This window comes from Salmo salar, chromosome 15 (genome assembly GCF_965601325.2).
Source record: "Salmo salar chromosome 15, fSalSal1, whole genome shotgun sequence".
In the NCBI taxonomy this organism is placed as follows: domain Eukaryota; kingdom Metazoa; phylum Chordata; class Actinopteri; order Salmoniformes; family Salmonidae; genus Salmo; species Salmo salar.
This window is the reverse complement of record NC_138305.1, coordinates 63698456-63770544: the sequence shown is the minus strand read 5'-3', so window position 1 is coordinate 63770544 and position 72089 is coordinate 63698456. Positions and strand designations below refer to the sequence as shown.

Below are 72089 nucleotides of genomic sequence, written 5' to 3'. Positions count from 1 at the left end.
CTCAACTCTCTGATTATTGTTTTTGTCAAATGAGACAGCTAGTGGAATGTGGTTGAAGCGCAGTCCAACGCAACTGAGGCAGGGCGCCAGACATACCATTTAGTCGCATTTTGTGACCCTTTGACTTGGCTGTGCAAGTAAAAAATTGTATTGCCACGTTCTACCTGTTCACCTCAATCAAAACGTCCTATTGTTGGGGCGGATAAAAGCACAAATAGAAAAGTGCATTATCCTCATGGTTCCTGTAATAAATAAAAAAACTGTCTGCCCCTGCCACTGTGCCTGCCTTGTTTCGCTGGGGCCATCTGTTGTAATGAGCGAGCCTCTCAAACGCTTTCTCCCCCTCGTGTGCGCCTCGTGATTGTATAACATTTCAAAATGCAATTGCAGCAAAAAAACAAATAGTTGTCCATATTAAAGAGAGAGGGCAACTTTCTGTAGAGATAATTTTAATTGTCAACGATCATTATTGAGCTCAAAGTACAGCGTTTTACAATCAAGATATCTGATATGGCTTTGAAATACGGAGCGTGAAGATGAAGGCAAATCCATCTCTGTTGAACAAAAAATAAATCTGAAAATTCTGGAGCACTATTTTGACAGTAACATAACAAAAATTATCTAATTGTCAAACCAAAATTCATGACAATCACTGGATTAGGTTGCATTTCAAAATATATACACATTCTATTACACTTCTTAATAAAGCATTGTGAATAACTTTACAATGAGATGATAAGATGATGACTCAAATGTATTATATTGTGTGATGCTGTGAGCTGGTGCCACCAACTGGAAAAGTTAGTGTCACCAGTGCCATCAGGGGAAAATTGTATTCTGGAGCCTTGCCATAAGTGTCAACACGTTAGACATCCCAGTCATTGAGAACCAATGGTTTGACTCAAATATGTGTATCCCTTAAATAACTCCTCCTACCACCTGTCAAAAGAAACCATTGACAGTGTTCAACTTAACACCAATGCATGGTGGGAAATATCCATTGAACTTGAGTGAGCTAGCTTGTCAGCAGACCCCCTTTTTTTCCACATCAGAAAAACTGATTCCCTGAAAAGCAAATTGATCTACATTACAATAAGTAGCCTTCTTCTTAAAGTGGAGAATAACAACAGTTGCCAGCTTCTCTGGTTGTACAACAAAATATAAGAACAATTCTTTTTTTATTTGACAGACCAGAAAGACTTACAGTGCCTTCAGAAATTATTCACACAACTTTACTTTTTCCACATTTTGTTGTGTTACAGCTTAAAAAATTGATTAAATGTAAATGGTTTTGTCACTGGCCTACACACAATACCCCATAACGTCAAAGTGGAATATATATATATTTTTTAACAAATTAATAAAAAATTAAAAGCTGAAATGTCTTGAGTCAGTAAGTATTGAACCCCTTTGTTATGGCAAGCCTAAATACATTCAGGAGTAAAAACAAGTGCTTAACAAGTCACCTAAGTTGCATGGACTCACTGTGTATTCAATAATAGTGTTTAACATTATTTTTGAATGACTACCACATCTCTGTATCTCACACACACAATTATTTTGAAGGTCCCTCAGTCGAGCAGAATTTCAAACACAGATTCAACCACAAAGACGAGGGGGGTTTTCCAATGCCTCGCAAAGAAGGGCACCTATTGGTAGATGGTAAAAAAAAGCAGACATCGAATATCCCTTTTGAGAATGGTGACGTTATTAATTACAATTTGGATCGTGTATCAATATGCCCAGTCACTACAAAGATACAGGCGTCCTTCCTAACTCAGTTGCCTGAGAGGAAGGAAACCGCTGTGATAGGAGAAAACTGAGGATGGATCAACAACATTCTAGCTACTCCACAATACTAACCTAATTGACAGTGAAAAGATGGAAGCCTGTACAGAATAAAAAATATTCCCAAACATGCGTTCTGTTTGCAACAAGGCACTAAAGTAATACTGAAAAAAATTGTGGCAAAGCAATTACGTTTTTGTCCTGAACACAAAAAAGTGTTTTGTTTTGAGCAAACCCAATACCAGACATTGCGGAGTACCACTCTCCATATTGTCAAGCATAGTGGTGGCTGCATCATGTTATGGGTATGCTTGTATTCATTAAGGACTGGGGAGTTTTTCGTGATAAAAAAGAAACGGAATGGAGCTAAGCACAGGCACAATCCTAGAGGAAAACCTGGTTCAGTCTGATTTCCACCAGACACTGGGAGATTAATTCAACTTTCAGAAGGATAATAACCTTAAACACAAGGCCACATCTACACTGGAGTGGCTTATCAAGAAGACAGTGAATGTTCCTGACTGTCCAAGTTACAGGTTTGACTTAAATCTACTTGAAAATCTATGGCATAACCTGAAATTGACCTCTAGCAATGATCAACAACTATTTTGACAGAGCTTGAGGAATTTTAACAATTTTGGCAAATGTTGCACAATCCAGATATGGAAAGCTCATAGAGACTTACCAAGAAAGACTCACAGCTGTAATCACTAACAACGGTGCTTCTACAAAGTATTGACTCAGGGGTGTGAATACCTATGTAAATTATATATTTCTGTATTTAATTTTCAATACATTTGTTAACATTTCGAAAAACATGTTTTCAATTTGCCATTATGGGGTATTGTGTGTAGACTGGTGAGAAAAAAAAATAATATTTAATCAATTTTGAGATTAGACTGTAACAACAAATGTGGAATAAGTCAAAAAGTTTATGAATACTTTCTGAAGGCACTGTAACAGGGCTGTACATTTTACCATCCCTCCTCTTCTCGCTCTTTCACTCCCTCTTCCCACTCCCTCGCTTTCTCCTTTAGGGCGCTGTACGACTCTCTTCACACAGGGCTTTAAATAACATGTCCTCAGACTCACAGAGCGAGGGAGTGAGAGAGAGCTAGAGGGGGAAGAAAGAGAGCAAAGGGGGGTTATGTTTTTTTCCTCCCTGCTGACTTTGCTTCAGTTTGATAAATAGCAGGCCTCCTCAAAGCACCAGATGCCCAGGCTCAAACCCCTGCCAATTCCCCAGAAAAATAATATATAAAAAAACAGCCCTCCACAGCTGTCCCACAAAGTGCCTGCAGCAGGGAATACAACACTGTCTGGATAAAAAAACAGGCCCACTTCAACCCTGCTATCCAAACCCCACCCCAAACCAGCACCAGTCAGAGTAGACCTCAATCCCCAGACTCACATGAAAGTTTGGCCCCCATACAGAGGACATGGATTTTAGTTCAAGTTCAAGGTTATTCTGGGTCTTTCTTTTGTGCTATCTTTAACTTAACAAAACTGTCTGACATCAAGCTCTACCCACACACTAACACTCCTATAACTAAGTAATTGTACAGTTGGCTCAATATAGAAACAAGTGTAGAAAACAAGAAAATATGTTTTCCACACATTTCAGCAAACATGAACACTGTTTTCCAGCGACTAGGAATTGTATTTTCAGCGAGGAGCCTGTTTTAAGGGTGTTTAGTGTTTTGTGGTCTGTGCAGGAGAATGTTTGCTCTGAGGTAGTGTTGTGCAAGTTGTGTTTGAGTTTAGGACCTGGTTTGTGGGCTGAGTAGGAGGGTGTTTGGGGACAAACAGAAAATTGTGAGAGTTTGTCAGAGAAAATGTTTGTTTAGGAGAGTGTTGGTAAAACCAGCACAAAGACCACATCTCCCCCCTTTCCCGTTCTCTCTTTCTCACTTATTTCTCTCTATCAGTCTCTCACATGGTGCTTGTCTCCCATACTCTTGTTTTTCTCTCTCTCCATCCCTCTCTTTGCACATTTATTTTTGTTCCCTCCTCCTCTGTTTCTCTCTCTTAACAGAGATAGCGCAGGCCTCCGTCTGCTCTGAGCAGGCCAGGGTGGTGACTGACATGGAATGAGCTATTTAAACACACAAACGATCTACAGTAGAGACTAGGATGACTGTCCAGTCACTGTGTCTACGTCTGTGTGTGTCATGTCGTGTGCCATTCTGTGTATGTATGTGTGTATGCATGTCTGTTTACAGTATCAGTGTCTTGTTGATGTTTAAGTTTGGCAGCCAAGCACATGTTTATGTGGTCCACATGTAGGTGGAAAATAAAGGCCAGCAGATGGTAGCTGTATTAGAAAGGTGTGTGGAGCCATAGAATTAGATATGTTCTAAGGATGGTCCTTTATGTACAGTACCAGTCAAAAATTTGGACACACCTACCCATTCAAGGGTTTTTCTTTATTTGTACTATTTTCTACATTGTAGAATAATAGTGAAGACATCAACACTATGAAATAACACATATCACTAAGCACAAACCAGGTGGGATGGCATATTGCTGCAGAATTCTGTGGTAGCCATGTTGGTTAAGTGTCCCTTGAATTCAAAATAAATAAATCACAGACAGTGTCACCAGCAACGCACCACAACACTATCACACATTTACCTCCATGCATGACGGTGGGACCCAAACATGCAGAGATCATCCATTCACATAATCTGCGTCTCACAAAGACACGGCAGCTGGAACCAAAAATGTCACATTTGGACCAAAAGACCGATTTCCACCAGTCTAATGTCCATTAATTCTGTTTTTTGGCCCAAGCAAGTCTCTTCTTCTTATTGGTGTCCTTTGGTAGTGGTTTCTTTGCAGCAATTCGACCATGAAGGCCTGATTCACAAAGTCTCCTCTAAACAGTTGATGTTGAGATATGTCTGTTACTTGAACTCTGTGAAGCATTTATTTGGGCTGCAATTTCTGGTAACTCCATTGAACTTATCCTCTGCATCAGAGGTAACTCTGGGTCTTCCATTCCTGTGGCGGTCCCCATGAGAGCCAGTTTCATAGCACTTGATGGTTTTTGGGACTGCACTTTTCAAAAGTTCTTGAAATTTTCCATATTGACTGACCTTCATGTCTTAAAATTATGATGGAGTGTAATTTCGCTTTGCTTATTTGAGCTGTTCTTGCCATAATATGGACTTGGTCTTTTACTAAATAGGGCTAACTTCTGTATACCATTCCTACCTTGTCACAGCTCAACTGATTGGCTCAAAGGCATTAAAGGAAAAAGATTCCACAAATTAACTTTTAACAAGGCACACCTGTTAATTGAAATGCATTCTAGGAGACTACCTCATGAAGCTGTTTGAGAGAATGCCAAGAGTGTGGAAAGCTGTCATCAAGGCAAAGGGTGGCTATTTGAAGAATCTCAAATGTAAAATATATTTTAATTTCTTTAACTCTTTTTTGGTTACTACATGATTCCATGTGTGTTATTTCATAGTTTTGATGTCATCACTATTATTTTACAAAGTAGAAAATAGTAAAAATAAAGAAAAACCCTGGAATGAGTTGGTGTTAGAAAACCTTTGACCGGTAGTGTACAGTACATGTTTCAAGCAGACCACCATAGTTCCTGTGTCCAAGAAAGCGAAGGTAACCTGCCTAAATGACTACGGCCCCGTATCAACCATGTTGGTAGCCATGAAGTGCTTTGAAAGGCTGGTCATGGCTCACATCAACACCATCATCCTGGAAACCCTAGACCCACTCCAATTCGCATACCGCCCCAACAGATCACGCAGTCTCAATCGCACTTCACACTGCCCTTTCCCAACTGGACAGGGTGGGAATGCTGTTCATTGACTACAGCTCAGTGTTCAGAAACATAGTGCCCACAACAAACACCTGCCTCTGCAACAGGATCCTGGAATTCATGACAGGCCACTCCCAGGTGGTAAGGGTAGGCAACACTGCCACACTGATCCTCAACACGGGGTCCCCTCAGGGGTGCATGCTTTGTCCCCTCCTGTACTCCCTGTTCACCCACGACTGCGTGGCCAAGCACGACTCCAACACCATCATTAAGTTTGGCAGTGTGGTGCCGGGACAACAACAACCTCTCCCTCAGCGTGAGCAAGACAAAGGAGATGATCTTGGACTACAGGAAACACGTCCCCATTTACATCAACGGGGCTGTAGTGGAGCTGGTCGAGAGTTTGTCAAGTACCTTGGTGTCCACATCAACAACAAACTATCATGGTCCAAACACACCAAGACAGTTGTGAAGAGGGCATGATAACACATTTTCCCCCTCAGGAGACTGAAAAGATTTGGCATGGGTCCCCAGATCCTCAAAAAGATCTACAGCTGTACCTTCCGCAGCATCCTGACCAGTTCCACCACTCCCTGGTATGGCAACTGCTCGGCATCCTACCATAAGGCACTACAGAGGGTAGTGCATACGGCCCTTACTGCTATCCAGGACCTATATACTAGGCGGTGTCAGAGGAAGGCCCAACATTTTTTCAAAGATTCAAGTCACCCAAGTTATAGACTGTTCTCTCTGCTACCGCATGGCAAGCAGTACCGGAACGCCAAGTTCAGGTCCAAAAGGCTCCTTAACAGCTTCTACCTCCAAGCCATAAGACTGTCGAACAATTAATCAAATGGCCATCCGGACTATTTACATTTATGACCCCCCCCCCCCCTCCTCCCTTTGTTTTTACACTGCTACTACTAGCTGTGTATTATCTATGCATAGTCATTTTACCTCTACCTACATGTACAAATTACCTTGACTAAGCTGTACCCCGCACATTGACTCGGTACCGGTACACCCTGTATATAGCTTCCATATTGTTATTTTATTGTGTTACTTTATTTTATACCTCAGATTATTTATTAAATATTTTCTTAACTATTTCTTCAACTGCATTGTTCTTTAAGGGCTTGTAAGTAAGGGCTTGTATTCGGCGCATGTGACAACATTTGATTTGAATGTCAAACTGGGATTATTTTTTTTTATATATACATTAAAAATGAAAAGCTGAAATGTCTTGAGTCAATAAGTATTCAACCTCTTTGTTATGGCAAGCCTAAATAAGTTCAGAAGTAAAAATGTGCTTAAGTTGTGCTTAAGTTGCATGAACTCACTCTGTGTGTAATAATAGTGTTTAACATGATTTTTGAATAACTACCACATCTCTGTACCCCACACATAAAATTATCTGTAAGGTCCCTCGGTCGAGCAATGAATTCCAAAACACAGATTCAAACTGAGACCAGGGAGGTTTTCCAATGACTCGCAAAGTAGGGCACCTATTGATAGATGGGTAAAAATAAAAAAGCAGACATTGAATATCCCTTTGATCATGGTGAAGTTATTAATTACACTTTGGTTGGTGTATCAATACACCCAGTCACGACAAAGATACAGGCGTCCTTCCGAACTCAGAAGCCGGAGAGGAAGGAAACCGCTCAGGGATTTGACAATGAGGCCAATGGTGACTTTAAAACAGTTACAGAATTAATGGCTGTGATAGGAGAAAACTGAGGAAGGATCAACAGCATTGTAGTTACTCCACAATACTAACCTAATTGGCAGAGTGAAAAGAAGAAAGCCTGTACAGAATAAAAAAATCCAAAACATGCATTCTGTTTGCAACAAGGAACTAAAGTAATAATGCAAAAAAAATGTGGTAAAGCAATTCACTTTTTGTCCTGAATACAAAGTGTTATATTTCAGGCAAATCCAAAACAACCTATTACGGAATACCAGTATCCATATTTTCAAGCATAGTGGTGGCTGCATCATGTTATGGGTATGCTTGTAAATCGGTAAGGACTGGGGAGTATTTCAGAATAAAAAAGAAACGGAATGGAACTAATCATAGGCAAAAGAGGAGGAAAACTGGGAAATTACTTCACCTTTCAGCAGGACAATAACTTGAAACACAAGGTAAAATCTACACTGGAGTTGCTTACAAAGAAGACCGTGAATGTTCCTTGAGCGGTCGTGTAACAGTTTAGAATTAAATCTGCTTGAAAATATGTGTCAAGAACTGAAAATGGTTGTCTAGCAATGACCAACAATTGATTTGACAGAACTTTAAGAATTTTGAAAAGAATAACGAGCAAATGTTGCACAATCCTGGTGTGGAAAGCATTTAGAGATTTACCCAGAAAGACTCACAGCTGAAATCTCTGCCAAAGTTCATTCTAATATGTATTGACTGAGGGAGTTGAACATTTATCTAATCAAGATATTAGTGTTTTATGTTATGTGTTTTTTTGTTGACAAATACTACTTTAATCCCAATATTTAACACAACAAAATATGGAAAAGGTCAAGGGGTGTGAATAATTTCTGAAGGCACTGTATATGTTGATAAAGGACTCTTTTGCAAGTATGAGTTGGGGAAACGGTGGACGGGCCAAGGAAGGCAAGGCATCGTTTTCTCATGGGCCTGATAAATGGACCTGTCACCATGACGATGAGCGCTCCCAACGTTCTTCTTTACGGTCCTGATAATGCTGGGTCAGCAGAACACAGTGTTCCCTGAGGAGAGTGTGTGTGTGTGATTGAGAGAATCTGCATGGAGGGTCTGTGTGTGTGTGTGTGTGTGTGTGTGTGTGTGTGTGTGTGTGTGTGTGTGTGTGTGTGAACACCACTATTAGAGGAAGAGGCTGGGACATATAGTCCTGCTAGGTAGGAGGGTATAGTCCGGCCTAGGAGGGTGTAGGTCCACCCACTGGCAAGCCAGGCCTAGCTAATCAGAATGAGTTTTCCCCACAAAATGGCTTTATTACAGACAAAAATACTCCTCAGCATCCCCCCCTCAGACGATCCCACAGGTGAAGAAGCCGGCATGGTTACACATGGTCTGTGGTTGTGAGGCTGGTTGAACGTACGGCACAATTTACTAAAACAACGTTGGAGGCAGCTTATGGTAGAGAAATAAACATTAAATTCTCTGGCAACAGCTTTGAAAAAGCTCTGGTGGACGTTCCTGCAGTCAGCATGCCAATTGCGCACTCCCTCAACATGAGACATACAATGCATTCGGAAAGTATTCAGACCCCTTGACTTCAGATGTTGTAAAATTTATTAAAAGTCCCCCCCCCATCAATCTACACACAATACCCCATATTGACAGAGCAAAAACAGGTTCATACATTTTTGAAAATGTAGAAAAAATACAAAACTGAAATATCACATTTACATAATTATTCAGACCCTTTACTCAGTACTTTGTTGAAGCGCCTTTGGCAGCGATTAAAGCTTTGAGTATTCTTGTGTGCCAAGCTTGTGGCGTCATACAACTGTATTAGGGGACTTTCTCGCATTCTTCTCTGCAGATCCGGGGGCGGCAAGGTAGCCTAGTGGTTAGAGCATTGGGCTAGTAACCAAAAGGTTGCAAGTTTGAATCCCCGAGTTGATAAGGTAAAAATCTGTCGTTCTGCCCCTGAACAAGGCAGTTAACCCACTGTTCCTAGGCTGTCATTGAAAATAAGAATTTGTTCTTAACTGACTTGCCTAGTTAAATAAAGGTAAAAAAAATTAAAATCATCTCAAGCTCTGTCAGGTTGGATGAGGAGCGTTGCTGTACAGCTATTTTCAGGTCTCTCCAGAGATGTTCGATCGGCCTTTTTTTTGTTGCTCTGACATGCACTGTCAACTGTGGGATCAGTCCCGTTAACAGGACTGATTTGACAGCACCCAGTGAAATTGCAGGGCGCCAAATTCAAACAACAGAAATCTCATAATTAAAATTCCTCAAACATACAAGTATTATACACCATTTTAAAGATAAACTTCTTGTTAATCCAACCACAGTGTCCGATTTCAAAAAGGCTTTACGGCGAAAGCATACCATGCGATTATGTTAGGTCAGTGCCTAGTCAAAAAAACATACAGCCATTTTCCAGCCAAAGAGAGGAGTCACAAAAAGCAGAAATAGAGATAAAATGAATCACTAACCTTTGATGATCTTCATCAGATGGCACTCATAGGACTTCATGTTACACAATACATGTATGTTTTGTTCGATATAGTTCATATTTATATCCAAAAATCTCAGTTTACATCGGCGCGTTATGTTCAGTAATGTTTTGCCTCCAAAACATACGGTGAATTTGCAGAGAGTCACATCAATTTACAGAAATACTCATCATAAACTTTGATGAAAGATACAAGTGTTATACATAGGATTAATGATAAACTTCTCCTTAATGCAACCGCTGTGTCAGATTTCAAAAAAGCTTTACGGCGAAAGCACACCATGCTTTCATGTCAACAAAAGTCAGAAAATGCGTTATAAATATTCCCTTAGACGATCTTCATTGGAATGCACTCCCAGGAATCCGAGTTCCACAATAAATGTTCGTTTTGTTCGATAAAGTTAATCTTTATGTCCAAATACCTCCTTTTTGTTTGCGCGTTTAGTTCACTTATCCAAATGCACAAGGCGCGGACACGAAGTCCAGACGAAAAGTCAAAAAAGCTCCATTAAAGTCCGTAGAAACATGTCAAACGATGTATATAATCAATCTTTAGGATGTTTTTATCATAAATCTTCAATAATTTTCCAACCGGACAATTCCGTTGTCATTAGAAAGGAAAGGGAAGGGAACGGAGCTCGCGCTCACAGCCGCGCGCGATAAACAACTCATGGCTTTCAGCTGAGCCACTTACTGTGAGTGGTCTTATTCTCTCCCCTTTCACAATAGAAGCCTGAAACAACTTTCTAAAGACTGTTGACATCTAGTGGAAGCCTTAGGAAGTGCAATCTGACCCCATTTACACTGGATATTGGATAGGCAATCACTTGAAAAACTACAAACCTCAGATGTCCCACTTCCTGGTTGGATTTCTCAGGTTTCCGCCTGCCATATGAGTTCTGTTATACTCATAGACATCATTCAAACAGTTTTAGAAACTTCAGAGTGTTTTCTATCCAAATCTACTAATAAGATGCATATCCTAGCTTCTAGGCCTGAGTAGCAGGCAGTTTACTCTGGGCATGCTTTTCATCCGGATGTGAAAATACTGCCCCCTAGCCCAAAGAGGTTTTAATTGTCCCCAGAACAAGGCGCACCTCTGTAATGATCATGCTGTTTAATCAGCTTCAGGTGGATAGATTATCTTGGCAAAGGAAAAATAAGAGAAAAACTAAAGCTTCTTGTGCGTATGGAAAACTTCTGGGATTTTTTATTTCAGTTCATGAAACCAACACTTTACATGTTGCGTTTATATATCTTTGTTCAGTGTAGTTGCACAGCATTCTGACAGTACAGTCCATAAGGACACACACACAGACACACAGACACACACACAGAAACACAGACACACAGACACACACACACGGCTGGAGGTGAAGGACTAGACAGCCCAAACACAATGGAGGCTCAATTCAGCAGCGTAGAGAGTGATAAGTGTTTGTGTGTGTACTGTCCCTTTCCTGCTGCGTGTTATGTAAGGGCCTTGTATGAAGCAGCTGCATAGGCTACCTGCCAATACAACCACGTCTGCCAACTCTCTGTCCCCCTTCTTTGTTTTCCTCTATCCTCCCACCTTTCTTTTTTAATGCTTTAATGATTTATGCAGAATGTCCCCAATTCACTTATTCTGTCTTTCTCCCATGCAATCGCCTTATTTCGCTCTTTCCTTTAAGGCCTAGAGTAGTCAAAAATGCGATTTCCTGTGTTTTGTATATCTATTTCCACACTGAGCTTGGAATAATAATGTGAAATTGTCTAAATGATAATGCCTTTTTAGCGAAATAGCTGTTTGAAAAGGCCGTCTGAAATTTCAGCCTGTTGTGTTGGGATGGAGTTTTGACCTGCCTGGTGACATAACCAGGCGGTAAAAATGTGTTATTAGACCTATAAGAAAGAGAGTTCCAAACCTCTATGCCAAAAACAGCTAGTTTTCAGTTTTCCCACACACACACACACACAATGATGATGATGATATACAGTTGAAGTTGGAAGATTACATACACCTTAGCCAAATACATTTAAACTACATTTTTCACAATTCCTGACATTTAATCCAAGTAAAAATTCCCTGTCTTAGGTCAGTTAGGATCACCACTTTATTTTAAGAATGTGAAATGTCAGAATAATAGTAGAGAGAATTATTTATTTCAGCTTTTATTTCTTTCATCACATTCCCAGTGGGTCAGAAGTTTACATGCACTCAATTAGTATTTGGAGGCATTGCCTTAAATTGTTTAAAACGTGGGTCAATCGTTTCAGGCAGCCTTCCACAAGCTTCCCACAATAAGTTGGGTGAATTTTGGCCCATTCCTCCTGACAGAGCTGGTGTAACTGAGTCAGGGTTGTAGGCCTCCTTGCTCGCACACGCTTTTTCAGTTCTGCCCATAAATGTTCTATAGGATTGAGGTCAGGGCTTTGTGATGGCCACTCCAATACCTGAAGCCATTTTGCCACAACTTTGGAAGTATGCTTGGGGTCATTGTCCATTTGGAAGACCCATTTGCGACCAAGCTTTAACTTCCTGACTGATGTCTTGAGATGTTGCTTCAATATATCCACGTAATTTCCCTTCCTCGTGATGCCATCTATTTTGTATAGTGCACCAGTCCCTCCTGCAGCAAAGCACCCCCACAACATGATGCTGCCACCCCCATGCTTTGCGGTTGAGATGGTGTTCTTTGGCTTGCAAGACTCCCCCTTTTTCCTCCAAGCATAATGATGGTCATTATGGCCAAACAGTTCTATTTTTGTTTCATCAGACCAGAGGACATTTCTTCAACAATCTTTGTCCCCATGTGCAGTTGCAAACCGTAGTCTTGTCTTTTTTTTATGGCGGTTTTGGAGCAGTGGCTTCTTCCTTGCTGAGCGGCCTTTCAGGTTATGTGGATATAGAACTCGTTTTACGTTGGATATAGATACTTTTGTACCTGTTTCCTCCAGCATCTTCACAAGGTATTTTGCTGTTGTTCTGGGATTGATTTGCATTTTTCGCACCAAAGTACATTCATCTCTAGCAGACAGTCTCCTTCCTGAGCGGTATGACGGCTGCGTGGTCCCATGATGTTTATACTTGCGTACTATTGTTTGTACAGATGAAGGTGGTACCTTCAGGCATTTGGAAATTGCTCCCAAGGATGAACCCGACTTCTACAATTTGTTTTCTGAGGTCTTGGCTGATTTATTTTTATTTTCCCATGATGTCAAGCAAAGAGGTACTGAGTTTGAAGGTAGGCCTTGAAATACATCCACAGGTACACCTCCAATTGATTCAAATTATTTGAATTAGCCTATCAGAAGCTTCTAATGCCATGACATCATTTTCTGGAATTTTTCAAGCTGTTTAAAGGCACAGTCAACTTAGTGTATGTAAACTTCTGACCCACTGGAATTGTGATACAGTGAATTATAAGTGAAATAATCTGTCTGTAAACAATTGTTGGATAAAATGACTTGTATCATGAACAAAGTACATGTGCTAACAGACTTGCCAAAACTATAGTTTGTTAACAAGAAACAAGTTAATGACTCCAACCTAAGTGTATGTAAACTTCCGACTTCAACTGTATCATCCTAAAAAATCTCCAGTGAAAAACACAGACCAAGCTGCTAACACTAGAGAGCAGTAACTACAGTGAAAACACACACACACAATGTCTTCTTTGGCGAAGTCACCAGTTCTTCTCAGACTGCCAACTAAAAAGAGGGATAACAGATGTTTTGTTTCTGGAGCTTCCCCTTCCTTTCTACATGTTGTTGGAAAGATCCCTCACACTATGTGTCCTTTGTGTGTGTGTGTGTGTGTGTGTGTGTGTGTGTTTGTGTCCTTTGTGTGTGTGTGTGTGTGTGTGTGTGTGTGTGTGCCCCCTCTGTCAAAGTGTGTTATGAAGAAACTGAAAACATAAACCACAAGACATATCAGTTGAGGGGTCAGAATGTCACACAGGAGCGTCAGAGATCAGAAATAACCCCTGTGGTCGTCACTGCTGGTGACCATGGGTTACATACTGTCCCCAGGGTGCCTTACTGACTGAGAAACACTCATGTCACATAAGTTCCGGCAGCCATCAATGCTTCGTTAAGTTATGTGAGTGTGACCTATAGGGACCCAAGCCTGACTCAATCAGCCAGGCCATAGTTTATGCAAGGTTCATGCAGCATCTTGTTTACATAGCCTACTACTGCCTAGTGTCCATAAGAGTGTGATTCAAATTCCTGGAAGGAATCTAGAAGAGGTGGTATTTGCACAGTAGCACAAACCCATTCTGTGATTTTATTTAGAGGGAAAAGGTATGTTTATAGGGCCTAGGCTTCACTGTAAATAATGTAATGTGTGTCAGAATAAATTAGTTGGGAGAGGGTAGACCACAGAGAAGCGTGGGGAGCACAGAGAAGAGCGACGGAAGGGGGCGAGAGGACAGGGCCGAGGGGCAAGGGGCGCCTCAGCCCGCCTCTGATAACTTCAGTGGGTGGCTGGAGGATTAGGGGTTACATGGTTTCACATGAGCTGAGGTGCGTCCGTGTGCCGTGTCTGTGTCTCCCTCTGTGTCTGTATCCTCTGTCAGGGCAAGAAATCGTTGGCCCTTGCCCATCTCCCATGCCCCCAGTTTCTTGCCCTAACCTCGGCCCAGAAGGGATCTGATCTTCGCCCTCTCCACCTCCCAGGCATAGTGGTCACCGCACCCAGCCTCCCTTTCTCTCGCTCTCTCTCTCCCCCTCGCTCCACAGCTCTCCACAGCTCTGTCGCCTCAGTGTTCATGGCTGTTTAGACAGGAAAGCCCACTGCCAGCTGAAGACAATAACAGCTAGACCTTCGTCACAGCTACAGAGAAAGAGGCAGTGTGCGTGCGCGCGCATGCTTGTGTACGTGAGAGGGAGAGAAAGAGGGAAAGAGAGTGTGATAATGACAGAGCGAGAGAAACAATATTGTAAGTTATAGGCCTTAATACAGTAAGTAGTATGTCACTGCAGATAGAGTAGTAGTGGAACACTGGATGTCCTTGAACTTATAGCATACAGTACATATTCTGTGTGCAAACACTGTGTGTACAGTGTACGCACACAGCTGGCTGCTAAGAGAAGGGACTTCCCCTCCAGGCTCCTGGCTGAGACGACCTCTTACCCTCTCTACCTCCATATCCATCCTGTCAGTGTAACAGACCACTTCCTCTAGCACCAACCAACACACACTTTCTCTGCTTCTCTCACATTACAGATGTCTCCTCTCGTATCTGTCGTTCTATACCTTTATATCTTTAATCTCTTTCCCACACCCTACCGTTTCGCTCTGTCTCTTTTTACATCTAGTTTTCACTCGCTCTGTCTTTCCATCACTATTTCTCCATCTAGTTATGAATTACCCTGGAAAACACATTTTTGTTTAACACATGAGAACATTGTGCCTAAAACTCTATCAAACACTGCACAATAACTGTGGCTGCTTGGTAGGTACCCCTCTGATGGGAATAATTCTGTTTTACTGTCCCTGTCCATGTTCAGAAGACAAGCCTCTTATTACGAACTGCTCTGTGTAGCCGAGCCACCGCGCTACATCCCACGGAGGAACTAGTTTAAACCAGCTCATGCCTAATGAACGAACACACACACACACACACACACACACACACACACACACACACCACACACACACACACACACACAGAAACCACAGCAGGCCCCACACACATAACCATCACTCCATCACTCACACCACGAGCACACACCCTCACACACAGTATGTGGTCATACATGCGCTTACGTAAGTCTGAGTGTTCTGGTATGTGTCAGTTTGTTTTAGGTACACTACCGTTCAAAAGTTTGGGGTCACTTAGAAGTGTCCTTGTTTATGAAAGAAAAGCAATTTTTTTGTCCATTAAAATAACATCAAATTGATCAGAAATACAGTGTAGACGTTGTTAATGTTGTAAATGAGTATTGCAGCAGGAAATGGCATATTTTTTATGGAATATCGACATAGGCGTACAGAGGCCCATTATCAGCAACCATCACTCATGTGTTCCAATGGCACATTGTGTTAGCTAATCCAAGTTTATCATTTTAAAAGCATAATTGATCATTAGAAAACCTTTTGCAATTATGTTAGCACAGCTGAAAACTGTTGTGCTGATTAAAAACCTGTTACGGCTAGACGTTCCGCTTGGTGAAATTAGAATCAAATTAAATTATTAGAAGTATTTAACTTTCATAAAATCACAAGTGCAATACACCAAAATAAAGCTTAGCTTCTTGTTAATCCAGCCACCATGTCAGATTTCAAAAAGGCTTTACGGCGAAAACAAACCATGCGATTATCTGAAGACAGCACCCCACCATACAAACGCATGAAAATCATATTTCAACCAAGCAGGTGCGACACGAAAGTCAGAAATAACAATATAATTCCTGCCTTACCTTTGAAGATCTTCTTCTGGTGGCACTCCAATATGTCCCAGAAATATCATAAATGGTCCTTTTGTTCGATAAACTCCTTTTTTTTTAAAAAAAAACACCGCTCAACATGACTACAAATTATCTAATAAGTTACCTGTAAACTTTGTCCAAACATTTCAAAAAACTTCCCTAATCTATCCTTAGGTATCCTAAAACGTAAATAATTGATACAATTTAAGACGGAATATACTGTGTTTAATAGCGGATAAAATCAAAGTGGCGTGAGCTACAGGTCGAGCGCCCCAAACAAAAGAGTCCACTTGGCTTGACACTCATTCTGAATAGCCGTACTTCTTCATTTCTCAAAGGAAAAACATCAACCAATTTCTAAAGACTGTTGACATCTAGTGGAAGCCATAGAAACTGCAACCAGGTGCCTCATAAATCTAGTTTACCATAGAAAACACTCAAAAACAACATTGGCTGAGCACTTGTTGGCTGCTTTTCCTTCACTCTGCGGTCCACCTGATCCCAAACCATCTCAGTTGGGTTGAGGTCAGGTGATTATGGAGACCAGGTCATCTGATGCAGCACTCCATCACACTCCTTGGTCAAATAGCCATTACACAGCCTGGAGGTGTGTTTGGGGTCATTGTCCTGTTGAAAAACAAATTATTGTCCCACTAAGTGCAAACCAGATGGGATTGCGTATCTCTGCAGAATGCTGTGGTGGCTATGCTGGTTAAGTGAATTCTAAATAAATCACAGACAGTGTGACCAGCAAAGCACCCCCACACCATCACATCTCCTCCTCCATGCTTCACGGTGGGAACCATACATTTACATTTACATTTAAGTCATTTAGCAGACGCTCTTATCCAGAGCGACTTACAAATTGGTGCATTCACCTTATAATATCCAGTGGAACAACCACTTTACAATAGTGCATCTAAATGCAGAGACCATGCAGAGACCATCCGTTCACCTACTCTGCGTCTCACAAAGACAGGGTGGTTGGAACCAAAAATCTCACATTTTAACTCATCAGACCAAATCAAATTTCATTGGTCACATATACTTAGTTAGCAGACGTTAATGCGAGTGTAGCAAAATGCTTGTGCTTCTAGTTCCGACTATGCAGTAATATCTAACAAATTCACAACAACTACCTTATACACACAAATACACACAAATGTAAAGGGATGAATAAGAATATGTACATATAAATATATTGATGAGCGATGGCGTGCGGCATAGACAAGACGCAGTAGATGGTGTAGAATACAGTATATACATATGAGATGAGTAATGTAGGATATGTAAACATTATTAAAGTGACATTATTTAAAGTGACTAGTGATACTTCTATGTAAATATTATTAAAGTGGTGTTATTTAAAGTGACTAGTGATACCTTTATTAAGTCTGATTATTTAAGTGGCCAGAGATTTGAGTCTATATGTTGGCAGCAGCCTCTCTATGTTAGTGATGGCTCTTTAACAGTCTGATGGCCTTGAGCTAGAAGCTGTTTTTCAGTCTTTTGCCACTGGGTTTCACTGTGTAATCATAACGGATTAAACATGGTGTTCTTTAAAAATGCTGAATACTGGCAATTTAAGAACTGTATTCACATTAGTGAGTGTAAAACCCTGGACTCCACAAATATTGTCAGCATGTGATTGATGTAGGTGTATGTCTACATAACGAGGTCTTAAAGGATGCCTGCCTTTTTATTTTATCGCCTTCTGGATTTTTTATCACCTTCTGGATGATAACGGGGTGAACAGGCAGTGGCTCGGGTGGTTGTTGTCCTTGATGATGTTTTTGGCCTTCCTGTGACATTGGTGCTGTAGGTGTCCTGGAGGGCAGGTAGTTTGCCCCAGGAGATGCGTTGTGCAGACCACACTACCCTCTGGAGAGCCTTGCGGTTGAGGGCGGTGCAATTGCCGTACCAGGCGGTGATACAGTCTGACAGGATGCTCTCAATTGCGCATCTGTAAACATTAGTGAGTGTTTTAAGCCAAATTTCTTCAGCCTCCTTCAGCCTTCTTCACCATGCTGTCTGTGTGGGTGGACCATTTCAGTTTGTCCGTACACCGAGGAACTTAAAACGTTCCACTTTCTCTACTACTGTCCCATCGATGTGGATGGGGGGTGCTCCCTCTGCTGTTTCCTGAAGTCCACGATCATCTCCTTTGTTTTGTTAATGTTGTATGAGAGGTTGTTTTCCTGACACCACACTCAGAGGGCCCTCACCTACTCCCTGTAGGCTGTCTTGTTATTGTTGGTAATCAGGCCTACCACTGTAGTGTCGTCTGCAAACTTGATGATTGAGTTGGAGGCGTGCATGGCCACACAGTCATGGGTGAACAGGGAGTACAGGAGAGGGCTGAGAACGCACCCTTGTGGGGCCCCAGTGTTGAGGATCAGCAGGGTGGAGTTGTTGTTTCCTACCTTCACCACCTGGGTCCCAGGGTCTCGAGCTTAATGATGAGTTTGGAGGGTACTATGGTGTTAAATGCTGAGCTGTAGTCAATAAACACCATTCTTACATAGGTATTCCTCTTGTCCAGAAGGGATAGGGCAGTGTGCAGTGTGATGGCGATTGCATCGTCAGTGGACCTATTGGGCGGTAAGCAAATTAGATTGGGTCTAGGTTATCAGGTAGGGTGGAGGTGATATGGTCCATGACTAGTCTCTCAAAGAACTTCATGATGACAGAATCATCAAATCAAATTTATTTATATAGCCCTTCTTACATCAGCTGATATCTCAAAGCGCTGTACAGAAACCCAGCCTAAAACCCCAAACAGCAAGCAATGCAGGTGTAGAAGCACGGTGGCTAGGAAAAACTCCCTAGAAAGGCCAAAACCCAGGAAGAAACCTAGAGAGGAACCAGGCTATGAGGGGTGGCCAGTCCTCTTCTGGCTGTGCCGGGTGGAGATTATAACAGCACATAGCCTAGATGTTCAAATGTTCATAAATGACCAGCATGGTCAAATAATAATAATCATAGTAGTTGTCGAGGGTGCAACAAGTCAGTGACACAAGAGTAAGTGTCAGTTGGCTTTTTCATAGCCGATCTTTGAGAGTATCTCTACCGCTCCTGCTGTCTCTAGAGAGTTGAAAACAGCAGGTCTGGGACAGGTAGCACATCCAGTGAATAGTTCAGGGTTCCATAGCTGCAGGCAGAACAGTTGGAAATGGAGCAGCAGCACGGCCAGGTGAACTGGGGACAGCAAGGAGTCATCAAGCCAGGTAGTCCTGAGGCATGGTCCTAGGGCTCAGGTCCTCCGAGAGAGAGAGAGAAAGAAAGAAAGAGAAAGAGAGAATTAGAGAGAGCATATTTAAATTCACACAGGACACCGGAAAAGACAAGAGAAAATACTCCAGATGTGACAGACTGACCCTAGCCCCCCGACACATAAACTACTGCAGCATAAATACTGGAGGCTGAGACAGGAGGGGTCAGGAGACACAGTGGCCCCATCCGATGAAACCCACGGACAGGGCCAAACAGGTAGGATATAACCCCACCCACTTTGCCAAAGCACAGCCTCCACACCACTGGAGGCATATCTCCAACCACCAACATACCATCCCGGGACAAGGCCGAGTATAGCCCACAAAGATCTCCGCCACGGCACAGCCCAAGGGGGAGCGCCAACCCAGACAGGAAGACCACGTCAGTGACTCAACCCACTCATGTGACGCACCCCTCCCAGGGACGGCATGGAAGAACACCAGTAAGCCAGTGACTCAGCCCCCGTAATAGGGGTAGAGGCAGAGAATCCCAGTGGAAAGAGGGGAAACCGGCCAGGCAGAGACAGCAAGGGCGGTTCGTTGCTCCAGCCTTTCCGTTAACCTTCACACCCCTGGGCCAAACTACACTTAATCATAGGACCTACTGAAGAGATGTGTCTTCAGTAAAGACTTAAAGTTTGAGACTGAGTCTGCATCTCTCACATGGGTAGGCAGACTATTCCATAAAAATGGAGCTCTATAGGAGAAAGCCCTGCCTCCAGCTGTTTGCTTAGAAATTCTAGGAACAATTAGGAGGCCCGCGTCTTGTGACCGTAGCGTACGTGTAGGTATGTACGGCAGGACCAAATCGGAAAGATAGGTAGGAGCAAGCCCATGTAATGCTTTGTAGGTTAGCAGTAAAACCTTGAAATCAGCCCTTGCCTTAACAGGAAGCCAGTGTAGGGAGGCTAGCACTGGAGTAATATGATCAAATTTTTTGGTTCTAGTCAGGATTCTAGCAGCCGTATTTAGCCCTAACTGAAGTTTATTTAGTGCTTTATCCGGGTAGCCGGAAAGTAGAGCATTGCAGTAGTCCAACCTAGATGTAACAAAGGCATGGATACATTTTTCTGCGTCATGTTTGGACAGAAAGTTTCAGATTTTTGCAATGTTACGTAGATGGAAAAAAGCTGTCCTTGAAACAGTCTTGATATGTTCTTCAAAAGAGAGATCAGGGTCCAGAGTAACGCTGAGGTCATTCACAGTTTTATTTGAGACGACTGTACAACCATCCAGATTAATTGTCAGATTCAACAGAAGATCTCTTTGTTTCTTGGGACATAGAACAAGCATCTCTGTTTTGTCCGAGTTTAAGAGTAGAAAGTTTGCAGCCATCCACTTCCTTATGTCTGAGACACAGGCTTCTAGTGAGGGCAATTTTGGGGCTTCACCATGTTTCATTGAAATGTACAGCTGTGTGTCATCCGCATAGCAGTGAAATTTAACATAATTTTTTCAAATGACATCCCCAAGAGGTAAAATATATAGTGAAAACAATAGTGGTCCTAAAACGGAACCTTGAGGAACACCGAAATGTACAATTGATTTGTCAGAGGACAAACCATTCACAGAGACAAACTGATATCTTTCCGACAGATAAGACCTAAACCAGGCCAGAACTTGTCCATGTAGACCAATTTGGGTTTCCAATCTCTCCAAAAGATTGTGGTGATCGATGGTATCAAAAGCAGCACTAAGATCTAGGAGCACGAGGACAGACGCAGAACCTCGGTCTGACGTCATTAAAAGGTCATTTACCACCTTCACAAGTGCAGTCTCAGTGCTATGATGGGGTCTAAAACCAGACTGAAGTGTTTCGTATACATTGTTTGTCTTCGGGAAGGCAGCTTTTTAATTTTTTTTTGAGAGGAATGGAAGATTCAATATAAGCCGATAGTTTTTTTTATAATTTCTGGGTCAAGATTTGGCTTTTTCAAAAGAGGCTTTATTACTGCCACTTTTAGTGAGTTTGGTACACATCCGGTGGATAGAGAGCCGTTTATTATGTTCAACATAGGAGGGCCAAGCACAGAAAGCAGCTCTTTCAGTAGTTTAGTTGGAATAGGATCCAGTATGCAGCTTGAAGGTTTAGAGGCCATGATTATTTTCATCATTGTGTCAAGAGATATAGTACTAAAACACTTTAGTGTCTCCCTTGATCCTAGGTCCTGGCAGGGTTGTGCAGACTCAGGACAACGGAGCTTTGGAGGAATACGCAGATTTAAAGAGGAGTCCGTAATTTGCTTTCTAATGATCATGATCTTTTCCTCAAAGAAGTTCATGAATTCATCACTGCTGAAGTGAGAGCCATCCTCTCTTGGGGAATGCTGCTTTTTAGTTAACTTTGAGACAGTATCAAAAAGAAATTTCAGATTGTTCTTATTTTCCTCAATTAAGTTGGAAAAATAGGATGATCGAGCAGCAGTGAGGGCTCTTCGATACTGCACAGTACTGTCTTTCCAAGCTAGTCGGAAGACTTCCAGTTTGGTGTGGCGCCATTTCTGTTCCAATTTTCTGGAAGCTTGCTTCAGAGCTCGTGTATTTTCTGTATACCAGGGAGCTAGTTTCTTATGACAAATGTTTTTAGTTTTTAGGGGTGCAACTCGGTGAGTGAGTGCAATGGGGCGATAGTCATTTAGTTCAGTTACCTTAGCTTTCTTGGGTACAGGAACAATGGTGGCCATCTTGAAGCATGTGGGGACAACAGACTGGGATAGGGATTGGTTGAATATGTCCGTAAACACACCAGCCAGCTGGTCTGCGCATGCTCTGAGGACAAAGCTAGGGATGCCGTCTGGGCCGGCAGCCTTGCGAGGATTAACACGTTTAAATGTTTTACTCACATCGGCCACGGAGAAGGAGAGCCCACAGGCTTTGGTAGCAGGCCGTGTCAGTGGCACTGCATTGTCCTCAAAGTGAGCAATAAACTTGTTTAATTTGTCTGGGAGCAAGACGTTGATGTCCGCGACGGGGCTAGTTTTCTTTTTGTAATCCGTGATTGACTGTAGACCCTGCCACATACGTTTTGTGTTTGAGCTATTGAGTTGCGACTCTACTTTGTCTCTATACTGATGCTTTGCTTGTTTGATTGCCTTGGAGGGAATAGTTGCACTGTTTGTATTTGGTCGTGTTTCCGGTCGCCTTGCCATGATTAAAAGCAGTGTTTCTCTTTTAGTTTTGCGCGAATGCTGCCATCAATCCACGGTCTCTGGTTAGGGATGGTTTTAATGGTCACAGAGGGTACGACATCTCAGATGCACTTGCTAATGTACTCGCACACCGAGTCAGCATGTACATCAATGTTGTTTCTAAGGCTATCCGGAACATATCCCAGTCCACGTGATCGAAGCAATCTTGAATTGTGGAATCCGATTGGGCAGACCAGCGTTGTATTGACCTGAGCACGGGCGTTTCCTGTTTTAGTTTCTGTCTATAGGCTGGGCGCAACAAAATGGAGTCATGGTCAGATTTGCCAAAGGCAGGGTGGGGCAGGGCTTTGTATGCATCGTGGAAGTTCGAGTAGCAATGATCCAGAAAACTACCAGTTCTTGTCACACATTCGATATGCTGATAGAATTTAGGAAGTATGGTTCTTAGGTTAGCTTTGTTAACCTCTATGGGACCGGCGGGACGAATTCGTCCCACCTACGTAACATCCACTGCCAGCCTGTGGCGCGATTTTCAAAATCTTCAAAATCCTATTACTTCAATTTCTCAAACATATGACTATTTTACAGCCATTTAAAGATAAGACTCTCGTTAATCTAACCACACTGTCCGATTTCAAAAAGGCTTTACAACGAAAGCAAAACATTAGATTATGTCAGCAGAGTACCAAGCCAGAAATAATCAGACACCCATTTTTCAAGCCAGCATATAATGTCACCAAAACCCAGAAGACAGCTAAATGCAGCACTCACCTTTGATGATCTTCATCAGATGACAACCCTAGGACATTATGTTATACAATACATGCATGTTTTGTTCAATCAAGTTCATATTTATATCAAAAACCAGCTTTTTACATTAGCATGTGACGTTCAGAACTAGCATACCCCCCGCAAACTTACGGGGAATTCGCTAACATTTTACTAAATTACTCACGATAAACGTTCACAAAAAGCATAACAATTATTTTAAGAATTATAGATACAGACCTCCTCTATGCACTCGATATGTCCGATTTTAAAATAGCTTTTTGGTGAAAGCACATTTTGCAATATTCTAAGTATATAGCCCAGGCATCACGGGCTCGCTATTTAGACATCCGGCAAGTTTAGCACTCACCATAATCATATTTACTATTATAAAAATGTCATTACCTTTTGTTGTCTTCGTCAGAATGCACACCCAGGACGTCTACTTCAATAACAAATGTTGGTTTGGTCCAAAATAATCCATCGTTATATCCGAATAGCGGCGTTTTGTTCGTGCGTTCCAGACACTATCCGAAATAGTAAAGAAGTGTCGCGCGCTTGGCGCAATTCCTGACAATAAAATTCAAAGTATTCAATTGCCGTACGTCGAAGCATGTCAACCGCTGTTTAAAATCAATTTTTACGTCATTTTTCTCGTAGAAAAGCGGTAAAATTCCGACAGGGAATCTCCTTTTCGGCAAACAGAGGAAAAAATCCCAAAGGCGGGGGCGGTCGGGGTCACGCGCATAAGCTAGTGTCTCTTGATGGGCCACTTGAGAAAGGCGATAATGTGTTTCAGCCTGGGGCTGGAATGACGACATTCTCTTTTTTCCCGGGCTATGAGAGCCTATGGACGACGTGGGAAGTGTCACGTTAGAGCAGAGATCCTTAGTAAATGATAGAGATGGCAAAGAAGTTCCAGAAATGGTCAGACAGGCCACTTCCTGTAAAGGAATCTCTCAGGTTTTGACCTGCCATTTGAGTTCTGTTATACTCACAGACACCATTCAAACAGTTTTAGAAAATTTAGGGTGTTTTCTATCCATATGTAATACGTATATGCATATTCTAGTTACTGAGTAGGAGTGGTAACCAGATTAAATCGGGTATGTTTTTTATCCAGCCGTGTCAATGCTGCCCCCTAGCCCTAACAGGTTAAAATCCCCAGCTACAATAAATGCAGCCTTAGGATGTATGGACAGATTTCCAATGGTCTAATGTCCATTTCTCGTATCTTCTTCTTATTGGTGTCCTTTAGTAGTGGTTTCTTTGCAGCAATTAGACCATTAAGGCATGAATCACGCAGTCTCCTCTGAACAGTTGATGTTGAGATGTGTCTGTTACTTGAACTCTGTGAAGCATTTATTTCAGCTGCAATCTGAGGTGCAGTTAACTCTGATGAACTTATCCTCTGCAGCAGAGGTAACTCTGGGTCTTCCTTTCCTGTGATGGTCCTCATGAGAGCCAGTTTCATAATAGCACTTGATGGTTATGGTTATTGAGACTGCACTTCAAGAAACTATCAAAAGTTCTTGAAATATCCCTGATTGACTCACCTTCATGACTTAAAGTAATGATGGACTGTTGTTTCTTTTTGCTTATATGCGCTGTTCTTGCCATAACAGGGACTTGGTCTTTTACCAAATAGGGCTATCTTCTGTATAACACCCATACCTTGTCACAACACAACTGATTGGCTCAAACGCATTAAGAAGTAAAGAAATTCCGCAAATGAATTTTTAAGAAGGCACGCCTGTTAATTGAACTGCATTCCAGGTGACTACCTCATGAAGCTGGTTGAGAGAATGCCAAAAGTGAGCAAAGCTGCCATCAAGGGAAAGGCTGGCTACTTTGAAGAATCTCAAATATAAAATGTATTTTGATTTACTTGAAACTTGTTTGGTTACAACATGATTACATGTGTGTTATTTCATATTTTTTATGTCTTCACTACTATTCTAGAATGTCGAAAATAGTAAAAATAATTGACCGGTACTGTATATTAGTAGGCTATATGTAAAGATCAGATTAAATTGAGAATACTGCTTGAGAATATTATCAAGTGCTTGTCAAATTGTAAATGAGAGACTAAGTGTGTTCAGCCTGCGCAAGAAACAGAGCAGAGCGCTTCCCTTTCATGAGACTTTTTTCAAATCATCATGCAGCCTTAGAATGTATTAGAAATCAAAACATATAGCCTATCGTTTGTATCACAACTACATTTGTATACATAACTCTAAATTAAGCGTATAGAAAGACCTGTATCTTTGATAAATGCTCAACACAGAATATGTGTGCACTCCCTCGAAAATTGTTTGGGAAAAATATTCTTTCCATTTTATTCAGCTATGTCCAATTGTATCATTCTTACTATAAAATAATGCCACACGAATTATAAGCAGATCTTGCCGGCTTAATGAATTAGTGTAGGTCACAGCCATATACGTGACCCGTTTCAGGAAACTAGGCGTACGTCGCGGGTCACTGCTTCACACAAGAGCCATTTGAACGATATCCTTTTTTTTAATGCCTTCTGGAACATGTGAACTTTCATTTGCCATAACAACAACAACCTTGTATGCCATTTGTAAATACGAATAAAATTGTTATTCAGATTCATGCAGGTTACCAACGACATGAGTTGGGATTATGGTTCATTGTTCACCTAGCTAGCTACATGTTTTGACAAACGACTCTGCAAGTAACAATTTTGGTTGCGTTCGTAAATTTAGTTTGGCCATCTACTCCGATTTCAGAGCACTCTCGTCTGAGTGTGCCAAAGCACAGAAGGATAACGGATTAATTTACGAATGATCAACACCCGGTGAATATGGTCGGTGTCAGTAAACATCAGCTGCTCAGGAAGGAGAAGCGTTCTGTCACCTAGAGATGAATGGACACTGCTCAAAAAAATAAAGGGAACACTTAAACAACACAATGTAACTCCAAGTCAATCACACTTCTGTGAAATCAAACTGTCCACTTAGGAAGCAACACTGATTGACAATAAATTTCACATGCTGTTGTGCAAATGGAATAGACAACAGGTGGAAATTATAGGCAATTAGCAAGACACCCCCAATAAAGGAGTGGTTCTGCAGGTGGGGACCACAGACCACTTGTCAGTTCCTATGCTTCCTGGCTGATGTTTTGGTCACTTTTGAATGCTGGCGGTGCTTTCACTCTAGTGGTAGCATGAGACGGAGTCTACAACCCACACAAGTGGCTCAGGTAGTACAGCTCATCCAGGATGGCACATCAATGCGAGCTGTGGCAAGAAGGTTTGCTGTGTCTGTCAGCATAGTGTCCAGAGCATGGAGGCGCTACCAGGAGACAGGCCAGTACATCAGGGGACGTGGAGGAGGCCGTAGGAGAGCAACAACCCAGCAGCAGGACCTCTACCTCCGCCTTTGTGCAAGGAGGAGCAGGAGAAGCACTGCCAGAGCCCTGCAAAATGACCTCCAGCAGACCACAAATGTGCATGTGTCTGCTCAAACGGTCAGAAACAGACTCCATGAGGGTGGTATGAGGGCCCGACGTCCACAGGTGGGGGTTGTGCTTACAGCCCAACACCGTGCAGGACGTTTGGCATTTGCCAGAGAACACCAACATTGGCAAATTCGCCACTGGCGCCCTGTGCTCTTCACAGATGAAAGCAGGTTCACACTGAGCACGTGACAGACGTGACAGAGTCTGGAGACGCCGTGGAGAACGTTCTGCTGCCTGCAACATCCTCCAGCATGACCGGTTTGGCGGTGGGTCAGTCATGGTGTGGGGTGGCATTTCTTTGGGGGGCCGCACAGCCCTCCATGTGCTCGCTAGAGGTAGCCTGACTGCCATTAGGTACCGAGATGAGATCCTCAGACCCCTTGTGAGACCATATGCTGGTGCGGTTGGCCCTGGGTTCCTCCTAATGCAAGACAATGCTAGACCTCATGTGGCTGGAGTGTGTCAGCAGTTCCTGCAAGAGGAAGGCATTGATGCTATGGACTGGCCCGCCCGTTCCCCAGACCTGAATCCAATTGAGCACATCTGGGACATCATGTCTCGCTCCATCCACCAACGCCACGTTGCACCACAGACTGTCCAGGAGTTGGCGGATGCTTTAGTCCAGGTCTGGGAGGAGATCCCTCAGGAGACCATCCGCCACCTCATCAGGAGCATGCCCAGGCGTTGTAGGGAGGTCATACAGGCACGTGGAGGCCACACACAGTACTGAGCCTCATTTTGACTTGTTTTAAGAACATTACATCAACGTTGGATCAGCCTGTAGTGTGGTTTTCCACTTTAATTTTGAGTGTGACTTCAAATCCAGACCTCCATGGGTTGATAAATTGGATTTTCATTGATTATTTTTGTTTGATTTTGTTGCCAGCACATTCAACTATGTAAAGAAAAAAGTATTTAATAAGATTATTTCTTTCATTCAGATCTAGGATGTGTTGTTTAAGTGTTCCCTTTATTTTTTGAGCAGTATACTTTGGTGCGAAAAGCGCAAATCAATCCCAGAACAACAGCAAAGGACCTTGTGAAGATGCTGGAGGAAACAGGTACAAAAAAGTATCTATATCCACAGTCAACCGATTCCTATATCAACATAACCTCAAAGGCCGCTCAGCAAGGAAGAAGCCACTGCTCCAAAACCGCCATAAAAAAGCCAGATTACGGTTTGCAATTGCACATGGGGACAAAGATCATAGTTTTTGGAGAAATGTCCTCTGGTCTGATGAAACAAAAATTGAACTGTTTGGCCATAAAGACCATCGTTATGTTTGGAGGAAAAAGGGGGACGCTTGCAAGCCAAAGAACACCATCCCAACCGTGAAGTATGGGGGTGGCAGCATCATGTTGTGGGGGTGCTTTGCTGCAGGAGGGACTGGTGCACTTCACAAAATAGATGGCATCACGAGGAAGGGAAAATTTGGTGGATATAAGCAACATCTCAAGACATCAGTCAGGAAGTTAAAGCTTGGTCGCAAATGGGTCTTCCAAATGGACAACGACCCCAAACGTACTTCCAAAGTTTTGGCAAAATGGCTTATGGACAACAAAGTCTAGGTATTGGAGTGGCCATCACAAAGCCCTGACCTCAATCCTATAGAACATTTGTGGGCAGAACTGAAAAAGCGTGTGCGAGCAAGGAGGCCTACAAACCTGACTCAGTTACACCAGCTCTGTCAGGAGGAATGGGCCAAAATTCACCCAATTTATTGTGGGAAGCTTGTGGAAGGCTGCCCGAAACAAATTGAGTGTATGTAAACTTCTGACCCACTGGGAATGTGATGAAAGAAATAAAAGCTGAAATAAATCATTCTCTCTACTATTATTCTGACATTTCACATTCTTTTTTAAAATAAAGTGGTGATCCTAATTGACCTAAAACAGGGAATTTTTACTAGGATTAAATGTCAGGAATTGTGAAAAACTGAGTTTAAATGTATTTGTCTAAGGTGCTTGTAAACTTCCAACGTCAACTGTATGTCTGCATCTCTTCATTAATTTATTTTACGTTTTTTCTTTCTTTAAGCAAAGAAGAGGACTTGTTTAGGTTGGCTAACTTTAGCACTCATTAAGATGCTCGCCCACTAAATAGTCTCTGGGCCCATATCGGAGGAAGGGAATCAACAGCTCTACACACAAAACACACATACTGAGAGAACCGCAGCTCTTCTCACAAACATGACACAGGAGGGGGCTGACAAACACAGGGGAGTAATGATAAGGACAGGGGTGTGTTTGGGTGGGGGGGTGAAATAACAAAGGGAGTTATGGCCCCCTTGCTCCACCTTTAGCCTATGTCACACATGCAAGAATTGCTTGTACGCGCACACAGTCCTGACACACCCCTGCATGCCACCCCCAGAGCCTTTAATAGCTATCAATAACACATAGCACTCTCCTTCTCACACACACACACACACAATTGGGAAATGGTAAACAAGGACAGGATGACGTTGTGCTCTCCACTTTCATAACTCAAGAGTAGAACACATCCCTGCCCTATCCCACATACAAACAGAGAGCATACAAAAGGTATGCAATAATACGAATACACAAGCAAGCACATACAGACACACTGATAAATAGTGTGCTGACTAAACTATTCTGCCGTGTATGGAGACCAGGACCACTCAGCTGCCTTGGACTATGACCCAGGCCAAGACTAACCAATCCAATCCCTCACAGATCTGTCCTTACTTCAAAGATGAAAAGGAAGGATGAATTTCCTATATATTGGAACAAGTCAAAAATCTCTCGGTCTCACTCTGATTTCAAAACAAGGGAGGGTGCTCTCCTCACACCTGCATTGAAAAGACCCTGACCCCATCATGACCCCTGAGAGCCCATGAACACAATAGACAATAGCCTACTGTATAGTCTACTGTAGGGTACTGTATGGTTCTAAATATCAGAGTAAGAAATTGACAGACACTATGAAAGCTCCAACCAAGTTTATTCACCCATTGGGTCAATACAGCTGCATAAGACAAAGACATGGTTCCACCAGTGGTAGTATGTATACCCCAATTTGGGTGGAATCTACTCCTCCTCTCTAAACATTACATCTTTGTTGCTAGGCAGAAAATTAAGTGACGTGGGTAGTAAACTGTACCTTCTCCCTTCATGTGACCGGACCTGACCTCAGCCCCCTTCCTCACTAAACCACATCTCTCCACCCTTATCAGTGCCTACCAAGATGTGATCGTCATTCCTTCAATCAGTACATTCCAAGCTTAATTGCCTCTACCATATGCATTCCTCCTACAGATACCCATTAACCTCCGGTGTATAAACCAGACTATGGCACTCCTCATGTCTCTAGTATAACTAATGATTCATAATATTTAAAGTTCAGCAATCTGAACCCATCACTACACATTTTCTTTTTTAAATGAAGTTAAAATTTAACTTTTGCATTATTTAGGTATGGTAACTCACTTCTTGGGACAATGCATTTGGGACTTTTTGCATCTCGGGTCCTAGATATTTTATTCAGAATAATTTTGGGGGCTTTGGGGAGCCAAATAATATGCTGGTGGACAGGGTAGGTTACTTTCTAAATGTAATCCGTTAGTTACTAGTTACCTGTCCAAAATTGTAATCAGTAATTTAACTTTTGGATTACCCAAACTCAGTAACGTAATCTGATTACATTCAGTTACATTTAGATTACTTTCCTCTTAAGAGGCATTAGAATAATTTATATTTATTTAACTAGGCAAGTCAGTTAAGAATAAATTCTTATTTACAATGACGGTGGGTTAACTGCCTTGTTCAGGGGCAGAACGACAGATTTTTACCTTGTCAGCTTGGGGATTCGATCCGGCAACCTTTCAGTTACTGGCCCAACGGTCTAACCACGAGGCTACCTTACAAAAACGTATGTTACCAGTTGAACGACATCTATTGCAGGATAAATCAATGTTAAAGTTTACATAGCTGGCCATTTACGGATGTTAAATTTTACTTTATGGGTTGGTTATGGAGGCTTCTTCTAACCCATCGCCTTCTACTACATATAATAATATGATAAAGTTACAAGTTAACATACGTACATTAAAAACCAGTCTATCAGAATTCCAGTCATTCCAATAAATGTTATACCCCTTGATCTTCAAGAATAGGACTTGGAAATATGGTAGTGTAGATTAGACAACATGTTTTACTGAGCATAAGCCCAAAACGAAGGACTTATTAGCCAGCCCTACTCTGTTATTTATGACTTTGTTGTCATGGAGGACTGATTGGGCTCATTGATTCGAGTTGAAAAATAAATGCTGCGCTCATGGAATGGCATGCTTTTAGCACTACTGAAAAGGGATATTTTCGTACATGTGAAAAATGAATGCCATAGGCTGCATTTGCTATTAGCCTATTGTTTACCTTTTGTTGGTGACACTTTGATATATTGATAATATGCAGCTGTTTAAAGGGCAAATCCACAGATGAAACAATAACAAAATGGTCGCCCCACCTTGGTAAAATGCTGAGGGATGGGCCTGGAGAAATGTAACCACTCTCAGACTAATAGACAGAGCTGTGGATGCAAGGATTGACCATCCATGATATCAAAACTAATGTTCAACCCTGCTTGTGGTCTATTTTTGATTTACATTTAGTTAAATTGTCAACTAATGTGATTTCAACTAGAAATCGGCAAAAAATGTCATCATGACATTGGATTTAGGTTAAAAGTTTGTTGGGAAAAAATGAAATTCCCTTACGATGAAGTTTTTGGAAATCCAATCAGTTTTCCACATTGATTCAACGTAACAAAATAAAATTTTATTGGTCACATACACTTGGTTAGCAGATGCTATTGCAGGTGTAGCGAAATGCTTGCGCTTCTCGTTCCGACAGTGCAGTAATATCTAACAACTAATCTAACAATTCCACAACTATCTAATACACACAAATCTAAGGAATAAGAATATATACACATATATGGATGAGCGATGACCAAGCGGCAAAGGCAAGATGCAATAGATGGTATAAAAATACAGTATATACATATGGGAAGAGTAATGCAAGATATGTAAACATTATTAAAGTGGCATTATTAAAGTGACTAGTGATCTATTTACTTAAGTGGGCAATGATTTCAAGTCTGTATGTAGGCAGCAACCTCTCTGTGTTAGTGATGGCTGTTTAACAGTCTGATGGCCTTGAGATTGAAAAATAGCTTCTGTCTCTCCGTCCCAGCTTTGATGCACCTGTACTGACCTCGCCTTCGGGATGGTAGCGGGGTGAACAGGCAGTGGCTCGGGTGGTTGTTGTCCTTGATTATCTTTTTGGCCTTCCTGTGACAACAGGTGCTGTAGGTGTCCTGGAGGGCAGGTAGTTTACCCTTGGTGATGCGTTGTGCAGAACACACAATGGTGAAATTGCCGTACCAGCAGTGATACAGCCCGACAGGATGCTCTCAATTGTGCATCTGTAAAAGTTTGTGAGGGTTTTAGGTGACAAGCGTAATTTCTTCAGCCTGCTGAGGTGGAAGAGGCGCTGTTGCTAAGGTAAACTTCCGACTTCAACTTTATGTAAATAAGATCATTTTTTTTGTCTCTCTCCTGTCATTATGGGGCAATGTGTGTAGATAGATGAGCAAAATGTTTTATTTAATACATTTTAGAATAAGGATGTAACGTCCACATTTTGTTACAAAGGGAAATGAATACATTCCGAATGCACTGTAAACATGAATATTACATGGGCCACAGTGACGTTCTGGTCATTCATATGATTATTTTTGTTTAACTTTCCTTTGTTCTCCAGAAAACATGCATGTTATTTATTTTACATTTTTAATTAATTCATTCAAGTCCCATGTACAATGGTTCACAGTTATGCAACCACTTTTGTTCTTCAGCAGTGTTGATACAATATTGCACATGTTTACATTCAAAATAAGTTGTAATTAATTCAAATTCTTCATCTCATTTAACGTAAATTTTATATAACATGGTTCCTAAATTGAAGACAACTATGTTTGTTGCTACACTGTACCACAGTGCCGATAAAGGACGATATCCATCCGGACCTTTGCCACCTAGGACATTTGTCAAATCAAATTTTATTAGTCACATGCGCCGAATACAACAGGTGTGTAGACCTTACAGTGAAATGCTTACTTACGAGCCGCTAACCGACAGTGCAGTTTAAAAAATACGGACAAGAATAAGAGATAAAAGTAACAAGTAATTAAAGAGCAGCAGTAAAAAATAACAATATATACAGGGGGGTGCCAGTACAGTGTCAATGTGCAGGAGCACCGGTTAGTTGAGGTAGTATGTACATGTCGGTAGAGTTAATTAAAGTGACTATGCATAGATGACAACAGAGAGTGGCAGTGGTGTGGAGAGGGGAGGGGGCAATGCGAATAGTCTGGGTAGCCATTTGACTAGACGTTCAGGAGTCTTATGGCTTGGGGGTAGAAGCTGTTTAGAAGCCTCTTGGACCCAGACTTGGCGCTCCGTTACTGCTTGCCGTGTGGTAGTAGAGAGAACAGGCTATGACTAGGGTGGCTGGAGTCTGAGAATTTTAAGGCCTTCCTCTGACTGCCTGGTATAGAGGTCCTGGATGGCAGGAAGCTTGGCCCCAGTGATGTACTGGGCCATTCGCATTACCCTCTGTAGAGCCTTGCGGTCGGAGGCCAAGCATTTGCCATACCAGGCAGTGATGCAACCAGTCAGGATGCTCTCGATGGTGCAGCTGTTGAACCTTTTGAGGATCGACAGCTGCCAAATCTTTTCAGTCTCCTGAGGGGGAATAGGTTTTGTCGTGCCCTCTTCACGACTGTCATAGTGTGCTTGGACCATGTTAGTTTGTTGGTGATGTGGACACCAAGGAACTTGAAGCTCTCAACCTGCTCCACTGCAGCCTCTTACGATGAGAATGGGGGTGTGCTCGGTCCTCTTTTTCCACAATTATCTCCTTTGTCTTGATCACGTTGAGGGAGAGATTGTTGTCCTGGCACCACACGGCCAGGTCTCTGACCTCCTCCCTATAGGCTGTCTCGTTGTTGTCGGTGATCAGGCCTGCCACTTGTGTCATGGGCAAATTTAATGATGGTGTTGGAGTCGTGCCTGGCCGTGCAGTCATGAGTGAACAGGGAGTACAGGAGAGGGCTGAGCACGCACCCCTGAGGGGCCCCTGTGTTGTGGATTTGTGTCACTGGACCTTGTTAAATAATAGTTGAGTACCCCTGCAGTATGTGTTGCGATTCCATTTCACAATTTGATATATATTGCGATTCTATATCACCATCAGTCATGGAAATAAAAGTACTGAAAACGTGTTAGCTCACCATTTAAAATAAGATTGAGGCTAAGCTATAGAAGGTGAAATACAGTAGTTTTGGCGCATGTACAGCCGACTAGCGCTAGCTAACATTAACTACCTAGCAAAAAGAAACAATTTATTGCGATTCTCTACTGTATCAATTTTTCCCCTCATCCTGAATTGTTACTAATGACAAATGACTAGCTAACATGACATTCATGGTCATATAGGGTGGCTAGCTACTGCCCGGTCTAGTTAGGCTAACATGGTTTGCTCAAGTCCCACAGCACTAAACTGTAAAGTTAAATAAGCTCATCATTCCAGTGTTGTGTAGGATGGATTTATGACAAAGGTGTTAAAAAAGGTTCAAACATCCTGCATCCATTCCATGACAGGGCCAATAAGCGATGTGTATTTGTGTTATGGTATCTTTATGGGTGAAGGGCCAATTTTCCCCCAAATCGCTGACGTATGGTCAGTTTTCAATCATTGGGGTATGGTAAGCTGATCCTAGATCTGTGTTTGGGGGAAGTCTTTTTAATTTTCCTTGGAGGTAGTGATAGATGATGGGGTTGCTAGTGTGAGTAGTGAGGGCCTCTCTGGAGTGTAGTTGAGAACTTGCCAAACAGGCCATGTTTCATAATGACTGGATGCCTAGAGACCCACAGAGAGAGCAGAGGAACACAGACAAGGTGTGGCACGCTGCCACAAAGGAAAGAATAGAGCAGGAAATGTTTATATTTTTTCTCCTCTCTCCCTATAGTTCTCAGCCTCGCTTGACGTAACCATCCTCAAACTCCCTTTTCCTCCCCTCTCCTTTTCTCCCTCACTTTTTTATCTTTTGTTCCTTTCAGTGCCTCTCACAAAATCTGACTTACTCAAGTCAGATTTTGTGAGAGGCACTTTTCGTTCCACTCCCTCTTTCTTTCATCTCTCTATTCTTCCAGTCTCTGGGCTCCAGACTGAGACCATGTGCATTATTCTAATGATTCCTGTAATGAAAGTCCCTACCCTGCTCCTGTTTCTCTGGGGCCTGCTGCTGTGATGAGCAAGTCACTCACTCCCTCTCCCCCTACGCTCCGGATGAAAGAAATGCGTTCTAAATGTAGGCTGTAACATTTCAAACACAGCTTTGGAAGCAACTAATGTTGTCACGGTTGAAGAGACGAGATTCATTCTCAGCTTTCTGTATGTATAATTTTGTATTTCTCAACTCTTAATATTGAGCTCTATAGGCCTATTTTACAACCAAGATGTTTGATATGGCTTTGAGATATGGAGTCTAGGCAACCGTTAGATTAATACATGGCTACCAGCAGTGGGTATTATGTTTAGATTTAGCGATCTAGCTAATGTGTTTGGAGTTTCTACTTCAGGCATCAGCAAGCCTCAGTTCGGCTGGCGTCTTAGCCGAACCAAACGAGCGTGCTCGCATACTCCCATAAAAAGAACTTCACTTAAAAAACAAGAAGCAGCAATAGTACTGTTTGTCCATTTTGAGACAACAATGGCAGTATATACTTCCTTAAAGTAGATAACTGAAGAAATGTCATTAATGTTGATGTTTTTGTCGAAGAGCTCTTAGTTGCACGATTTGACATCTAACTAAGATGTTTGATGCAGTATTTTTCTATGAAAAAATGTGCATGAAAACGAGTTGTCTCTTGTTGAATGACAACAAAGACTTTTTTGAAGAATCCCTACCATTGACCAATCACCAACGAAGGGGCGTAGACTTCGGCGCCGTACTTCAGCTTGCCTCCAGAAAAAAATGTGTGTGTCTGAATAGCTGAAAAAACCCTCACCGAAGTTCAAAACGATCAAAAACGTCATGGAATGTCCTAAAATATGCACAAACTCTACCGAAATGTTTTGTTTGGGAATTTTGTGGACGCCTCTACTCAGGTGGTGAATTAAGAGCTTTCCAGACATGAAGTGGCAGCGGAGTTGCCCATTCATTTTCAATGAAGCTAGGTGAGGGGGCGGAATTTTATCCAGGCAGAGTGATCGGCGGTGCTTCTGCGCCTGAAAGCCGCTCAGCCGATACAGAGAAAATATGAATCTGCTCTATTTTGGCGAACCCCATTCCGCCCCATTGCTTTAAGGGCTGGGAATTGCCAGGAACCTCACAAGACCATATTATCACACTTAGGTGCCGATACATTCTATATGTATTGTGATTCGATACTGCGATTTTATTGCGATTCGATGTTCCAAACATATTGCTCATATTTGATGCAGCCTGACAAGAAAGAGCAATGAGATAATGAGTTTTGATCAGTCATGGAAATAAAAGTGCTGAAAACAAATTGGCTCAGTACTTAAAAAGAAAATGGAGAACAAGCCATGAAGGAAAAATACTGGAGTTTTGGTGCAGTCACAAAAAGTATATCGCGATATTGTCAAAAATAATATTTAAATGTAATCTTTATTTAACTAGGCAAGTCAGAACAAATTCCTATTTACAATGACGGCCTACCCCGGCCAAAATGTAACCTGGACGATGCTGGGCCATTTGTGCACCACCCTATGGAACTCCCAGTCACGGCCAGTTGTGATACAGCCTGGAATCGAACAAGGGTCTGTAGTGACACCTCTATCACTGATATGCAATGCCTTAGACTGCTGCGCCACTCAGGAACAATATATGATCAAAAATAATAATGATATGTAACAGTCTTGATTTTTTCCCCCGACCACGAATTACTTCCTGTCTGGAAAGTCCTTTAGCCCATGATATTTGTGCACAAAAATGAATATATCTCCATTGAACAAAATAAAATGATTCCTTATTTTAAGAGTCAAAGCTAAGAAAAATTGCCTAATTGTCAACCCAAAATCCATGACAATCCCTGAATTGGGTTGCACATCAAAATATCTTGAATCATTCCTGCAACTTATTTCTTGAATACCATCTCAGTAGTTTACTACAGGTTTTCGCAAACTTTTTGGGGCCAGTGTACCCTTTTTTGATAGCAAATTCATCGAGGACCCCCTCACAATCAGAACATATAAAAATAGTCTACATGGAGTTTTACTCTTGACATCAGAAAGAAAATATTGCAGTTTTTAAAGGTAATTTCCTACAATTCTATACATTTTGTCAGTGGGCAGATACATTTTTTTGTTGCAGCTTTAAAGCTAATATCCTGCAATTCTTCACATCTTGTCATGAGGCAGAGAGAAAACTTTGCCGTTTTAAAGCTACATTACAGTGCCTTTATGTAAATAAAAAAATATTGGTGGAGAGGGCATAGTTTGGAGTTGAAAATAATTGGTGAGAACTGTGGATACCAATATTCCTGTGAGCCTATGATATTACATTGTATTACACACTAAAATTATTCCACGGATCCCTTGGCCAAAAGTAGTTTAATCTGTTGCTAATCATTCAAGGGTTTTTCTTTATTTTTACTATTTTCTACATTGTAAAATAATAGTGAATATATCAAAACTATGAAATGACACATATGGAATCATGTAGTAACCAAAAATGTGTTAAACAAATCAAAATATATTTTAAATTTGAGATTCTTCAAATAGCCACCCTTTGCCTTGATGACAGCTTTGCACACTCTTGGCATTCTCCCAACCAGCTTCATGAGGTACTCACCTGGAATGAATTTCAATTTACAGGTGTACCTTGTTAAAAAATACATTTGTGGAATTTCTTTCTTCTTAATCCGTTTGAGCCAATCAGTTGTGTCGTGACAAGGTAGGGGTGGTATACAGAAGATATCCCTATTTGGTAAAAGACAAAGTCCATATTATGGCAAGAACCCAAACAACACAATTGGTCAGAGCTGATCCTTAACTTTTTAATAACTGCCAACTTGAGAAAAGAGGAACACCCACATTTCCTCTAAAGACACGTGGGTTCTGTCTACTAGGGCACATGTCATGACAAAGATCTAGTCTGCAACCACAGGGGCACATACTACACCACTTGAATATACTGTATATACCCAGTGTATATAGACAAGTTATCATTACTCATTGTATATTCGTTATGAGTTTTACTTTTCTATTTTTCTTTCTCTCTGCATTGTTGGGAAGGGCCTATAATTAAGCATTTCACTGTTAGCCTACACCTCTTTTACGAAGCATGTGACAAATCAAATTGGATTTGAAGAGCCAATGCGGACCAACATAACCTACATATTATACATACCCACGTACAGTAAATACACACTTCAAGCGTCACTTCCTGGTAAACGCGGAATGAGGAAGAGCTCGGTTTTGTTTATTTGAAAAGTTTGTAGTTTGAAAGTGTATTGGAAAGTTCTTGGTAGCTAGCTAGCTTTTTAGTTTGGATCCGCGATGCAGTTGGCATCAGTGGCTGGGACTGCTTGTCTCTTTCCAGTGATCCTGCCGACCAAGGACGGGTCTGAGGAGCTATTTGACGTCGCAGCTAGCCTAGCTGCTAGCTAGCTGCATATCAAGCTAGCGGGGTTTTCTTGAACGCAGCCCGCGACGCTGTTAGCCATTGTGGCTGGGACCGCGGATTGTCCCGGGTTTGTGGCTGTCTAGATCCCTGCTGTTTGTTGTTTTCAATCTTCCCCGTGACCTGCCCTGTCTGGAACTGCGAGGAGTACCAGCATAACCTACCTTGCTAGCTACCATGACAAAGACCAAAGCTGGCGGGAGTACCGTTGAGGACAATGGTGTCTCTCTATCACACGTGAAGGATTTTTTCAACGAACAAAAAGAGACCTACAAGCAGTTGTTACAACAACAAGATTCAAGTGTTTTGCCCAAATACTCATGGATTCTACCAGTAAAAGAATGGACGACCAGACCAGAGAGGTCCAGGACCTGAAGAACAGTTTGCAGTTCTCCCAGGGTCAGCTCGATGAATTGAAACAGGAGAACAGCAAGATGACAGCAATATGTAAGTCATTGAGAGAGGACATCAGTTCTGTTTGTGAATCCATGATAACAATGTCAGAGAAATCAGATTATCTCAAGGGACAATCAAAGAGGAACAACATCATTGTGGACAGAATTGCAGAATCTCCACATGAGAAATGAACAGAGTCTGAGGACAAAGTGAGGGAAATTATCTTTGAGAGGTGGAGCGCACCCACAGGACTGAAAAACCCACCACCGGCCCAGGTGATACGCCCTGGCCGATAGTGGTCAAATTCCTGAGGTTCAAGGACAAGGTAGCTGTTCTGGAAAGAGACAAGAACTTGAGAGGAACGAGGACTATCCTGAAGCTGTGCGCCAGAAGAGGAAAGAACTGATCCCAGCCATGAAAGCTGCCAGAGTGCATGGGGACATTGCTTACATCCTCTATGACAGGTTCAATGTCCACCCTCCCTCCCAAAAGCCTGGAAAGGATGAGAGAGCCAAGCCTATTGGTTTGTAGCTTCAACCCCACAACACACACACACACACACACACACACACACACACACACACACACACACACACACACACACACACAAATTGATTAACGGACTGCTGAATGTATATTTTTTTCTCTTGCTTTGTTTGCTCTTTTCAGCATTGTCTCTAACCAGGAAAGGGCTGAAAATAGCCCATATTAATATATGTAGCCTTAGAAATATGGTTCATGAAATCAATAACTTGCTAACTTCAGATAACATTCATATATTAGCCATTTCTGAGACTCACTTAGATAATTCATTTGATGATACATCAGTAGCAATACAAGGATATATCCCTGTAATGCTTAGAGAAGATCTTATGTCAAGTGTTATGGTTGCAGGTTCACTTGGCACATCTAAAGCCTTTTCTTTTGGGGTGTTGCTATAGGCCACCAAGTGCTAACAGTCAGTATCTAAATAATATGTGTGAAATGCTTGATAGTGTATGTGGTTGTAAACAGAAAGGTATATTTTCTTGGGGACCTGAATATTGACTGATTTTCATCAAGCTGTCCGCTCAAGAGGAAGCTTCTTACTGTAACCAGTGCCTGTAATCTGGTTCAGGTTATTAATCAACCTACTAGGGTGTTTACAAAAACACTACAGGAACAAGATCATCCACATGTATCAATCACATTTTTACAAACACTGTAGCACTTTGTTCTAAAGCTGTATCCGTACCTATTGGATGCAGTGATCACAATATAGTGGCTATATCCAGGAAAGCCAATGTTTCAACAGCTGGGCCTAAAATATTGTATAAGAGATCATACAAAATATTTTTCTGTGACTCTTATGTGGATGATGTTAAAAATATTTGTTGGTCTGGTGTGATTAATGAGTAGTATCCAGACGCTGCACTTGATGAATTTATGAAATTGCTTCTTCCAATTATTGATAAACATGCACCTGTTAAGAAACTGACTGTTAGAACTGTTAAGGCTCCATGGATTGATGGGGAATTTAAAAACTGTATGGTTGAAAGAGATGGGGCAAAATGAGTGGCTATTGAGTCTGGCTGCACATCTGACTGGCTTACTTACTGCAAATTGAGAAACGCTGTGACTAAACTCAACAAAAAGAAGAAGAAACTGTATTATGAAGCCAAGATCAATGATATAAAGAATGACGGAAAAAAACTTTGTAGTACTTTAGATGAAATGATGGGCAGAAAGACAAATTTAACTCAATCTTTCATCGAATCAGATGGCTTATTCATCAAAAAACCATTTGATGTTGCCAATTATTTTTATGATTATTTCATTGGCAAAGTGGGCAAACATAGCCAGGAAATGCCAACACTGAACAGTGAGCAATTGGATTCATGCATGAAAAAAAACAAATAATAAAATAAAAGCATTGCAAGTTAGAATTTTGTTAAGTTAGTGTGGGAGAGGTGGAAAAAATATTGTTATCGATCAATAATGACAAACCTCCTGATACTGACAACTTAGATGGAAAGCTACTGAGGATGGTAGCTGACTCTATAGCCACTCCAATCTGTCATATTTTTTATCTGAGCCTAGAGGAAAGTCTTTGTCCTCAGGCCTGGAGGGAAGCCAAAGTAATTCCGCTACCCAAGAGTGGTAAAGCGGCCTTTACTGGTTCTAACAGCAGACCTATAAGCTTGCTGCCAGCTCTTAGCAAACTGTTGGAAAAAATTGTGTTTGACCAAATACAATGCTATTTCTCTGTAAACAAATTAACAACAGACTTTCAGCATGCTTATAGAGAAGGGCACTCAACATGTATTGAACTGACACATATGACTGATGATTGGTTGAAAGAAATTGATAATAATTAGATTGTGGGAGCTGTACTGTCAGATTTCAGTGCAGCCTTTGATATTATTGACCATAACCTGTTGATGAAAAAACATAAGTGTTATGGCTTTTCAACCTCAGATTACCATATAATGGATTCAGAGCTATCTAATATAACTCAGTGTTTTCTTTAATGGAAGCTTCTCTAATGTGAAACATGTAAAGTGTGGTCTAGCGCAGGGCAGCTCTCTAGGCACTCTACTCTTTTCTATTTTTACCAATGACCTGCCTCTGGCATTAAACAAAGCATGTGTGTCCATGTATGCTGATGATTCAACCTTACACGCATCAGAAACCACAGCTAATGAAGTCACTGAAACCCTTTAAGAGTTGTGGTCTGTTTTGGAATGGGTGGCCAGTAATAAATGGATCCTGAACACCTCTAAAACTAAGAGCATTGTTTTTGGTACAAATCATTCCTACCTCAGCTGAATCTGGTAATGAATGGTGTGGCTGTTGAACAAATTGAGGAGACTAAATTACTAAATTACTTAGATTGTAAACTGTCAAGGTCAAAACATTTATTTTATTTTTTTCACCTTTATTTAACCAGGTAGGCCAGTTGAGAGCAAGTTCTCATTTACAACTGCGACCTGGCCAAGATAAAACAAACCAGTGCGACACAAACAACACAGAGTTACACATAGGATAAACAAACGCACAGTCAATAACACAATATAAAAATCTATATACAGTGTGTGCAAATGTAGTAAGATTAGGGAGCTAAGGCTATAAATAGGCCATAGTGGTGAAATAATTACAATTTAGCAATTAAACACTGGAGTGATAGTGCAGAAGATGAATGTGCAAGTAGAGATACAAGGGTGCAAAGGAGCCAAAAAAGAAATAACAATATGGGGATGAGGTAGTTGGGTGGGCTATTTACAGATGGGCTGTGTACAGGTGCAATGACCGGTTAGCTGCTCTGACAGCTGATGCTTAAAGTTAGTGAGGGAGATATATAGATTCAAAAGTTGTAAAAATGGGAAGAGGTCTGGCCGTAATAAAGCGATATTCTGCTTTTTTGACACCACACTCCAAAAAGCAAGTTCTGCAGGCTATAGTTTTGTCTAATTTTGATTATTGTTCAGTCGTGTGGTCCAGTGCTGCAAGGAAAGGTAGGTAGCCTAATGGTTAGAGCGTGGGGCCAATAACCTAACGGTTGCTGGATCAAATCCCTGAGCTGACAAAGTACAAATCTGTCGTTCTGCCCCTGAACAAGGCAGTTAACCCACAGTAGGCCGTCATTGTAAATAAGAATTTGTTCTTAACTGACTCGCCTAGTTAAATAAAGTTAACATTAAAAAGCTGCAGCAGACCCAGAGCAGCAAGTTTTGCTCTAAATTGTAATCAGAGTGCTGATATAAATACGATTCATGCCGGTCTCTCTTGGTTAAGAGTTGAGGAGAGACTGGTTGCATCACTTCTTTTTATAAGAAACATTAATGTGTTGAAAATCCCAAATTGTATGCACACTCAACTTACACACAGCTCTGACACACACACTTATCCCACCAGACATACCGCCAGGGGTCTTTTCACAGTGCCCAAATCCAGAACAAATTCAAGAAAGCATACAGTATTATATAGAGCCCTTATTGCATGGAACTTCCTTCCATCTCATATTGCTCAAATAAACAGCAAACCTGGTTTAAAAAAAACAGATAAAGCAACAACTCGCGGCACAACGCCTCTCCCCTATTTGACCTAGACAGTTTGTGTGTATGCATTGATACGTAGACTACGTGTGCCTTTTAAAAAAATGTATGTAGTTCTGTCCTTGAGCTGTTCTTGTCAATTGATGTTCTGTATTATGTTTCATGTTTTGTGTGGACCCCAGGAAGAGTAGTTGCTGCTTTTGCAACAGCTAATGGGGATCCTATTAAAATACAACAACAAAAATAGACATAAAGAAGAGACATTTTGGTACAGCGTCTGGTGTCCATGCGCCTCCCAAACAACAAACACCCCCAAAAGGCAGGAGGAAAAACACCACACATATTAAGGCGTTTGTCCTGTCAGCTCCTGTTGTTCCCCAGCTTCTCTTTTTCCTCGCCCTCCTGGTTTTGACCCTCGCCTGTCCCGTCTCTGTACCGCCTGCCTGACCATTCTGCCTGCCCCTGACCCTGAGCCTGCCTGCTGACCGGTACCCTTGCCCCATCTCTGGATTATTGACCCCTGCCTGCCTTGACCTGTCTCTTGCCTGCCCCTTGGACTATTAAACCATTGTTTATTCAACGTGTCTGCATCTGGGTCTTACCTTGATTCCTGATATAGTCTTGGACTAAGTAAGCATGTTCAATGGATTCTGGGAAACCAGCTCTATGCATGTTAACAAACAGACACAGCGGTAGCCTATACATCAGTCTCCACACAGAAAGGTCTAGCAGAGCAGTGTAGGGCAGTGGGAAGTGGGAGTGGTGACCAGGGGTCAGGGGTGTCACCATCATGACAATCTGGTCCCTCCAACATAAACATCACCACATACACACGGGCCTAAGACAATGCTCCAAAGAAGACCACACAATACCCCCACAACGACACCACACCGAGCCTGAAACAATGCCACAGTAACCACACACACTGAAATAACACTGTCACCACAATTCTAACACAATGCAATGAAGTGGGCTTAACAAAACTCGACACAATGTAACAACCTAGCCTAACACAAGACAAAATGTCTGAAACCGCATTATCCCTAGCCTCAAAGTGTGGGATCTCCTGGGTCCAAACACAACCCCTACAGCACACCAGAATCACTTTGAACACTTGAACTAGACTTAGAACAGGACCAAAGAAAAATAGAAAAATAGAAAAATACCCCAAATAACACCCAGCCTAAACCTTATATAATAAACCAGGTACCAGATTTACAATCAAGCTGCACCCATCTTGGGACACCACATATGCAGGGATGTCATCAACACAAACAAGAAAATCAAGGAAAACCCAAATATTTAACACCAAGACCCAACAGCTCCCGAACAAGAAACTAAACTATATCCCAGACAGAGGCCATGGAGTTGTTACCCAACACAGCCTACATCAGAATGGGGTCTGGATACCTGCCATTGGCCTATTCATGCTTTGCCACAATGTCACCTGATCCTTTAGATGCCTCTCAATCCTGCATGTTATACAAGACGGAAAAAGATACTGTACACATGCCAAAAGAGCGAGCAAGATAGAGAGAATCTGAAGTCAAAGGTTTACTGATGATATGGTGCTTTTGTCCTCAACCAAGGGGGGTCTACAGCAGCACCTAGATCTTGTAAGACCTGGGCCCTGACAGTCAATGTCAGTAATAAAAAAAGAATGGTGTTTGAAAAAAATCCAGGACCACAAATATATATATAATATACCAGATGGAATTGATATATTTATATACCAGATGGAATATATATATATATATATATTCCTACATTATATATAAATATACCTACATTGGCCTAAACATCAGCACCACAGGTAACTTCCACAAAGCTGTCTACGATCTGAGAGACAAGGCAAGAATGGCCTTCTACGCCATCAAAAGGAACATTTAATTCGACATCCCAATTAGGATCTGGTTAAAAATACATTAAATCAGTTATAGAACACATTACCCAATATGGTTGTGAGGTCTGGGGTCCACTCATCAATCAAGAATTACAAAATGTGACAAACATCAAATTGAGACAGAATGCAGAATTCTGCAAAAACATCCTCCGTGTACAATGTAAAAAACACCAAATAATGCATGCAGAGCAGAATTATGCCGATACCTGCTAATTATCAAAATCCAGAAAAGAGCTGTTAAACCAAACCTTCCGTAACAAAGCCATCACCTACAGAGAGATTAAGAGAAGAGTCCCCTAAGCAAGCTGGTCCTGGGGCTCTGTTCACAAACAGACCACAAAGAGCCCCAGGACCGCAACAGAAACACAATTAGACCCAACCAAATCATGTCAAAATAAAATGATAAATTACTTGACACATTGGAAAAAAAATACCAAAAAACAGAGCAAACTATAATGCCATTTGGCCCTAAACAGAGAGTACACAGTGGCAGAATACCTGACCACTGTGATGGACCTAAAAGTAAGGAAAGCTTTGACTATGTACAGACTCAGTGAGCATAGCTTTACTATTGAGAGCAGCCGTCGTTGGCAGACCTGGTTCGCAAGAGAAGACAGGCTATGTGCACACTGGCCACAAAATTGGGTGGAAATTGAGCTGCACTTCCTAACCTCCTGCCAAATGTATGACCATATAAGAAGCACATAGTTCCCTCATATTACACAGACCTCCAAAGAATTTGAAAACAAATCCAATTTGGATAAACTCCCATATCTATTCGGTGAAATACAACAGTGTGCTTTCACAGCAGCAAGATGTGTGACCTGTTGCCATAAGAAAAGGGCAACCATTGAAGAACAAACACCATTGTAAATACAACCCATATGTATGTTTATTTTCCCTTTTGTACTATTTGCACATCATTATAACATTGCACATATCCATAATGGCATTTGGAATGTCTCTATTCGTTTGACACTTTAGTGAGAAATGTGTACTGTTCATTTCACTTGCTTTGGCAATGTAAACATATATTTGTATCCCCTGCCAATAAAGCCCTTTGAATTTAATTGAGAGAAACAGACACACACGGGATGTTTGTTGCTTGGCCAGAGCAGGCGGAAAAAAGTAAAATCCATGCACAGGCATTGCTTCCATTCAGTTCAGTGCATGGGAAATTATTTTTCTTGAAGCGCAAGAGGCCAAAGCAAGGGGGTGAAGCGTGGATGTCTGGCGCCCTGTAGTGCACGGATATAATAACAGCCTTGTTTATTCTGCGCATTATTGCAGTGACGTAAGCCTAAAGATTATGGTGGTTAAAGTTGCCTAAAGAATACTATGTGGAGTTTGAAACACAGTGAAAAGGTACACACACATATACACACACAAAAGTATGTGGACACCCCTTCAAATGAGTGGATTCGGCTATTTCAGCCACACCCATTGCTAACAGGTGTATAAAATCGAGCACACAGCCATGTAATCGTCATAGACAAACAGGGGCAGTAGAATAGCCTTACTGCAGAGCTCAGTGACTTTCAACGTGGCACCGTTATAGGATGCCACCTTTCCAACAAGTCAGTTTGTCAAATTTCTGCCCTACTAGAGCTGCCCCGGTCAACTGTAAGTGCTGTTATTGTGAAGTGGAAATGTCTAGGAGCAACTGTCCCTCGGTTGCAACAGTCACTACCAAGTTCCAAACTGCCTCTGGAAGCAATGTCAGCACAATAACTGTTTGTCGGGAGCATCATCAAATGGGTTTCCATGGCTGAGCAGTCGCACACAAGCCTAAGATCACCATGCATTATACCAAGCATCGGCTGGAATGGTGTAAAGCTCGCCGCCATTGGACTCTGGAGCAGTGGAAACGCGTTCTCTGGAGTGATGAATCACGCTTCACCATCTGGCAGTCCGATGGATGAATCTGGGTTTGGCGGATGTCAGGAGAACGCTACCTGCCCGAATGCATAGTCCAACTATAAAATTTGGTGGGGGTAAAAAGGAACTGGTTCTCTAGCAGATTAGTAAGAATGGCTCACCCAGTTTTCAAGAATGGTCTTTATTGCGATTACAACCTCTCACTTTCAGATTTAAGAAAATGAAAATTACCACAAAAATGGAATAGGCAAGTGGAAAGGGGAGAAAGTAAGGAACTTGTCTGTCAGCCCTGCATTAAAGACCAAAATCGGTTAAAGAAAATGATATACCAGTTTAATTTAAGGACCAAAAAATTGACAATTGTGCCATACAGTTTGCAAAATCATTAGGAAGAGTTTTTCAATGTACTGATTCCATGGCACATGGTTTTGAACTTATACATAAAACGATGCCGGATTCAATACTTTGAGTTTTTCTATTTAAATTATAATACAAAATTGCAACCAACAGAATGCTACAGTATATATATATATACAGTGCATTTGGAAAGTATTCAGACCCCTTTTCCCACATTTTGTTACGTTACAGCCTTATTCTAAAATTGATTAAATACATTTTTTCCTCAATCTACACAAAATACCCTATACTGAAAAATCTAAAACAGGTTTGTAGAAATGTTTGCAAATGTATTAAAAAATAGAAATACCTTATTTACCTGTGTGTGTGTGTGTGTGTGTGTGTGTGTGTGTCCTTATAGACTGTACTGTCAGAATGCTGTACAACTACACTGAAAAAAGATATAAAAGTAACATGTAAAGTGTTGGTTCCATGTTTCATGAGCAGAAATAAAAAATCCCAGAAGTTTCCAATACGCACAAAAAGCTTATTTTTCTCCAATTTTGTGGACACATTCATACACTGCTCAAAAAAATAAAGGGAACACTTAAACAACACAATGTAACTACAAGTCAATCACACTTCTGTGAAATCAAACTGTCCACTTAGGAAGCAACACTGATTGACAATACATTTCACATGCTGTTGTGCAAATGGAATAGACAACAGGTGGAAATTATAGGCAATTAGCAAGACACCCCCAATAAAGGAGTGGTTCTGCAGGTGGTAACCACAGACCACTTCTCAGTTCCTATGCTTCCTGGCTGATGTTTTGGTCACTTTTGAATGCTGGTGGTGCTTTCACTCTAGTGGTAGCATGAGACGGAGTCTACAACTCACACAAGCGGCTCAGGTAGTGCAGCTCATCCAGGATGGCACATCAATGCGAGCCGTGGCAAGAAGGTTTGCTGTGTCTGTCAGCGTAGTGTCCAGAGCATGGAGGCGCTAACAGGAGACAGACCAGTACATCAGGAGACGTGGAGGAGGCCGTAGGAGGGCAACAACCCAGCAGCGGGACCGCTACCTCCGCATTTGTGCAAGGAGGAGCAGGAGGAGCACTGCCAGAGCCCTGCAAAATGACCTCCAGCAGGCCACAAATGTGCATGTGTCTGCTCAAACGGTCAGAAACAGACTCCATGAGGGTGGTATGAGGGCCCGACGTCCACAGGTGGGGGTTGTGCTTACAGCCCAACACCGTGCAGGACGTTTGGCATTTGCCAGAGAACACCAACATTGGCAAATTCGCCACTGGCGCCCTGTGCTCTTCACAGATGAAAGCAGGTTCACACTGAGCACATGTGACAGAGTGCGGTGGAGACGCCGTGGAGAACGTTCTGCTGCCTGCAACATCCTCCAGCATGACCGGTTTGGCGGTGGGTCAGTCATGGTGTGGGGTGGCATTTCTTTGGGGGGGCCACACAGCCCTCCATGTGCTCGCCAGAGGTAGCCTGACTGCCATTAGGTACCGAGATGAGATCCTCAGACCCCTTGTGAGATCATATGCTGGTGCGGTTGGCCCTGGGTTCCTCCTAATGCAAGACAATGCTAGACCTCATGTGGCTGGAGTGTGTCAGCAATTCCTGCAAGAGGAAGGCATTGATGCTATGGACTGGCCCGCCCGTTCCCCAGACCTGAATCCAATTGAGCACATCTGGGACATCATGTCTCGCTCCATCCACCAACGCCACGTTGCACCACAGACTGTCCAGGAGTTGGCGGATGCTTTAGTCCAGGTCTGGGAGGAGATCCCTCAGGAGACCATCCGCCACCTCATCAGGAGCATGCCCAGGCGTTGTAGGGAGGTCATATAGGCACGTGGAGGCCACACACACTACTGAGCCTCATTTTGACTTGTTTTAAGAACATTACATCAAAGTTGGATCAGCCTGTAGTGTGGTTTTCCACTTTAATTTTGAGTGTGACTTCAAATCCAGACCTCCATGGGTTGATAAATTGGATTTCCATTGATTATTTTTGTGTGATTTTGTTGTCAGCACATTCAACTATGTAAAGAAAAAAGTATTTAATAAGATTATTTCATTCAGATCTAGGATGTGTTATTTTAGTGTTCCCTTTATTTTTTTGAGCAGTGTATATATCCCTGTTAGTGAGCATTTTTCCTTTGCCAAGATAATCTATCTACCTGACAGGTGTCATATATCAAGAAGTTAACTGCACCTTGTGCTGGGGACAACAAAAGGACACTTTAAAATGTGCAGTTTTGTTACACTATGCCACATACAGTGCATTCGGAAAGTATTCAGACCCCTTGACTTTTAACACATTTTGTTACGTTACAGACTTATTCTAAAATGGATTAAATAAAATAAAAATCCTCATTCATCTCCACATCAAACCCCATAATGACAAAGCGAAAACAGGTTTTTAGAAATGTTTGCAAATGTATTAAACATAAAAAACTGAAATACCTTACTTACATAAGTATTCAGACCCTTTGCTATGAGACTTGAAATTGAGTTCAGGTGCATCCTGTTTACATTGATCATGCTTGAGATGTTTCTACAACATCATTAGACTCCACCTGTGGCAAATGCAATTGATTGGAACACCACACCACAGTTGAAAAATATATGGCAAATAGAGATCAAAACCGGATGGTGTTCGGAGATAGGAGGTTGAGGGTTTTAACCTTTATTTAACTAGGCAACTAGGGTAGCTGAAGGGTGGGACTGAAATCAATCGATAACTCATGTAAAATATACTGTGACTGTAAAATGCACATAGTATGTATAAGCTGGAAGTAGAAGCCTAAATGTTGTTGTCCATTAATTTACTACAATTAGGGGAGGGGTGGTAGCATTAGGGGAAAATAATAAAAGGAAAAAATATATTTTTAAATAATAATAATAATATACAGTACCAGTCAAAAGTTTGGACACACCTACTCATTCAAGGATTTTTCTTTATTTTTTGTATTTTAAACATTGTAGAATAATTGTGTGAATATATCAAAACTATGAAATAACACATATGGAATTATGTAGTAACCAAAAAAGTGTTGAACAATTCAAAATATATTTTATATTTGAGATTCTTTAAAGTAGCCACCCTTTGCCTTGATGACAGCTTAGCACATTTTTGGCATTCTCTCAACCAGCTTCAGGAGGAAGTCACCTGGAATGCATTTCAATTAACAGGTGTGCCTTGTTAAATGTTAATTTGTGGAATTTATTTCCTCCTTAATGCATTTGCGCCAATCAGTTGTGTTGTGACAAGGTAGTGGTGGTATGATAGCCCTATTTGGTAAAAAACCAAGTCCATATTATGGCAAGAACAACTAAAATAAGCAAAAAGAAACGACAGTCCATCAGTACTTTAAGACATGAAGGTCAGTCAATCTGGAACATTAAGAACTTTGAAAGTTTCTTCAAGTGCAGTCGCAAAAAACATCAAGCGCTATGTTGAAACTGGCTCTCACGAGGACCACCACAGGAAAGCAAGACCCAGAGTTACCTCTGCTGCAGAGGATAAGTTCATTATAGTTACCAGCCTCAGAAATTGCAGCCCAAATAAATGCTTCACAGAGTTAAAGTAACAGACACATTTCAACATAAACTGTTCAGAGAAGACTGCGTGACTTAGGGCTTCATGGTCCAATTGCTGCAAAGAAACCACTACTAAAGGACACCAATAAGAAAAAGAGACTTGTTTGGACCAAGAAACACGAGCAATGGACATTAGACCGGTGGAAATCTGTTCTTTGGTCTGATGAGTACAAATTTGCGAATTCTGGTTCCAACCGCCATGTCTTTGTGAGATGCAGAGTAGGTGAAAGGATGATCTCTGCATGTGTGGTTCCCACCGTGAAGCATGGAGGAGGTGTGATGGTGTGGGGAGCTTTGCTGGTGACACTGACTGATTTATTTTGAATTCAAGGCACATTTAACCAGCATGGCTACCACAGCATTCTGCAGCGATATATGTGGGAACTCCTTCAAGACTGTTGGAAAAGCATTCCAGGTGAAGCTGGTTGAGAGAATGCCAAGAGTGTGCAAAGCTGTCATCAAGGCAAAGGGTGACTACTTTCAAGAATCTCAAATATATTTAAAATCAAATCAAAGTTTATTTGTCACGTGCACCGAATACAACAGGTGTAGACCTTACAGTGAAATGCTTACTTACAGGACCCCAAATACAGACCCCAAAAAACATTACATTTTTTGCCCGAGCACTAGACAGCTGATTCAAATAATCAACTAATCATCATCAAGCTTTAATTATTTGAATCAGCAGTGTAGTGCTTGGTCAATAAACAAAATGCTCACCCCTGTGCTTGTATGTAGTGGATAAGAAGTGTTTATAATTTCCATAAAGCTTCCAATGGGGTTGACTCTGACCTAGTTCCACACTTCCCACTCCCTCTCAGCAGTCTGCACTGAGCATTGTGTGACTCGGGAGGAGTCTGTCTTTGGGTGGTTGGAGTTTATGTGTGAGGCGGTGCCCCTAACGCATGTTCAAAATATAGGTCTAGGCATGGGACGGGAGCATAGGATGTGAAAAACACACACTTATTTGGAAATGGTTGGTTAACATGAAACATGAACACATTTCAGCATACAACAAAAAGCTTTCCGCATGCAGGTACAGTTCATCTGTCAGATGATCTGATGACATGTCTCCCATAGACCCAACCCACTCAGTCTGCTGGCATCCTGAGAAACAGACCAATCTCCCACAGGCCAGGCCGCCCAAACCCCTCAGTCCTGCTACTAGACAGGCCCTGCAGACAGCCAGCTATAAATCCAGGGCTTTATATCACTGTCACGTTCTTCATACACAGAGAGAGCATCTCTGTGCCAAAGGTCGCTGCGCTGCCTTAATACTCTCTCCCCCCAACCATGTAATTTGTCTGACCTCGTTTGAGCAATCGCCATAATCCAGGAGATCTGCCCAGAGTTCCAGACCGCAGGCTTCTTTTCTCTCCATTTCTCTTTATTGATACAATAAGAAAATATGTGACTCATTTCAGGGAACTAGAAGTATGTTGCAAGTCAAGACATCACAGGAGAGGCATTTGAACGTTTATTCAAAATTTCTACCAAAATGTGTTTTTTTGGCAGAAAGGCCTTCTGGAATATTTGTGACTCACCAGCTGAATTCGGTCTTATGTAGCAAAATGTGCAATTGAGTTTTTTACATTGGATAAAAGTAAAGACTCAGAGCTACAACATGGTATATCATACACTGCATTTGAGGAACAATGGGAAAGTAATTCAACTTATAAACTCACTTCTGAGAAAATGGCCTTTGAATGTTTTGGTATCTAGTGAAGAGCTCTTTTACATCTACACCCATTCAGCATCGTTCACACCCTCACCCTAAGCTTTAGACGCACCCATCTCGTTTCGCTCTCGGAGCGCACACTTGACGCTCTGACCGATGATTTGTTTACCTCTGGATAACATGTAAACAGCCTAACCAGCTCTGCTGGCAACAATTTCATTACGCTTTTTGCAGGCGTTTACTGACACCGGCCATATTCAATGGGTGTTGTACACACGTCACGTAACATTAGCTAACGATTCAGCCAGCTAAAGTTAGCTAGTTAAACAACAATGAACAAAGTGCCAACAATGCCTAACATTAGGCTCTAACTAGAAAATCAAACAGCACTGGGAAACGAATAATAATGTCCGCAAGGGAGCCAGCCAGCTAAAGTTAGCTAGCTAGACACTTTAGCTCAAGACATATGAACCTAGCTAGGTAAACAACCTTTAAGAACACACAAGTCACGTAACGTTAGCTAACGCGCCAGCTAACGTTAGCTAGTTAAACAACAATGAACAAAGTGCCAACAATGTCACAGTGCTGGGAGCTAACCAACTAGGTCCAATGTTAGCTAGATAACATTAGGCTCTAACAAGAAAAGAAAACGTCTCTGGGAAACAAATAATAACGTCAGCTAGGGAGCCAGCCAGCTAACGTTAGCTAGCTAGCTAGCTAACAGTACACTTTAGCTCGAAATGAAAACACTTTTTGGCAAAATTAGAAATGTGTAATATCTGAAAATGTAGCTAGCTAACGCTAGACTATCTTACCTGTCTACATCATCATGCATGATGGACGCATCTCTATGTCAGGAATGCCATACCACAGTTGCCCTTAGTTTGAAGATGTAATCCAGAGACAGGTGTTTTCTCCATCTCTTTAGCTATCATACTCTAAACTTGATCCTCCAGAAAGTGGAGAGCAACACTTCTGCAGCTCCACTACACAATAAAAATGTTTAAAGATGCGTTCGACAGGATTACCAACACAGACTGACGAGCTCCAATAGACAGCAGCCTTCAATATGGCAGACCAATCCAAACTCCTCTCTCGGCATGTCCAGCCCACTCATTATCTCAGCCAATCACGGCTAGTGGGAAGGTCGCTGACTTTTTCTGTGGCTTAACCAACAACGGTCATAATTTAACAATTGTATTCGTATTTACAGATGGCATACAAGTTTGTTATTAAGGCACATGAAAGTTCACATGTTCGAGAAGGCATTTCTGCCAAAAAATGTATTTTGATAAGAAAGTATTTTTTACGTTCAAACGGCTCTCCTGTGAAGTCGTGACTTGCGACATACGCCTAGTTTCCTGAAATCATGTCACATTTGAACTATCATGTGCCTTAATAAAAAACTTGTATGCCATCTGTACATACAAATACATTTGTTAAATTATGAGCCTAGTTGGTTTTGCCGCAGAAAAAGGCAGGAACCAGCTTCACGAGGAATGCTTTTCCAACAGTCTTGAAGGAGTTCCCACATATGCTGAGAATTTGTTGGCTGCTTTTCCTTCACTCTGCGGTCCGACTCATCCCGAACCATCTCAATTTGGTTGAGGTCGGGGGATTGTGGAGGCCAGGTCATCTGATGCAGCACCATCACTCTCCTTCTCGGTCAAATAGCCCTTACACAATCTGGAGGTGTGTTTTGGGTCATTTTCCTCTTGAAAAACAAATGATAGTCCCACTAAGCGCACTCCTTCAAGACTGTTAGAAAAGCATTCCTCATGAAGCTGGTTGAGAGAATGCTAAGAGTGTGCAAAGCTGTCATCAGCTACTTTGAAGAATTTCAAATATAAAATATATTTAGATTTTTTTAACACACTTTTGGTTAATACATGATTCCATATGTGTTATTTCAGAGTTTTGATGTCTTCACAATTTTTCTACAATGTAGCAAATAGTAAAAAAAATTCAAAACTCTCCCACAATGTGAGCAAGCTGATCGTGGACTACAGGAAAAGGAGGGCCAGGCCCCCATTAACATCGACGGGGCTGTGGTGGAGCGGGTTGAGAGTTTCAAGTGCCTTTGTGACCACATCACCAACAAACTATATGGCCCAAAGACACCAAGACAGTCGTGAAGAGGACACGACAACACCTATTCCTCCTTAGGAGACTGAAAAGATTTGGCATGGGTCCCCAGATACTCAAAAAGTTATACAGTTGCACCATTGAGAGCATCCTGACCGGTTGAATCCCCGCTCGGCATCCAACCGTAAGGCGTTACAGAGGGTAGTGCGTACGGCCCAGTACATCACTGGGGCCAGGCTTCCTGCCATCCAGGACCTATATACTAGGCGGTGTCAGAAGAAGGCCCAAAAAATTGTCAAAGACTCCAGTCACCCAAGTCATAGACTGTTCTCTCTGCTACCGCACGGCAAGCGGTACCGGAGCTCCAAGTCCAGGTCCAATGTCACGACTCCCACCGAAGGTGGCGCCCCCTCCTGCTCGGGTGGCGCTCGGCGGTCGTCGTCACCGTCCTACTAGCTGCCAGTGATTCCTTTTGTTTTCCCTCTTTCTGTTATTGTTTGCACCTGTCCTTAGTTGGGTTGATTAGCGGGGCTATATTAGCTAGTTGGCCCGCCTGCTCTTTGTGCAGGATTGTTCTCTGTTGGTTGCTTTGTTACGCGCTGTATGTATTTGGCGCTAGTGCGTGGTTTTGCGCTCACTGTGTTTTGTCCCCTGTGTTTGGGGCACTTTGATTTTTGTGTGCGCTCAGTTCGCTATTTGGGGTGGCTGGTGTTTTGCTGTGTCGCTCATTAAAAGCTGTCACCCTTATCGCTGCTTCCTGCGTCTGATTCCTCCTCCACTACGCCCAAGCCTTACATCCAAAAGGCTCCTTAACAGCTTCTACTCCCAAGCCAGACTAACCCTTACCCCCGCACATTGACCCCCTGTACCGGTACCCCCTTTTAACTTTAATTTATTTAGTAAATATTTTCTTAACTCTTTATTTTTCTTGTTGGTTAAGGGGTTGTAAGTAAGCATTTCACGGTAAGGTCTACACCTTTTGTATTCGATGCATGTGACAAACACAATTATTTTTTATTTTTCAGTTCATGAAACATGGGACCAACACTTTACATGTTGCATTTATATTTTTGTTCAGTGTATATGTAAAAAAAAAAAAACGCTTTAAAGCATTAACACTTCCTCCCTTAGCTAGCATAACCTCTGCTCATGCCTAGAAGGCTTTTCCTACTAGCATTGTATGATAGATTAGAGAATACTTTTAATTACAGTGTCATTTTTACAAACTTGTGTCAATGAGTCTGGCTTCTTCTGATCAGATCCAAAATGTGTCCCATCTGTCCGTTTAGAAGCTCATGTAGATAATAGGAACTAAAGAGCATGGTAAAACAGGATCAACTGAGATCATTTATTGTCCCCCATAATGAAATTGTATGTTAGTCACACGCAATATCACAGACACCACTGGCCCGATTTTGACGAAACATGGGTGAATGATGCATCTTGCCATGGAGATGCGAAATAAAAATTACACTGAATGGCCGATTAGTCGTGGGGGATGACATGTTTACTGTTGCCTTGTTTCACTTTGTGTGTGTGTCTGTAAAGAAGCTGTGCTCCTACATGCATCGACTCAACCTCTAATGAAAGCACAATGCTAACAAGAACAGGGTGACCTTCTGACCGCTGTTGCCAGGGTGAGCTGTTCTGACCTCAGAGCGTTGACCTCTCTCTGAACCCCCTATACAACGACAGCTTGTAGAACTCAACCCCCCTGCCCAGCCCTACTATCCCGCAGACATATTTGGACCATGCTCCCCTAACCCTTCACCCCCAGCAGTCTCCAGTACAGAACACAACACCAGAAAAATATGAGCCCACTCCTTTCACTGCAACTGTCAACACTGTCCTACATATTCAGAGGCTGCCTCTGAATATAGCACAAGACAGCTGCTTATTTTATGTCATGGGCAATTCTGTAAAATGCAGATTGTATTTTAGGATGTATCTGAACGAGAGAAGCTATTCCTATGAAAAAAATAGCCTCCATTTACAAACACATAACCCAATATTCTCTCAGGCTTTAAGACATTATTCCACTTCATGCTTGAAAGGAAACTACATTATTCAAAGGTCATTGATATAATCCCTGGGTTGTTAACTACAGGGATATTACAGAAGAATTCTTCTCACTAAGCAGGAAACCCTCACATTGGAGAATATTGTTGGAGGGGGGCAGCTGTGTGATTAGACAAGCCAGACTGCCTGCCCTGTGCTCTCCAAGATTTCCTCTTAATCGTCAGATCCGCCAGAATTAGAGGAGAATGTTCTGCTGCCTGCAACATCCTCCAGCATGACCGGTTTGGCGGTGGGTCAGTCATGGTGTGGGGTGGCATTTCTTTGGGGGGCTGCACAGCCCTCCATGTGCTCGCCAGAGGTAGCCTGACTGCCATTAGGTACCGAGATGAGATCCTCAGACCCCTTGTGAGACCATATGCTGGTGCGGTTGGCCCTGGGTTCCTCCTAATGCAAGACAATGCTAGACCTCATGTGGCTGGAGTGTGTCAGCAGTTCCTGCAAGAGGAAGGCATTGATGCTATGGACTGGCCCGCCCGTTCCCCAGACCTGAATCCAATTGAGCACATCTGGGACATCATGTCTCGCTCCATCCACCAACGCCACGTTGCACCACAGACTGTCCAGGAGTTGGCGGATGCTTTAGTCCAGGTCTGGGAGGAGATCCCTCAGGAGACCATCCACCACCTCATCAGGAGCATGCCCAGGCGTGGTAGGGAGGTCATACAGGCACGTGGAGGCCACACACACTACTGAGCCTCATTTTGTCTTGTTTTAAGGACATTACATCAAAGTTGGATCAGCCTGTAGTGTGGTTTTCCACTTTAATTTTGAGTGTGACTCCAAATCCAGACCTCCATGGGTTGATAAATTGGATTTCCATTGATTATTTTTGTGTGATTTTGTTGTCAGCACATTCAACTATGTAAAGAAAAAAGTATTTAATAAGATTATTTATTTCATTCAGATCTAGGATGTGTTGTTTAAGTGTTCCCTTTATTTTTTTGAGCAGTATATTTTACCGGGTGACTTTAACTTTTACTTGAGTAACTTTCTATTAAGGCATCTATACTTTTACTCAAGTTTGACAATTGAGTGCTTTTTCCACCACTGGAAGTGCATGAAATGCCAACCGTTGTCAAATACCCATAGATGCTAAAAAATTTTATCTATAGCCTACCATCAAATGCATTCAATAGACAGCATCTAGTACAAATATTTATGAAAGTTCTTGACAAATATGTCAAAACTTGAACAATGTGGCTAGAGGGTTTCCATTGATTATGCAAAAGAAAATTACACATTTTGACTTAATAAAAAGGACATTGTTTGCATTGTCAAGATATGTGTCTAAAGCTGAGAGGGAATGAACAAAAATGCATATCAATGGACAATGCAGAACACTTTTCTGAACACTCTGTACGAGAGCCAGTCGTTTGTAAACCAGAAAGTTAATGCCAACAATGGAAGCCTGCTTTTACAGTAGCACTACTACAGTAGCAAGCTAGCTGTACAAATCTAGCTAACGTTAGCTGTTTTGCAGTCCGTTAGCAGCTTATAATGTGTTGTTGAACATGCAAAAAAATAACAAAAAAAACATGCTTCCTATGTACTTCCAAAAGGCTTGGCACTGGTCTAACAGTATCCATAACACAGCCATTGTTTTAGTGGTTTCTTCCCTGTGGCTCAGTTGGGAGAGCATGGTGTGTGCAACGCCAGGGTTGTGGGTTCGATTCCCATGGGGGGCCAGTACAAAAAAAAAATGCATGAAATGAAAATGAAATGTATGTATTCACTACTGTAAGTCGCTCTGGATAAGAGCGTCTGCTAAATGACTAAAATGTAAAATGTAATTAGCTAGTTGTAAACATGTGGTATATGGTTTACAGTTGGTTAGCTAGCCAAATGGTCCATTCAATCTTTTCTTGCTCTCTCGGTCTCAACCCTTTTATGAACAGTGAATGGTTACAAACACATATAGAGTACAAATATATATTTTAGCATACCAGCAGTTATATACCGTAGCCTCATCTTTCAGTACGTCTTGCAAACGAAGGGTGTCATTGACAAAAACTTGGTTCATTTACATTATTTTCCACAGTTCATGCGGCAGTGAGACACCAAAGCATATTTCATTACTACAGAGCAGCAACTTGGAAGTATTTAGCAAATTGAAAATGAATCTTGATATGTAAACCTGTCTGTTAGGTTTATGTACTCTTGTTTGTATATTTCAGTTTTTTGTATTTGTTGTGTTCATATTATTTTTTTTTATAATAAAATAATTTAAAAAAAACAGCATCTTGGGTTGACACTTGATTGGCAAGTTACGGTCTTCTCCGTAACCAAATATAGGCAGATCTATCCAGATTTTGGCCAATAGTCATCGTGAAAGGCGGCCCATACCCACGGCAGGGGAAACATGGAAGTTTGTATCTTTTAGCAATCGGACCCATTCAAAAATGGGATGAAGATAAATAATAAACTACACCTCCCAGCAAACATAATGATTGTTGCTGAGCAGAGGGCCCCCTTCCCCTTGTTTATTAGAAATGTATAGTAACAGAATTTTAGAAGTGCACACCCTCCACTGTGTTAGTACACAATGTTCAGACAAGCAATTCTATATGTCAGGTGACACAGATGCATTTAAAATACTGTTTGCAACAGTGGCAACATTTACAACTCTTTGAATATAGAAATTTGCATTTTTCTATTTGAAGATATAGAGTCCTTCACAATGGTATGGATAGCTGAGGAACACTCAACTCTGTTATAAGAGAACGGAGTTGAGCATTCCTCAGCTAGGGTATGGAGAGAATGACATCATAGTTTGAGGTTTTTCATCATTTGGACTAATCTTTGTGAAAACATTCAGTCTGTGATGGGGAGAGTACCACAGTGGGACGTGTGCAGACTGATGTCCCGTTCACGACTGTCACCAGATGGCTAGTGTCAGACAGACATGTTATTCCGTTTCTTTATACATGTACACACACACACACACAGCTCACAAAACCCAAACCTGTGTGGCACATGCAGAAATGTGCTATTCTTTTCTGCATCTCATCATCATCAACATCTGCAAACAGGCTGCTCCAGCTTTGACAACTTTCTGAAGGTATGAAAATATAATTAATCATAATTTTCTACAAGGCCAAATATTTTGCTAAAGTTGCTTGAATTGCCAATTCAATCGATTTAATTATGGATCCAGACTGAGACAAAGAACAAACGTGTTTTCAATTGTTGTTAGACTGATAAATGAATAATTTCAGATATGCCCCTGTTCCAAGCCCATTTGATTCATCATATATTATATTAGTAGATTGAAAGTTAATCTCTCAACTTGTCTCTGACGAGGTCAAACCAAAGAAGAAGAAATCCAATACCGCCTCCAGGGTACTACCCGCAATAACCACAACTTAATGACATGCAATTAAAATGTAATTTTGTGCTACATAACATTGTCTGAATTAGTCCTTGCCAGAAAATTCATTTGGGGATGCAAGAGGCCCCAGCACCAACATCTTTCCCAAAAAATAAACTGCTCTTTGTAGCTATAACAGTACGTCCTCATTTTACTTTGCTCTGCAATTATATCAATATTAGGTTTGTTGAGAGAACATCTCTGTGACTGACCACATCTCTCCCTATCGTTCTCTCTCTCCCTTTCTCAGTTGACGATCCCCAGCCACTCGGTGCATGCTAACATGCAGTGTCCTCCACATGATGAAGCACCACCAGCCCACTCCCCCCACAAACACTAGCAGACAATATGTATATAACACCGCAAAGACGGAAAGAGAGATGGGAGTAACAATGGAATAAGGGGATGTTCTGGGTCTGAAAGAGAAGTGAGAGAAGGAGGATTGGTGGGGACTGGGGAAGGACTTTTTTGATATGTCTAATAATACTGTATCTCCTCTCCCTGTAAAGACAGCAGGGCTAAGGGGGAGCGGGGTGACACCCCTGCCCTACTCCCCCGTTAAGACCACCTCACGGGAGGGGGGGTGTTTGAAATGAGAGCAGGGGTGAGTCAGGAGAACCTCCAGGTGCTCAGAGAAACCTAGACACTGTGAACCAGCCTGAAGAGAGATGATATCACCTAGGAGACATAGCTATCAACATGTATCAGAGCTGGATCTGGAGGATCCTTCTGTGAACAGGTTTATCTCAAACCGTGCTTGATTATGTTTAAGTGATGCCCATTGATCAGTGTGATATGAAGATGAAAGCCTGCACACAATTTTTATTTTTTATTTAACATTTATTTAACTAGGCAAGTCATGACGGCCTACCCCGGCCAAACCGGGACGACGCTGGGCCCTATGTGCGTCGCCCTATGGGACTCCCAATCACGTACAGATGTGATACAGCCTGGAATCGAACCAAGGACTGTAGTGATGCCTTTTGCGACACTCGGGAGTGCATAGGAGTCCTTCAGGACCGGCTTAGGCAAGCACACAAGCAAAGCATTGTGGGTCCCCCATTGTGGTTTTTACATGTCAGCTTCTGCGTGGCCAAATGTCAAAGATATTTTATTAGAATGATTTTAGGGTAACCTTTTGTTACTTGTGTTTGTAATGTATGTTTGTTTGTCATACACATTGTACATGCACAAAAATAGTAATTTTGTAATGATTTAACTATTGTGACATTTGTATGTTTTTGTCTAATAAACACTCTTAATATAACAGCATCAGACTATTTTCTTAATTTCTAAATTCCTCCGATTTTAATGCAACTATTAAAGCCAGATTTGACAAGACTACTTCAGTCTAGTGCTTTGTGGCCTAATGGTCACATACAGTCAATATCCACTAGATGGCAGTCTTTCTCCTGGATAGGAAACTAGATGTACAGCAAAGGCCTCCAGTTCTACTACAACTCATCAGTCAGTAATTGATTACAGCTTGTTGTGAAATTATGAGTTCGGTTTAGGGAGATGGAGACTTATATTTGTTTACAAACAGATACACAGGCGTTGTCTCAGTCTCAGACACATAATTACCTAAGACACTCCCCAGATGCCCCCAGAAAACTGTGGTCCAACCATTAATCGACCCCAACTTTGTTCCTGACCTGCAGGTGTGTGTGTGGTAATAGGGCAGTGGTCTGCTTTCTCTGGTCAACTCAGGGTTCAATTAAAAGCTACATCTAATTTGTAAAAAAGTGAAAATGGGGACCTGGCAGGGCTGGTCTCTAACCCTAGCTGAACTGGTTGCACAGGGCCCCGAGTCATAGGAGAAGGGGCTCAGTTGACACTAGTTGTTTTTACCAGCTGTATGATTCGCTTCCATTATCTCTGCCATCACTGGGTTCTGGTATTTTCTGTGTGATTCGGAGCTCACTGCATCACTCTGCACAGAGAGACACAGAGAGAGAGGGGATAAGAGAGCAGTACTGAATCCAGTGTTTTGTTTCGTACTTCCTTATTAGAATGTCGACTAGCACTGGGAGCAGAAATCAAGTTAGCTCAGATGAGCCCTGGCTTTTCTCTACCTCTCCTTCCTTCTGTCTCTCTATCAGTTCTTCTCTCTCACCAGTTCCCTCTTCCACCACCAGCTTTACACACTCTCTTACTTTCTCTGATTTACTCCCCCTTCTCACTCTCTCAACCTCCTAACCCAGTTTCACTTTCCCTCCCTCCCTCATCTGAAACTGGCCAGTGGACAAGGCAGAGTGGTTTTCAGTAGCAGCCAGAGGGGAAGGCTACAGTAATGTCTGTATTGTTACAGTGCCAGGCATGTTGTTGTGGGTGTGTGAAAGTCCCAAAACACAGTCCCTGGACAGGTGGCACTCAAGGTCTTTTCAAATTATAATAAAATAAAAACATGAAAAATAATAATGGCCTTTTTTTCTGTCTGTTTGGGTTACTGACAATCTCTAAACAGTAACTAATGTGAAGCATGTTGACTTGAATGATTTCACAAGACAAATTCCCAGTCAGTCTATAACAGTGAGTTGATCAGTAATCAAGAAACTGATAAGACTGACTGGGAGATTTTCCCCTCTTCTGTAAAGGGCATCTGGGGTCAGAAATCAGAGATGGATTTGACTAAAATAAAACAACCACGTGGCTCACCAACCATCCATGTCCACTGCACACTAAGCTGCATGGTTAATCCGAAGTGGCCGTTCAGCATTTACTGCGGTGCAGCCTCTGCAGATGTCAGGGTTTTCATAATTCTTGCTCTAGCGGAGCAGAGCTATTGTAAAGGAAGTTGTCAAGGAAGTGATTTTGTGTTTATACAGGACGTACCACCCCCAACTACCTTCAACCAATCATGTCAATGCAGAGCTACGGACCCCTCTGCATTGTTACAAAATTTGAGAGGTGCACAGGAATGCAGTATGGAGCTCGATTTGGCCTCTGCTTGCCTCCGGAGGCACCACAATTGCGTCCCACCCTCCATACGAAGCCTCCAACCATATTTTCAGATGAAGCATAAATTGTCTTTAAAGTGCAGGGCATAAGACTGATATTGTTGGAAAGATAGAAAGGACAGAGTATTCAGTGTCCAAAACACCTCGTCTTTCCCGTAACTCGCTCTTCGGCTCAAGGAATAGAACGCCAGCCTCGAGTGCTGCTCCTGAACAGAGTGAAACCCTCTAAGAGGCGATGCATTGGCAGATCTCGGAGCAGCGCAAAGCTGTTGTGAAGTTGTAAAGGAAGTGAATTTATGTTTATTCAGGACCTCTCGCCAACCAAACTTGTCAATGCTGAGCTATACAGAGCCATCTGCATCGTTACAAAATTTGGGAGGCGCATGGCAACGCGGTATGGAGCTCAATTTGGCCTCTGGAGGTTCCGCAATTGCTTCACATCGTCCATAAGGAGCCTCCGACCCCATTGACGGATCAAGCGTAAATTGGCTTTAATACAGCGACAGCGCAGTCACACACACACACACACACCTTCAAAAACGCACATGCACTTATTCACACACACTTTCTCTCCCACTAGCATTTTCTGCTAAGTAAGCAGGACTTGTGACCCTGGGATCTGAACAAATATCCTGTTAGTTTGAGAGTGGACAGTGAACTGAATGTTTGAGGGAAAAAAGGAGTGTGAGAGAAAGAGAGGGGGTGGGGCAAGAGTGACACCTTTGGTCCAATATAATTTATCAGTATGGTTCCTTTATGGGTAAGGCAGCCTTATTAACTCTGTAAATAAGCCAGTCATATCAAGGTCACTGTTTGCATACACAGCCAGTGGTAGAGATCCTGTTATGTGTGTAAGCACTAAGTTGAGGAGCGATATAGAGGAGAGAGAGAAGGGGTAAAAGAGAAAAATACTGTTTTCTGGCCAGGATTTGCCCCTACTACCCTGGTTAGGTAGATGACAGACATGCACACCTATGTGAGAGACAATGCTGCAGAATAAATCAGTAATAACCTCTTGCCCCTCTACAGGAGTTATGGGCCACTTGACCCCTCCAGCACGCGGCTAGACCACCAAGCCAAGAGTGATCTGTGTTTACCTTTGACTGTTGCTGACATCCACACCTGCACTTTGGGGCCCCGAATGCAGTTGGCACTTCTTATTAGTCCAGCAGCTACTCTCTGACTTCTGCTGCTGAGGTAACCTGCCACCTTGTCTCACTGATAAGAGGTTCAAATTCAAGTCTTGGTTACCAAACTGTTTCATAATGTAGAGCCCATTGTAGCGGTCTTGGTTTGTGATTTACAGCATGTTGCACTGCATTCTGAATAAGATTTCCCTGCTATGAAACGTCATAGAAGTTGCAGCAACAGTAAACACAAAGACCATGTTCAACAATATTCAAACTTTATTGAATTTAACATCTTCAATCTAATGGCAAAACTATAAAAGAAAACAAGGCAAATCAAGATTCCAGGCCAAATGGATATAAAACTAGCATAAAAACAGTAGTAGGCATCATGGCTAAATATAACAGCAACTGTATGTGTACATATTAATCTGCATCTTTGTGCACATGAGAGCAACACTGAGGAATCATTCCATAAGACCTAGAACCTCTTATTTAACTGGACTAAGATCAAGGTGACATGTGGACATGGTTAGAAAGCAACAAAGAAAAAAAAAAAAGAAAAACTCTATTTTAAAAGCTCTATAAACATAAGCTTCACACAGAAAATGGTGGCTACCCCCAGAGCCATAGACATGTAAACATCAGCAAACTGGGTTTGAGATGTACAATACTAATGGGCGCCGCTGTTCCAGAGACAGCTACATTCTCAGGTCAAGAATGTAAATTGAATTCTATGTTGGAATGTAGCCAAGTCATGGAACACAAGTCATGGAACGCAACAATTTGACATACTTTGCATGCCTGTGAATCTGGCCAGCTGACCCATTCTTCCGTCTGGTTTAAGCTCCCAAAGTCGAGTGTGCCTGAGAAAACAAAGACATTTAAAGCTGCTCTCACCACTCAAAGCATATTTGATTGAATCTTTAGAAGGGGTCTGGAAGTTCAGTCCCTTTAATATCTACTGGGTGTACTATCAAGTTAAGAAAAAAATACAAATCTTAATTTATGTTCAACTGAGTAAGGCACTTTTCTTGAAAAGGTGCATGGAGAGGGGCCGTGTGACTTAGTTTGCCCGAGCTGAAGAAAAAAAAATTGTATCAGAATATTTGTATCAGTTGCTATGGGTACTGGCAATGTCCTGTGACAAACACTGAAAGAAAATACTCACTGCTACATTGTGTGTTCCTACGGCATGCAGAAGTTTTAAATCACTGTGTCCTTAAGACCATGGCAAAAGGAGAAATAATGGTGAAGTAACACTCAGGATTTACAAATGCTTATCAGTTGCCTTCACCTGACATTTGGCAATTAACTTTCCTTTGTGTGAGTGAGAGAAGAGGACTCAATGTGCAGCATACTGTGAATGCAGACAAAGCAAAACTAGATTTGTACTTCTGACTTGCCATAGTTGGCGGGGGGGGGGGGGGGTCTTTGGGATGTAGCCTAATGCCATCGGGTGACTGCAGATTCATCTTTAAAAGGCAAGCCTAAGGTGATCAAGAACATACATTAAATCAGGGCCAATGAACGACAGACGTGCACTTTTAAATTACACAGAATGTTCCATACAAAGCAAGGTGATATTTTTTCAAAATGACGAAAATATTGAGCTAAGAGGTCTCTCACAAGCATTCATACATTTTTGGCAGCAACAGGAAGGCAAAAAGCACAAAACAAAGTTGTCAGTGCCGCACTCTATTTTCCATGCCAAGACTTGAGAACTTCGACTTTAACACACATGGTTTAGGCATACTCTTCTCTACCAAAATGTTTGACAAATAAATCAAGTGGTTCTTTTTCTTTTAAGTGTCTGAAGCCCCAATAGCATAATTCAACAGAAAAATATTACATTTCCATTTGTATGACATGCATTAATGCAGAAAAAAAAGCAAAACTGAGAAGCCATTGCAAGTGAATGCTACTGAAAAAACTAAAAAAATACTTAATCTTGCCTTTAAATGATTGAAAGTTCAAACCTTTAAGGTAAATCAACTGAATGACATGATAGCTTTATGTACAAAGGGGACAACATCACACTATTAGCAGCAAGCTAATCAAAGAACTAGACACATACTGTTTGCACTCTAAACTTGTGAAACCTAGTCACTGATTTTCTGTAGTTCAACACCCGTCTCCTCTCCTTGGCACTACATTTAAAAAAAGGTTGAGTGCTCGCCTAAGATGCCTCAATAGGAGAAAAGAAAACCCCAAAATGCAAAGGACAATGTCTCAACATTAAGTCACTTTTAAGTTCAGAGACCAGCTATTATGTCAGTTATTTGACACTTTCAAAACTCTGTCCAATTTATGTATGACTCTAGAAAACATGAATTTACTAACTATGCTTAAAATACAGGTAACTGCCAAAATAAAGGAAACACCAACAAAGCGTTTTAATAGGGCGTTGGGCCACCGCCAGAACAGCTTCAATGTTCCTAGGCATAGAAGTACAAGTATCTGGAACTTGAGGGATGCAACACCATTCTTCCATGAGAATTTCAATTATTTGGTGTTTTGTTGGTGGTGGATCCAGCAGCCTCTGATCCAGAATCTCTCATTGGTGAACAATTCAATTGAGATCTGGTGACAGACACACCAGTGGAGGCTGCTGAGGGGAGGACAACTCATAATAATGGCTGGAACGGCGTGAATGGCATCAAACCATGTTTGACTTGTATGTGATACTATATACCGATTCCGCTCCAGCCACTACGAGCCCATCCTCCTCAATTAAGGTGCCACCAACCTCCTGTGAGAGACACACACTCACACCGTTTAAACCTCCTATGCTCCTTTGAGACCCCTCTTTCAAAAAGTCACAGAGATCTCTTCTTCCAAGCAATGGTAGCCAAAATAATGGGCAGCTGGGCCTTTTTAATACATGACCCTAATCTTGATGAGATGTTAATTTCTTTATTAACCAAGGAACCACCTGCTTTCAATATACTGTATCCCTCATTCACTCGTGTTTCATTTATTTTGGAAGTTACCTATAAATGCCTTTCCACCCTTTATTATTTTCAAAAACACAGGTTATTAGAATGTGTCTGTACAATATGAGGTGGAACTAGCATTAGGGAGCTGTGTGGAACTTGGGCCCTACATTTAACGAAACAAAATCTTTTCAGTCTGCATAGGGGACACTTTTCAACCAATGCCATTCTAAATCAATTTATACCTAATAGGTCTTCATCCATCCATCCAAAACCATGATGAGCAACTACTGTATCCATCTACCCAATAATAAAAGGCTCTTCAGTACAGCTGGGATACTAGGGTTCTCAGGGTTGGGCTGAATTCCATTTCAATTTAGTCAATTCATAAAGTCAACTGAAATGTAAATCATTTTCTATGAGGAAAACGTGGAATTTCAGTTTAGTACGTGGATTGGCTGAATGAAAATGGAACGGAGGCCAACCCTGGTTCTGTTCTTGCGATACTGCTCCTGTCCTGTGTCCAGACTGCTTTTACTTCACGACACTCAAGCCTCAGCCAGGAGGAAGAGCATCAAAATAATCCCTCATTCCCGCCGCTTTAAGTAACAGACATTTAACATTAAAGGCACTTTGCTTCCAATACTGTCAGCATCAATGTGCATGCTGTCTTTTCTTCCAACTCCATTCAACACAATAATTTATACTTTGACTTATTTATCATTCCCATACATTTACTACAATATTTTATCTGTACACCCCTTCAACCGTGTCCTAAAGACTTAGCTCATTGCGATTTCCTTCCTGTTAAAGGAAGGTGGTGGGGCAAGGGGTCATCTCCAGTCTAGTGGTCCAACTCATCACTGCAATCTGTTTGGCTGAAGTCGGTAAAGATGGGGGGGGGGGGGGGGGGGGGTTGAATTGGGTTTATTGCATTGAGCTGCTCTTTTGGCAGTGTGTAATGTTTGCCAAACATACACACACACACACACAGCATTGAGTCTTAACACCAAGAGAGCCCAACTCATCCTCCACTTAAGATGGGGGTATCTACATAAATAATATTCTAACTTATGCAGGGCTCTACGCTGACTTTTGTTTGTGCGCCTAAGTTAAAAAATGTAGGCACAGAAAGAAATTTAGTAGCACAACGCTAAATATTTGAGATAATAAAGCTAGAATCATAATTTCCTACGCGCAATGGTGTTCCTAAAATGTTTAAAAAAAAATCCAGTTCACACAGCAAAACATTTACACTCATATGTGAGTAAAGTAGTCGCACTGTAGAGCCCTGCTTAGAGGATGGACCATTGCTTTTAGTTCTCCTTTTATTCTTACTTTAACAGGTATCTCTGCCATCAGATGAATACGACCTCATTATAAAGGAGTTGTGAAAACCCCTACCCAGATCTGTCCCATGACAAACAAGAAAAAAAAGCTATGCTATATCATCCAGAGTCATCTAGTTCCAAAAAATAAAAGGGGGAGGGGACCTCAAACAGTGTTTCCAAAGCGTTACCAAGGTGCATGAACAAGCTAGTACTCCAAAGCCGTGGCAGCCCCACTATACACCAGCAGAATTGAAGGTTCCTTTACATAAATTACTATTGGGTCTATTAATGGCAGGCCAGGCAGGTACAACATTAAGATGAAGGGCCAGGGGAGTGAAGCAGTAAACAAGTCTGCTTTTCATCCAGTCAGCACACAGGAGAATAGCCCCAATGACTCACTGCAGGAGTGGGGAGAGAGAGGGGTGGGGAGAGAGAAGAGGGGATGAGAGGGGGAATCCATAGTGATGTAATCCTCTGTGTTGAAGGCTCAAATGCCACTGCACTGGAGTTCACTTCAGCTCTACCAGGGTGTGAGAAATGTGTAGCGAACTACATACAGTAAAAGATGTGGCGCACTTGTGGGTATGTACAGTTTATAACCTTGTGTGTATTTAAGCTACAGGCCTAAACCACAGGTTGGTAGCGCGATGGCATGAGGCTTGTGGGAGAAACACTGATTGGAAACACTGTCTATGATAATCACAATGGCCAGGGGTTAGGATTTGGGTGTTCATAGCGGGCCCCAGTGTAGGTATAGTGGTTGGTGGAGGTGGAGTGATTTCTTCAGAGGGTGTGGTAGTTGCGGTCCTTGGACTTGCAGAACTTGTACAGGAAGAAGACCACGGCCTGCAGGCCCAGGACCAGCACTATGCCCCCAATGAAGCTCGCTGCGTCAAATGTGGAATTCTTATGAGGCACTGGAGAGGGCCCCACAGGTGATGCGGTGGTGACACTGACGTCTGCACAAGGAGGGAGAGAGCCAAGTTGGTTATATCACTGTATGAACCACTAGCCAGGACTAAGTGGATATAGAACCATATTGATAAAACACAGGTGGAATCCAGTTTTTATTCAGTAACGCTTTCTATGGTCTGCTTCTATGGTCTTGTATGGTCTGCTTCTATGGTCTTGGTGATCTACAAGCAGCCATAAATAAAGAGTCTTGATTTCATACCAGACTGGGCTGGCATGGGAACTTACTTGAAGCATGCGTTACGTTAGAGACTGGGAGGGTGCCGTTAGTGGTGGGCAGGGCAGTTGGTACTGCAGTGGTCAGGTCAGCTGTAACCAGCGGTGAGATGTCAGTTTAGTAGCATTTCACTAAATGCATATACTAGACATACAAAAACAGTTAACCATTTCACCATATTTAAAATTTGACATACAAAAACTCCCTCAAAAGAATCAAGTCACAAAGCAAGCATACACTGATTTGAGGGGAGCAGACGAGATGCTGGTATGGGCTGGTTACCTGCGGTGGGCTCGGGCTCACTGGTGCTGCTGTTAGTTGCATTGTTGGCTGTAGGGATAACTGGAGCAGCAGTGGTAGAAGAGTGGGAGATTGTGGGTGGGGCAGGGACGTCAGTTACAACTGTTGTAGCAACAAGTGGAGATCCCATTGAAGCGACGGACACTGTGAGAGACAGGGTAAAAAGCAGGAAAGAAGGAGATCGCCAGGTTATGGCAGTGTCTATGTCTGAATAGTCCAAAAATGATGCCTTCCCTTTCCTTCGTGTCTTCCCTTGTGATCTGACAGGGCTAGATTGGTGAATGTAATTCATTTAAATAGCTTTCACCCATTTAATCCTTTTGGACCAGTGGAAGGATGAGGGATGGGAGGAAGGAGCCATGGGGTGGAAAATGGCAGGGACAAAGGAATTAGGAAAGAAGGGAAGCATTTTAGAGTGTTGAGACAAAGCAACTATGACCACAGAACAAAGATATAGAATCTCTACATATGCCTAGATCAGTCACTTACTGTTGAAGGTAGACTTGTGTCATGTTAACAAAGTGAGTCACCGGAATGACAAAACATCTAATCCCTCTGGAGAGGCCTTAAAATGAACCAGGTGATGGTATTAGTCCTTACCCGAGCAGGTTTCATTAGAGCAGTTGCCCATGTTCTGACCGTTTATAGACGTGATGTTGACACAGGAAACAGTTGGAGTTTCTCTAACTGAACAGGGGGATAAAAGAAAAACAAGCACAAATAAAATATGTGATTGTGTGTTCTCTACAGGAAACAACGAAGACAAGAAAATATTTTCATGTGATAATTTCCAAAAGATTCCTTACACCATTCCTGACACCCCATGGAACACGAGCAGTTTAGAAACAAGGATTATCTTTGTTTTCAGTCGAATGAATTAACACAAGGTGAGATTTTAATTAGATGGTTTTGTCAGCTCAGAAGTCTATAGTGTGCGTGTGTTCCTTCTCCCAGTCCTCCTCCTTCCTGGAAAGTCCTGAGTCAAAGCCCGCTCCCCCTCCCAATGCAAGATCTTTCCATGACTGATTAATCCAAGGGTGTGCATGTGAGAGAGCGAGGAAAAAAAAAAAGTGAGATGAGTGTGGAGGTACAGGAAGAGACTTGAAAGGATCAGAAATCCTAGCCTCTGAGCAAAACCCCTTGCTCTGGACATCAGCTACGAGAAGTGACACTGATTAACTATGTTAGTCTTCATTTACTCCTAAAGAGTCTTAAAACAACCCCCCCCCCAAGTTTAAGATGGTTATACCATGGATCATTTAGCTATTCGATTTTGAATTTTAGGACCCCTTAGCATATATGTTTTTTCTTCTAAAGATTACTTGATCAAACATTGGATTTGTCCTTACTGCCATTAGCCCATAGAAACACATTGAATAACAGCTTCAGACATGGATAAACAGATATTTATTTTTTGGGGGGGGACTCTGAACAGTCTGTCTGCGAGATAAGATTAGGAAACTTATTTTTTTAGGCACTAATGGCCATATATACACAGCCATTTATTTTCCCCTGTCGCTACTAAGAACCCAAATATGATTCTTTCTCTATCTCCACACTCAGTGGTACAGGTGACCCATATAAGATTTGCGCATTCACACGGATGTAGCACACAGATACCATGCTCATTTCCTGTCACTGTTCCTTTACATTTTGAGGTGGTTGTCATGGTAACGGCAGGTCATTTGCAACAAAAGTATGACCCAAATAAATCAGATCCAAGCATCTAATGGCCATATATACACAGCCATTACATTTTTTTAACTGGTACCCAGCTACCTTCAGACATTTACATGTTTGTGAAAGACTTAGCTTTCCGTAAATGGGTCATAATAGTTTTCTAGGCCAAACAGTTCAGACGCTACAGACGTTTTCGTCTAGCTCTGCCACCTTTCACCACAGATGGAGAAGAGCGACATCGGCGGATGTGGTGGATTGAGAGGCAGCCCCCCAAAAAAAACATATTGCCAGCTTAAACTGACAGATTTTGAAGGGATTGTTTTATTATGCTAATTACATTTCCGCAGGGGCCCATCAACTCTAAGGGGTTAATAAAGAGAGCAGGAGAGAGTTGTTCCATTGTCAGAGTCAAGAGCCCTTTCTAACGAGACATTGATTTTCACCACACTTATCATACAGTAAAACATTAGGTAGGCCTATACTTACTATTCTGTGACATGCACAACCACAGCCAAAACTGGAAAACTGAACCAAACAGAAAAGGTATGACAGCTCTCTGCTGGAAAAAAATGAGTGTCTGATATTCATCTCTG

The 72089-nt window shown here is 42.0% G+C and overlaps 2 protein-coding genes and 1 long non-coding RNA gene across 3 annotated transcripts in view; all 3 read right to left on the bottom strand.

Moving 5' to 3' along the window:
• The window catches only part of LOC123727130 (uncharacterized), a 5532-nt gene extending 5251 nt beyond the window's left edge, over nucleotides 1-281 (bottom strand). The window contains exon 1 of the mRNA XM_045695243.2: nucleotides 1-281. This exon is cut by the window's left edge and continues 1352 nt beyond it. The gene's annotated coding sequence lies outside the window, so the exon portion shown is untranslated.
• Nucleotides 282-18856: 18575 nt separating this feature from the next.
• LOC145860891 (uncharacterized) lies at nucleotides 18857-62357 on the bottom strand. The gene is made up of 2 exons (XR_014380649.1): nucleotides 61825-62357; nucleotides 18857-19439 (listed from the first exon to the last, which is right to left on the bottom strand). It is a non-coding gene; the product is annotated as an uncharacterized LOC145860891 (long non-coding RNA).
• Nucleotides 62358-64321: 1964 nt separating this feature from the next.
• The window catches only part of cd164 (CD164 molecule, sialomucin), an 18676-nt gene continuing 10908 nt past the window's right edge, over nucleotides 64322-72089 (bottom strand). Inside the window, exons 3-6 of the mRNA XM_014145266.3 lie at nucleotides 70417-70503; nucleotides 69799-69960; nucleotides 69528-69608; nucleotides 64322-69286 (exon numbers count right to left, since the gene is read on the bottom strand). Coding sequence (XP_014000741.1) covers nucleotides 69111-69286; nucleotides 69528-69608; nucleotides 69799-69960; nucleotides 70417-70447 — 450 coding nt within the window. The 5' untranslated portion in view covers nucleotides 70448-70503 and the 3' untranslated portion in view covers nucleotides 64322-69110. The remainder of the gene's footprint in view (nucleotides 69287-69527; nucleotides 69609-69798; nucleotides 69961-70416; nucleotides 70504-72089) is intronic.